The following is a 62,919-nucleotide window of genomic DNA, read 5'->3' on the forward strand; positions in this document are numbered from 1 at the left end:
TTCTTGAGATTTTCTACATTGGCAATCATGTCATCTGCTAATAGGGATAGATTTATTCCTTCTTTTTGATGTCTATACCTTCCATTTACTAATTCTGCCTTATTGCACTTGCTAGAACTTTCACCACTAGTATAATAAGAGTAATGAGAGTGGCCATTCTTGCTTTGCTCCTGATCTTAGGGCAGAAGTGGTTAGTCTTTCACCATTGACTATAATGTTAGCTGTAGGATTTTTGAAGATGCTCTTAGTCAAGTTACAGAAGTTCCCTTCTATTCCTATTTTTCTGAGAGTTTTTTTTTCATTCATGAATGGATGTTGAATTTTGTTAAATGCTTTTTCTGCATCAGTTGAAATGATTATGTAATTTTTCTTCTTTAGCTTGTTCATGTGGTGGATTACACTGATTGATTTTTGAACATCAAGCCAGTTTTGCAATGCCTGGAATAAACTCTGCTTGTCAGGGTGCATATTTTTTTTAGATATTGCTGACTTTTATTTGTTAATAAAAGTGAAAGATTTAATATTTAATATTTTAATATTTTGTGAAAGATTTCTGATCTGTATTCATGAGGGATCTTTTTCTGAAGTTTTATATTTTTGTACTGTTTTTATCTAGTTTTGGTGTTGGGGTAAAACTAAACAAAATTAATTGGAAAATGTTCCCTCCTCTTCTATTTTCTGGGAAAGACTGTGTAGAAATTGTATTCATTCTTATTTAAAATTTAGTAGATGTGATGGTTGATTTTATGTGTCAACTTGACTGGGCTAGGGGATGCCCAGATAGCTGGTAAAATATTGTTTCTGGGAGTATCTGTGAGGGTATTTCTGAAAGAGACTAGCATTTGATTCAGTAGACTGAATAAAGAGATCCCTCACCAGTGTGGGTGGGCATCATACAATCAGCTGGGGTCTAAATAGAACAAAAAGTTGTAGGAAAGGCAAATTCCCTCTCTCTCTTGAGCTGGATATCCATCTTTTCCTGCCCTTGGACATTGGAGCTCCTGGTTCTCAAACCTTTGGACTTGGACTGAATTATACCATTGGCTTTCCTGGTTCTCCAGCTTGCAGATGAGAGATTGTGGGACTTCTCAGCCTCCATAACTGTGTGAATCAATTCCTACAATAGATCCCTTCTTACACATATCAGTATATATCCTATTAGTTCTATTTCTCCAGAGAACCATGACTAATGTGGTAGTAGAATTCTCCAGTGAAAACTGGGATTGGAGAGTCTTCCTGGGAAGTTTTTAATTTACAAATTTAATTTCCTAGTACTTATAGGGCTATTCAACTTACCTATGTCATATTGGATGAGTAGTTGTAGTTTATGATTTTTGAGAAATTGGCCCATTTTGTCTAAGTTGCTTTTATGTGTTTAGAGTTATTCATGATATTCCATTATTGTTCTTAAGATGTCTTCTGTAGGGTCTGTATGATAGCTCCTGTTTCATTCTTATTGGTAAGTTGTGTCTCTTTTATTTTTTTATCAGTCTTGCTAGGGGTTTGTCATTTTTACCATTTTTCCCCCCAAAGAATCAGCCCTTTGTTTCATTGATCTTCTCTTATCAGTTTCAATGATTTCTTCTCTTATCTTTATTATTTCCTTCCTTCTACTTACTTTGGGTTTATTTAGCTCCTCTTTTTCTAAGTTTTTGATATAAGAGCTTAGATTATTGATCTTGGATTTTTCCTCTTTTTCAATGTACGCATTTATTGCTTTATTTCCCTTTCTCACCACTGCTTTATCTGTGTCCTACAATTTTGATATGTTGTGTTTTCATTTTCACTTAGTTCAATGTATTCTTAGATTTCCTTTGACCTTTGGCTTCTTTTTGAGCTGTGTTGTTTAGTTTCCAAGTATTTGAAGATTTTCCTGTTGTCACTCTGTTGCTGATTTCTAGTTTGGTTCCACTGTGGTCTGAGGCTAGACTGTATGATTTCAGTTATTTTAAATTTATTGAAGTTTTTTTTGGCCCAGGATGTGGTCTATCTTGGTGGATGTGCTATGTATGAGCTCATGAAAAGAGTGTGTATTCCGCTATTATTAAATGGAATGTTCTGTAAATGTTGATTAGAACCTGTTAGTTGATGGTGTCATTGAGTTTTATAGCTTTGCTATTTTCTGTCTAGCTGTTCTATCAGTTGTTGAAAGAGGGGTGTTGAAGTCTCCAACCAGAATTGTACTTTTGTCTATTCTTTCAGTTATGTCAGGTTTGCTTTATGTATTTGCAGTCCTGTTTGGTGATGCATACACGTTTAGGGTTGCTATGTCTTCTTAGCAGATTGGTTTTTATCATTATCTAATGTCCCTCTCTGTTTCTGGTAGTTTTCTTTGCTCTGAAGTCTAGTTTATCTTATATTCATATAGCCACCCCCACTTGCCTTTGATTAATGTTTTCATGCTATATCCTTTTCCTTTCAACCTGACTATATTATTACATTTGAAGTGAGTGTCTTGTAGACAGCCTAAGTTGGTTCATGTTTTTCAATCCACTCTGCTAATTTCTTTAATTGGTATATGTAGACTATTTACATTTAATGTAATTATTGGTACATTAAGGCTTATTCTGATACTCGACTTTTTGTTTTGTTTGTTCTGTTTTTTAATTTTTTCCCCCTGCCATTCTGTGTGTTATTTGTACAGTTTTTAGAATTCCATTTTGATTTCTCTGTGGTGTTTTTGAGTGTGTCACCCTGTATGGCATTCTGGATGTTACATTACATACATATAACTTATCACCATCTATTGGTATCATCATTTTACCAGTTAAAGTGAAGTATAGAAACTTGATCTCACTTTATGCCCCTTTATCCTCTCCCATTTGTAATATAATTATCTTAAATATTCCTCTCTTTATATTTAGAAGCACATCAGTGTTATAATTTTTGTTTTGACTGTCAAACATAATTTAGAAAACTCAAGAGGAGAAGGTAGCCTATTGTACTATATATGTACATATATATTATACATATTACATATATTTTTAATTGGTTGAGTTTGGCCATTATTTATTTAAATTTAAAAACAATGCCTACTTATACAGGAAAATCAAAGTAGAAAGGAACATTAGACAAATTATAATCCCATCCACTTAAAGATGCTATCATTGATATCTGGTTATATAAAGTCCCAAGACCCTTCCCTAGACATTTCTGTTTAAAAGTGGGGTCCACTAGAATGCAAACTTGATGACCACAGGGACCTTGTCTGTGTGCTCCATCACTTTATTTTTATTACTAGAAACAGTGCCTAGCCCTGAGCAAGCACTCAGTAAATACTTGTTGAGTGAATAAGTGAGTGAGTTCTATTGTACTATTGTTTTATAACATACTGTAACTAAAAATTTTTAATTAAAATTGACCATCTTAACATTTTTAAGTGTATTGTTCAGTAGTATTAAGTACAGTCATATTGTGCAGCTGTCAGCAGTATCCATCCATCTGTAGCACTCTTTTTATCCTGTAATACTGAAACCCTCCATCTATTAAACAATAACTCTGCATCCTCCCCTTCCCCTAGCCTTTGGAAACCACCATTCTACTTTCTGTCTCCATTCTGACTGCTCCAGGGACCTCATGTAAGTGGAATCATACAGTATTCATCTCTTATAACTGGTTTATTTCAATTAGCATAATTTCCTCAGGGTTCATACATGTTGTAGCATATATCAGAATTTCCTTCAACTTTAAGACTGAATAATATTCCATTGTATGGATACACCACATTTTGTTTATCCACTCATCTGTTGATGGACATTTGGGTTGTTTCCACATTTTAGCTACTGTGCATAATGCATAATGTGAATGTGGGTGTACAAATATCACTTTGAGACTTGCTGTCAATTCTTTGGGTCATATGGGAAATTTTTAAAAATTTTTTGAGGAAATGCCATGCTGTTTTCCACAGTAGTGGTACCATTTTATATTCCCTCCAACTGTGCACAAGGGTTCTAATGTTTTCACATCCTCACCAATATTTGTTATTTTTTTTTGCTTTGTTTGACAGAAGCCATCCTAATAGGTATGAAGTGGTATCTCATTGCGTTTTTGATTTGCATTTCCCTAATCATTATTGATGTTGAGCATCTTTTCATGTTCTTATTGGCCGTTTCTACATCTTATATATCCTCTTTGGAGAAACATTAACTCAAGTCCTCTGCCTATTTTTGAATTGGATTGTGTTTTGTTATTTATGAGTTTTAGGAGTTCTCTATGTATTCTGGATATTAATTCTGTATCAGTTACATGACTTGAAAATATTTTCTCCCAATCTGTGGGTTGCCTTTTCACTCTGTCCATAATGTACTTTGATGAATAGTTGTACATTTTCATCAAGTTCAATTTGTCTACTTTTTTCTTTTGTTGCCTGTGTCCTTGGTGTCATATCCAAGAAATCATTGCCAAATCCAATGTTATAGAGCTTTCCCTATGTTTTCTTCTAAGAGTTTTATAGTTTTAATTCTTATGCTTATTTCTTTGATCCATTTTGAGTTAATTTTTGTTTATGACATTAAGTAAGGGTCCAACTTCTTTGTTTGCTTGTGGATATTCAGTTTTCTTACCATTTGTTGAAAGCACTGCCCTTTCTCCAGTTGAGTATACTTGGTGTCTTTGTTGAAAATCATTTTAACATATATGCAAGAGTTTATTTCTAGGCTCAATTCTGTTCCATTGGTCTATTTGTCTATCTTTACTTCAGTACCACAGTGTTTTGATTACTGTACATTTGTAGTAAGTTTTGAAATTAGGAAATGTGAGTCCACCAACTTGGTTTTTCTTTTTCAAGATCGTGTTGCTTATTCATGTATAACCCATATTTTTACATACCATGGTTTTTTCTTTTCCAATGTTCTGTGGTCCCTCATTTTATAATTTCCTTTCTGTTTAAGAACTTCTTTTAATCATTCTTTTGGAATAGGTCTGCTTGTGACAAATCTTAATTTTCCTTCATCTGGGAATGTCTTGATTTTTCCTTAATTCCTGGAGGATATTTTCACTGAATATAGGATTTTAGGTTCTTTCAGCTCTTGAAAAATACTGTACCACTTCCTTTTGGCTTCCATGGTTTCTGGTGAGAAATTTGCTGTCATTCTAATTGTTTACCCTTACAGATGAAGTGTTTTTCTCTGGCTGCTTTCAAGATTTCTCCCCCCAGTCTTTTGTTTTCTGAAGTTTAGTTATGGTATTTATTGGTGTTCATTTCTTTGGATTTATCCTGTTTGAGATTTGCTTATCTTCTTGAATCTGTAAGTTCATGTCTCTTTTGCCAAATTTTGGGAGTTTTCAGCCATTATTTCTTCAAGTACTTTTCTAGCTCTGCTATCTGTCTCTTATTCTTCTGGGACTCTAGTAATAGATCTTTTGTTATAGTCCTACAGATATATGAAGCTCTGTTCTTTTTCTTTTTTTCAGTCTATTTTCTCTCTTGTTCAGTTTGGATCATTTTTAATGTTCTATCTTGTAGCTCACTGATTCTTTCCTCTGTCCCTTCCCTTCTGCTCTTGAGCCCATCCTCTGAGCTTTTTATTTCAATTACTGTATTTTTCAGTTCTAAACTTTCCATTTGGTTTTTTATATCTTCTATTCCTTTACTGAAGTTTTCTGTTTTTCATTTGTTTCAAGTGCATTTGTAATTGCTCATGTAATCATTTTTATCATGGCTGGCTTGAAATGATTTTTGTTAGAGAATTCTAACATCTGTGTCATCCTGGTGTTGGCATCTATCGTCTTTTTTTCATTCAGCTTAAGATCTTCCTGGTTCTTCGTATGATGAGTGATTTCATCCTGGGAATTTTTGTATTATGTTCTGAGAGTCTGAATCCTATTTAAACCTTCTGTTTGACACTGCAGGAGAAGGGCAAGGGGCTTCCTTATATTACCAGGTAGAAGTCACAGTTCTCCACTTGTCCTTGTTTGACATCTGGGACAGGGAAGGAAGGGAGCTCCTTGTTGCTGCTGGACAGGGATGGGAGTTCTGGCTTCCCAGGTGGTTTCCACTGACCACACAATGGGGGTGGCCTCCTCTGACACACCCCAGTGCACAGCAGACGTGATGTCTTTTTACTACGTGGTGGCTATAGAAGGTTAGACTCCCATGTAATCTCCACTGACACAATGGGGGACAGGGTTGGTTTGTGATACCACCTTGGTGGAAGTGTTGGGGTGCTTCATTAGAGTCTCTCTTGAGGGTAGAAGTCTAGGCTCCCCACCTGGCTTTTGTAGTGTGGGTATGGGTGGGGCAGTTTTGTTCCCTGGTGTTTGGCTGGTGTGGAGTGGCTGTTGTCTAAAATGTTTTCTGTTTTTCTAAGCTGCCCCTTTCCTGGTCCCTTCATAAGAGAAATCAAGCTTTTATGGGGCTTTTTTTTTGTCTGTGTCCATGGGTGTCTCCAAGTTGCCTGCTTTTTCATTTTCATGTCTGGGATACATGAAGGGAAAATAAAACCCAGGGCACTCGCCATGGACATGAGGAGCCTGAAGGTGGCCAGCAGGATGGCAATAATGACGAGGGCATCACGTGTCCTTGGGTCCAGAGGTCCCTGGCTGCTTTGCCTTCTCGCCACCTTTTCATCTTCTATTTTTGTTTTATCTACAAAGTCCAGGGGTTTTAGTTGTGCTTGGCAGAAGGAATACAGAAACATGAGTCTACTCCACCTTCTCAGAAGTGGAAGTCCCCCCCATTATCTCTCACCTGCTTCCACATATACATTTTTTTTTTGTCATCTGTTTGGCCCCTGTAACCACTTGAATTTGAGAGCCCTGGCTTAGCCTCTGTAGTTCAGTGTTTTGGCTCTGGGTTCCTTACCAGCAACCAAAGTGAGAGAAAGGAAAAGCAAAAGCAAGAAACCCAAGGGAAGCTTAGTTGGCGTAGATGGGGTTGCGGGCGCTGTGGTGAGAGGGGAATGTGGAACCTTGATCCCCAGCCCCTGCAGGGTCTTGTGCCCTCACCTCTCTGAGCCTCTCTCCCAGGGAATGGAGGGTCATAGACTTTGTTGACTTCCAGGTTTATTTAAACCGTAGGGACCTACCTTATCATATCTTCATCCAAATAGTACAAAGTTAAATAAAGCAGCTTTTGAGGCCCAAGGAGAGTGAAGTTGATTTAAGATAGGACTTATCAGAGGTTACTCAACCCTTAGGCCTCCTGCCTATCATTGACAGAGGGCACGTTCCCCTGTTAGGGCAGTCCTGCGGCACTGGTGCCCCGCCTCTGAGCTCCAACTCAAAGGAGACACGTGCTGCTGAGAGACTCAAATAGCTTTGTGCCCTGATGAGCAGCCCTGTGGGTGCCACACAGCCTTCTTCTCCAGACAGCCCAGTGCCTGCTCGGTGGGCTTGTGACCACAGTGGCAACTGTGCTGGGGAAGGAGGCCATGCAGGGCTTTCTTTCACCAAGGCTGACCCCATTGCCCACTGGCAGCAAAACAGCATCAGTCCTGAATCCATAATGCCCCCTCTCTCCTTATGGGCCAGCCAGCTTAATGTGACCCCATCACTCCAGACTTCTGTTGTGAGAACATCAGCAGTTTGTCCACATCTCAGAAGGTGCTTATTTAGGATTTGGATTTGTTTCATTTGCATATCGAGCACATCATGCCAGCGCCACCATTCATGAACTTACTAACGCCTCATACACTGTTCTGGTGAATTTTGTACCACTGCTTCTGAGGTAGAAGCTGCCTTACAGTAAAAGAGCTATGCGTGATGTCCTGGGAGTCCTGATCAGATCATGAACACCACCATCTAGGAGCACCTGGTCTTGCAGGATAGTGCAATGCCTTTTGCAGACGGCTGTGGCTCCACTTGGGGGCCAAGACTGTGGGATGTTGGACTGCTGTCTGACAGATGCTCTTACATCTTGTGCAATTTCTCCTGTAGGCTGAACACATGTGCATTCTTGGACTTCCTTTTCCCCTGGTCTGCTAAAGAGGTTTCAATAATTGCACCAGATTTCCCTCCATCTCACTGATCAGAAGGAGAAAGAATGGCTTGCTGGGGAAAGGCAATATGCGTTCACACAATAGAGTGTTAGATGGGTGAAGGAGGAACAGAGCTCTTTAGACTGGGGGTGGAAGAGAGATTTGGGGTACAGCTTTGAGAAGAGCTGCTTAGGACCAGTTGTGTGTGTCTGGGTAAAGTGAGAAGAGAGGAGAGGAGAAGTGGTTCACATCTATGGTGCAGTAGACCACATATTTCAATACCTTTGACATCTTCAAAAGGCAAGTGTGGAATAGAGAGTTCCTGTGTACTTCTAGATCATGCTTTGTGAGTAGGACATCAAACCTGGGCTGAATTAGTTCTCCAGGTCTCAGCTATATTTGTGGATCCAGGAGCTGAGGATGGCATCACCCTGAGGAACATCCAGTAATCCACTCTTAAGAGTTTTGTTTCCTGAACTCAGTCAAAGAAGGGATAATCTCTTGGGGGATTGCATGGTAACAGGCTCACTGCATGGGGAGGGAGGGAGCCTCCACCATTTGGGGCTCCTTGTGTGCCTACAAGAACAGGCAAAAGGGAATCATTACAATACATGAGGTGACTGACTCTGATCATGGAGGATAAATCAAGTCACAGTTAGGTGAGATGAGCATGGGCAGTATTGGTGTAAACTCAGGGACCCTCCTGGGTGTCCGCATGCAGCCATCCCCAACGATAAATGTTCACAGAAGACCACCTCCTCTTCCAGGCAGGACCACTAGGGGCTGGGAGGCCGGGGAATGCAGGTGACATCATCTTTGTGGGAGAAGAGCACTGGCCTAGCCACCAGAGCCGAACTGTGGAGTGAAGGAGAGAAGTCACAGCCTGGGATCAGCTGCCCAAACCAAGATGGCAGAAACCCACTGTCCTGCCACTAGACTAAAATCACCCTCTTCCTCTTTTAAACATACTTTTAAAATTATGAGATATTTCAAACACACTGGAAAGTACAAAGAATACAAGAAACACCCATGAGACCCTACCACTCAGATTTAGCATGTTCACATTCTGTGAAGCTCTTTTGTTCCCTCTCTCTATCACCTTCACTTTCTTTCCTCTTGGTAACCCTATCCTGAAGTTGACTTGTTATCTTCCTATTCGGGTTTTTATATTTTTTCTACTTAGGTATACATCCATTCACAATACATAGAACAATTTTGTGCATTTGAGAATTTTACACAAATGGCCTTATATTGTACATGTTCTGCAATTTGTTTTCTCACGGACCTCACATTTTCAAAACATATCCATGTGTACACAAGAAGCTCTGGTTCATTCATTGTGACTGCTGTGTGGTATTCCACTGTGTGAGTATAGCACCGTTGATACCCATTCTCCTCTTAATGAGCATTTGGGTTGTTTCTGTTTTGTTACAATGAACGAGATGTGACACACATCCTTCTAAATGCCTACAGGAGCATGCACATGACAGTTTCTTTAGAAGTGGAATGGCTAGATCATAGAGCATATGCACCTTCCACCTTGCCAGATATTGCCAAATGATTTTCTAAAATTGTTGCACTGATCAATGCTCCCTCCAGCATGTCATAGAGTTCCTATTGCTACACATCTCTGCAACACTTGGTAGCATCATTTTGTTGTCTGTCTGGTCATTCTATGGGTGTCACAATGGCACCTCATTACTGTTTTTATTTTCATTTCTCAGATTATTAGTGACATTGAGCACCTTTCCGTTTGTTGTTAATTCAATGTTCTCTTCTGTGGGCTATTTATTGATGAGGTTGCCTAGTTTTCTATTGCAATGTTTGCCCTTTACTTACCAACTTACAGAATTTCTTTTCCTATCCTCATTACTAGACATCTGTTGGCCATATGGGTTGCAAATATCTTCTCCCAGATGTGGCTTTTCTTTTGCCATTTTGATGGTGCCTTTTGCTATGCAGTTTCTTTTTTTGAGGTGTAAGATACCTTTAGGGAGATCCTTAAGATGCACAGACCTTAAAGGCACAGCTTGATGAAATCTTTGTATTTGTACATACCGTGTAATGACCACTCACATCAAGCTATAGGCCATTTCCATAACTCCAGAAGGCTCCCGGTGTCCCTTCCCTTTCCTTCTCCCCATAGGTGGCCACTTTCTAACTCCTGTCACCACTGATGACTTTTGCGTATTTTGACCTTTATATGAATGAAATCACAGTGTGAACTCATCTGTAACTGGCGTCTTTAATTCCATATAATGTGTGTGAGGTCAGTTCATGTTGTGGTTGGGTGTCAGTGTTGTATTATTTTTTCATTGCTGTATAGTATTTTATTGTGTGACTATGTCACAGTTCATATCCATTCTTTCCTTGTTGAGCATTTGGATTGTTTCCAAGTGTTTTGCCATGACAGATAAGAGGTGAGACATGTCCTTGTCCTCCAGGTCCATGTGCCAGAGAATTTCTCTAGAAGTGGAAATGCTGAGTCACAGGGTAGACCTGTCATCCTCCTTATTAGATATTGCTAGTTGATTCTTTAAGATTGCTGTGGCCTTGCTATGTCAGTGAGCAGGTCTTGTGCTCGTGGGGTGCTGTGCTTTGCTGGGAGCAATGCAGGGGTCTCCTCGGGGCACAGCCTGTGAGTGCCTGTGGGTGGTAGGCTGGGAGGCCTGGGTTTGGTTTGGTGCGTGGGCTTGTGTCTGTGTGAAAGCATGCGTGTTTACCATCCTGGGTGTCCACAGTGCCGGGTGTGGTCTGTCGCTCCCTGTGGGTGACTGGGGAGGTGTGAGGTGAGAGTGGCCAGGGTCGGATGGGGCTGTTTTCTCTAGACTGGCTTGGTTGCCTGCTTTTAGGTAATTCCCCGGCTCTGGCTCTGCGGTGTCACGGACCCTGGGAGCGAGGAATGAGTCACTCCTCCATCCCCACTGGCCCTGAGAAACTTCTTCCCTGCCCCCAGGGCCTGGTTTTGCTGGGAGCCATAAAGGAGGCCTTGCCCTGCTTTTTCCAGTTTTCAGCTGAAACTGAATCTGGGGCCTGCCTCCAAGCTGTGCTGAGGGCACTGCCCAGCTGGGACGCGGCCCCTGCTGGGACCACCCCTCAGGGTGTTCCCTGATCTAGACTGCTCTGGGTCCTGTGGCCCCTCTGCAGGACCTGCTGGGAGGCCCTCCCTTCCCAGACCTTCCCAGCTCCCCTTCCTCCCTGAGCCCCTTTCCCTCATTGAACCCCTCTTCTAGGCCCCTTTCGCTCTCTGCGGCTTGTCTCCACGCTGAACTCTTTTTCTCCAGGGGGGTGGTGGTGGGCGGGACATGGGGAGGTGTGGGTGGGATCAGAAGCAGGGGTCTGGGAGAGGGCCAGCTTGTCTTTGGCCTAGCTGGCTGTCCATTAAGAGCATGAGAGCCAGGGTTTCATCATCTTCCCAGGCCCAGGCTGTGACTCAGGGGGATGGAGGGGAGGGGAGAAGAGTAGGGGACTGACTGGCATTGTCATGGCCCTAGGGACTCCCGAACAGCACCTGCCTCGCCTGCCCCCCTTCTTTCTCTCTCCTCAGGAGCACACACCCATCTACCCACTCTCTTTCCCGCTGGTCTAGGCGCCCCCACACCTCCCGACAGACCCCCCATGGGCGCGGGGCTGCGACCTCGGGACCTGGCTGAGGGCAGCCGTGACGCTCGCCTTCAGTGGGGGCGCAGCGGCTTCGGGCACCGCCCCGCGGGTGCAGGCTACCCCTTCTCTGGGACCTCAGGGTCCTGCCCTGGGCGGCCACCTCCTTGGCCTCTGCATCGGGGCCCCAGCCACGCCACACGTGCTGTGCCCTCTGCAGACGCCCAAGGGCATCGCCTCAGGACCCTTGCTGGGGCGGATGCACCTCTGCCACCCAAAACGCTGGTCAGGTTTTATTTTTCATGATGATGGAAAGTCTGTAAACCCTACCTATGGGTCACCATTTACACTGTGCCCCTTTTTATTGAACCCCGACTGGGGGTACTTTTGTCAGCCCTATCGTATTTACACCTGTCACAATCCTGCCTTTTTCCTCGGCCACCGCCTGAGCGTGGGAGCGACTTTCAAAATTCGCGTCGACGGGGCGTGCACCGCAGAAGCTGCAGTTCCCACAAGCAAACACACGGGGGCGTATCCCGAGAGCCTCAGCGAGCCGGGGTGGCTCAGCCTTGGCGGGGAGCCGGCCACAGTCAGGGGGCACTTAATGCTGGCGTCCCAGTTCATTCTGGACCAGGGGCTGTGACTGGGGGGAGACGTTGCTGAGGATAGATACCCAGAATTTCCACCGCCCTTCTAGGGTCCCGCACCCTTCACCCCAGCCCTGCACCCTGTCAGGCAGGCCTGGCCCATGGCCCTGGAGATAGGGCCAGTGGGGCTCTGAGTTTCTCCCCTGCCCGACCAAGCATGGCTCTCAGTCATGTCTTGGGGGCAAACCTGAGTGGACCTGATGCTTGTTGCTGTGGCTACACACACTTGACTTTGGTTTGGGACAGTTCTGGATTCAAATCCAGACTTCCACAGGCTCTGTCACCCTGGGGAAGTCACATAAATGTTCCAAGCTTCAGTTCCTTCATTGGTGGGATGGGGTGATATTATTAGTCATTGTGTCCTGAGGGTTGACAGAGGCTGTGTGGGGCCTGCCTGGCACCCACCAGGCATTCAAGAAGTACTATTTTAGAAGCAGTCTTATTGAGACCCAGTTCACATTCCCATTTAAAGTACAGAATTCAGTAGTTTTTAGTGTGTTCACAGAGTTACACATTTATCACCACCATCAGTTTCAGAGCATTTCATCACCTTAAAGAGAAACTGTACCCTTTACCTGCCTACCCATCCCCTCTAACCCTAAGCCACTAATCTGCTTTCTGTTTCTACATACTTAACATAGTCTAGACATTTCATGTAAACAGAATCATACAATACGTAGCCATTTTATCTGGCTTCTTGCACTTAGCACAATGTTTTCAGGGTTCATCCATGTGGTAGCACGTATCAACACTTCATTTCTTTTAATGGCTGAAAGATAACTCTGGGGTATGGATATAGGACTTTGTTGATCACTGATGACCACTTCTGTTGGTTCCCCTTTTTTGACCATTGGGATAGCACTGCTCTGGACATCTGGGTAGTCATTATTATTAATGTTCCTGGTCTTGTCCTCCGAGACAGCGAGGCCTGAGCTCCCCAGCACAGAGGAGGGAAAGATCGGGGAGAATCGTTTTGTATCAGACTCATCCCAGAGGGAGGCCTGGGGCCTCAGAGTTAGATGGGATAGGAGGGCCCCTTCTCCCCCAGCAGGGCAGCCCAGTGTGCACAGCGCTGGGTCAGGCATTGGGGGGAGACTAGGGAATTGCAACATCAGTGGCTGTGGGGCTGGCAAGGAGCTAGTATTGCCCTTGTATTTGTCTTTGTGGGGAAGGAGTGGGCAGAATCTGTGTGGCCCAGGCCTTGGGTGGCTCTGGGGTTTGCAGGGTGGTGGGATGGGCTGGATGGGGGAGCCAGGTGTGAGGACCTCCTTTCCTGCTGATCACCTGCTGGCTGTTGTGTCCCACACAGGCTGAGCTGCACCTCAGCACCTGCTAGGCCAGAGGATTTGGGCCTCACCCTCCTCTTCTCTCTGCCCTCCCATCTTCCAGGCCTCTGGTGCTGTACCACCCACCCCATGCCTCATTGCCACTGCATGTGTGAAACCTGGAAGGCCTGACTGGTCACTTCTTAAGCTTTCTCTCAGTCTCTTATTTTGAAACATTGAAAACCTACAGAAAGGTTGCAATAGTGTAATGAACACTTAAATACCATTCACCCAGGTTCACCAGTTATTAACATTTTGTGCATTTGCACACTCTCTCTCCCTTCCCTACATGCATACACTTTTTTCTGAACCATTTGAGAGTTACATGGATATACCATGACAGATGAGTGCTCAGTACTTCAGCCTGCATCTCCGGAGAACAGGACATTCTCCATCAGGTTCTGGGACATGAGCAGGGCTGAGTACTGAGGCCTGCTTGCTGGCAACCTCAATGCCTTTTCACTGCCCAAGCAGGAATCAGGAAGGCTCCCTAGAGGAGGCAGGGCTTGGGCCCAGCCAGCTGGCTTCCTTCCTTCCTTCCTTTTTTAAAATAAACTTTTTTTTTTAGAACAGCATCAGGTTTACAGAAAAATTGAGACAATAGTACAGGCATACCTCAGAGCCATTGCTGGTTCACTTGCAGAATACCACCACAAAGTGAGTATCACAATGAAATGAATCAAATAAATGCTTTGTTTGGTTTCCCAGTGAATGGAAAAGTCATGTTTACACTATACTGTAGTCTATTAAGTGCGCAACAGCATTACGTCTAAAAGACAATGTGCATACCTTAATTAAAAACTACTTTATTGCTACAAAATCCTAACCACCATCTGAGCTTTCAGAGAGTTGTAATCATGGATCACAGACCTCCATAACAAATACAGTAATAATAAAAAAGTTTGAATATTGTGAGAATTACCCAAATGTGACACAGATATACAAAGTGAGTAAATGTGTTGGAAACATGGCTCTGACAGACTTGCTCAGCACAGGGTGGACACAAAGCTTCAGTTTGTAAAAAAAACACAGTATCTGCAAAGTGCAATAAAGGGAAGCTCAATAAACGAGGTACACCTGTACAGAGGGTTCCCACACAACCCCACACCCAGTTTTCCTACTATTAACACCTTACCTTAGTGTGGTTCATTTGTTTCAATTAATGAGCCAATACTGATGCATTATTATTAACTAAAGTCCATACTCTATATTGATTTCCAGTTTCTAGCTAATAGGCTTTTTCTGCCCCCGGATCTCATCCAGGAAACATTACAGTCACGCTGTTGCCTTAGGCTCCTCTTGGTGGTGACAGTTCCGCATTTTCCTTGTCTTTGATGACCTTGAGGGTTTTAAGGAGTCCTGCCCAGCCACACTGCAGGATGCTCCTCTATTGGGATTTGTCTAATGTTTTTCTTGTGATTAGTCTGGGTTATGAGTTTTTTGGGAGGAAGCTCACAGAGGTGAAGTGACATTTTTCCACATCATATCAAAGGTATGTATACTATCAACATGATTTATGGCTGTTGATGTTGACCTTGATCTCCTGGCTGAGGCAGTGTTTGTCAGGTTTCTCTACTGTAAAGCTACTCTTTTGCCCCCTTTCCATGCTGTCCTCTTTGGGAGGCTGTCTCTCTGTGGGCCCACACTTCGGGAGCGGGCTGGGGGTCATGCTTCCCCTCCGTGAATTCAGTTACAGGATCCACCACTATTTTTGGAACTTCTCTGCACAGGAGGTTTTTCTCTTCTCCATTTATTTATTTATTCAATCATTTATTTGTATGATTATGTGCCTTATTTTTCACTCTTATTCCATTGATGACAATAGTTCAGTAGCATTGATGCATAGTCTGACGCATGCAGGCTCTTCACGGGTGAGTCAGAGAAAAATAAACCATCATTCCTGCCTATTTGTGGGTGGGAGAGGTGGGAGCCATATTCACACAATGTGGCCAGTACTCGAGATGGGGGTGATCATCTGCATTTGGGAGAGCCCAGGGGCAGTCCTTGAATTGTCTCGGACCCAGGAGTTTAAAGGACAGGACAGGGGTTGCCATGTGGCAAAATGCTGAGCGGGTCCTCAGAAAGAGGTCTCAGTGTGTGCAAAGGGTAGGGGGCTTGAGAGGAAAATAGTGTGCTCAAAGCTTAGTGATAAGGGACAAGTGGCTGGCAGGTGCATTGGCCAGGCAGGTGGTCAGGATGTTAGGATATGTGGCAGGAGATGAAGGCTGGGCCAGACTATGACAGACATTTTAGTTGATGGCTGTGTGATTCAGTGATTTCTGGTTCTTCAGTGTAGCTGGGAGGCTCTGAGCCTCCGGTGCTGAACGGGCCATGTAGGCTAGAGCTTGGAGGTTTCCATGGCAGCCAGGGCTGATGGGACAAGGAGGGACTTCCCGGTGATCTGGGACTGTGACTAAGGAAGGTCAGAGAAGGGGCTGTAGGAAGGGCTGAGACTGAGTTTCCTGCCAGCCTGCTGAGATGGCAGAGAAGTAGAATAAGGTGATTGAAAGGGTATAAAGAAACACAGGACCCTTGCTGTACACCCTGGTGTGTGGTGGGAGCTTCATACCACCAGTGGGTGGGGAGGCCTGGCCTGGATGGAAAGCTGTGGAGTGAGGCAAAGGGGTAGTGCCACCAAGCTGATGGCAGCTGGCGAGCCCCCTGGGCATCTGCAGCATCTCCAGCCCCATTGGAGAGAAGCAGGGAGGACGTGATTGAGTGCTGTGGGTGAGTATTCAGGTACATGTCGAAAGTTCAAACCATGCAGGTTAAGCCCTGCTATAAAAAGAACATTGAAAAATTAAAAAGTTCAAACCTAACCACAAGCGTGGCTGTTCCTGGCTGGGCTCCACCTCCTGTTCCCCCAGCTGATGGGGCAGGTCGGGGCAGAGTGTGCCCTTCCTAGGGCTACACTGACTAGAGCTGGGAGCCAGGAAGAGAGGGCTGCCTGCGTCGGCTCAGTGGGAGCCCCTGGCACTATGACAGCAGTCTGGCTGCTGGACTCACAGGGCCCTGAGAAAGTACGGGATCAGGATCTGTGGGTGGCACTTATTCCATCCATGCCGGGAGGCATGCAGGAGGAGAAAGCCCGGAGGATGCCTGGGAGGCCAGGCCTGGGGGCTGCTGCATGGGGAGGGAAGGGAGATATAATCACTGAGTCACCTGGGGCTGGGCAAGATACCACTTAGATCCCTGGCTTTCTGGTTTTGCCCCTGGCCCGTCACTGCTGACTCACCAGCTGCCTGCTTGGGAGTCCCTAGTCAGCCTACTGGTTTCTCTCTCCCTCTCAGTGTGTCACAGGACAGCTTCTCTGTAAGTCGTCATTGTCAGGTGTGTGGCCTGTCCCGGCTGCTTGAAGGGAAAGGGTGCTGGGTTCCAGGATCCTCTGAGGCCCTGACCTATGGGGCAGAAAGGAAGCAGCTTGGGAAGACCCCAGCTCCTGGCTTGGCCCTCTGGAGACAAGGCCTGTCCTGACCCCTGGGGCCAGTGGGCTGCTCTGGGGGTCCGGGCTGATCCTGGGTCAGCTTGCCCCCCCAGTGAAGCCCTGCCTCTCCTGTGGTGAGGCTCTATCATTTACCTTAAAGCAGGGAGGCCTCACCCCCTCCAATTAACCCACCATACTGGCCTAGGAACCCCCCCACAAGTCACAGCTGGCCCACCCTGCCCATGCTCTAAGCCTATCCATGGCTCCCCTGTGCCCCCAAGCTCCTGGGCTGGCATTTTGGGCCCCTCCTGATGTGTCCAACTTGCTTTCCAGCCTGGCTCCCTCACCTGCCTGGCTCCAGACCCCACACACCCCTCCTCAGGGGCCCTGGGTCTCTGCCCCTTGTCACTCCCCTTTTCGGAGAACTCTCCCTTTATAGACTTCTAAGCTTTTACTCACATTTAGGTCTCCTCCCCACCTGCTGCCTCCTCCAGAAAACCTGCCCTGGGCCTCAGGTGGAACTGACCGGTTTCCTTTTCAGAGTTCACACAGAATAGGACTCTGGTGGAGGGCATTGTCTATTTAGAGCCAGGGGGTTTGTGCGCAGGCACTGGCCTGATTCCCCAATGAGCTCCCCTATCCAGTCCCGGGCCTGGCCCAGTGCAGGTGCTCAGTGCATCTTTTGTGAAAGAATAAACGAAGAAACAAATGAAGAGCAGCCAAGGGGAGGGTGGGGGTAGAGGATAAGTCCCAGGAATCAGGTAGGGCTGAGTGCAAATCCCTATCTTGTCATTATTTGGGTGCCCCTGGAATGTCATGTCAGTGTCAGAGCCTTAGCTTTCTCATCTCTGAAATGGGAACGGTGATGGCCCTGCTTGGTTTGCAGTAAGAGAAAACGATTTCTCATATTACTGAGGCACCAACCAGTGCCTGGCCCGTAGCCGTGCTCCAGAACAGTTGGCTGACTGGCTGGCTAGGGGCCGATGGGAGGAGGGGTCTGGTGGAAGGAGGCTTCCCTGGCTGGGGCGGGTGGGGCTGGGCAGGACTGACTTCTCCATCAGATTAGATTAGTCAGGGTTCCCCAGACTTCAGGTCCTCTCCTTTCACTGCCTCTGGAAGACTGAAGTGAAGACACACCAAGCAGAGGAAATCTGCCCTGGAGTGAGGGAGGGGGAGCGGGAGGGAGGGCCGGGATGGGTGGGTGGGAAGGAGGCCTCTGCACCCGACGGGGATGTCCCTCTCAGAGAAGTAGGGGAGTGGCCGGTGAAGGGCTGGACAGCTGGATGGGGTGGTGAGAATGGCCAAGGTCATGTAGACATATGGCGCTTTTTGGAACTGCCAAACAAGCTGGAACTGGATGGTTAATTTAATGGAAAGTAGTTAAAAGCTCACTCAGTGCCATCTTCTTTGCCTCCTCCCCTTTTCCCCCATCTGAGCCCCTCTCTTTAACCCAGCCCATGCAGGGAGCCCCCATCCCCTCACTCAGCCCCTCCCTCCCTCTGACCTGTCCCTGTCCCTCCATCCTGTCCCCAGCGGTGCCCTCTGTGCCAGGGCAGTGGGGCTGCAGCCAGCTGCTGCTTCTCTTCCTTGGCAATGCCACCCCCACTCCCACTTTTTTACTCAGCCCATGTAGGGCCCAGCCTGGGGCCTCACCGGCTCAGCCAGTCTGGCCAGGCTGGGTAGTCAGGCCTCCGGTGCAACCAGGCCTGTCATTACCCCATCCAGAGCCAAGTGGGGAGAATGGCCTCTGGTGCGGGCTGCCTGGCCCACGGCCAGGGACTACTTGCTCAGCCTGGAGTCAGGCCTCCACTTCTGAGCCTGGTGCCTGTGGCTTTTCAGGGCTGTTGCTGGGCTGCCTGGATCTCTGCCAGGGCAGCAGAGGAATCTCAGGGCTGAGAAGGCCCAGCTACCAGGACCCTGACTCCACATCTTTGCCTCCCAGCATCAGGGAAGGAGGTGTTGGCATCCTCCTTACCCAGATGAGGAAATTGGTTGAGAGGGTTTAATTCTATTGCCTAATGTCACAGAACTGGTGGTGGCAGGGCAGGGACTCAACCCAGGGAGGGCTAGGGCTATTTTACATAAAAGCCACAAAGGGGTCCCCATGTGCCCCCTCCAGATTCTGAAAGTCCCAGGTCAGGGCCCAGCCCTCCAGCTGGCACTGGGTCCACCCTGAGGAAACCTCCATAGCTGCCAGAGCTGTCGGGAGGTGGCCAGTCCACACCGGCCTGGGTCTGGAAGTACCTGCCTATTTGCTATAAGCCTCCATGAGATCCTCCTCCTGGAACAATCCAAGGAGATGGCTCTGAAGTGAACTGGTGATACAATCTTTATACTCATCGAGGATTGTGACATCCCATTCTAGGCTATTTACTGAAATTTAAACATTTTATAGCTTAATGGAATTTTCCCTGGTTAATAAGGAACAGGACCTTAACTTGGGCCTGTGAGCTGAGAAGTTAGTGAACTCCTGAAAATTTGTATAGTTTTGGACTAACTTCAGTTAGACGGATATTTTGAACTAAGAGTGAGGGCACTCCCAAAAATCTGCTTAATTTTATAAGGGTCACAACATCATGTTTGGTGGAGAGGACTAATTCTGAGTTGGCACTGGCTTGCCTGGCTTTTTCTTTTTGTTTCCTGAGGATAGGGAGTGGAAGTCCAGGGACAGGGTATGCTTGGCCCCTGGAGACTCTTCTGACCACCCTGACAGGGTCCAGCAGGCCAGGCACAGTCCCTAGAAGGGCACAGGGCCTGGGCTCAGAAGGCAGCAGGTGGCCCAGGTTTGGATGGGAGACTTAATCAGCTGCTTTGCTAGCAGGACGCCCAGGGAGCAGCACACAGGGCATGGTGTGTGCGCCTGTTTTGTGTTTTGTTGTAACTGAGGCCTTGGCTGAGTCCCTGGGGGACTGGGGACCAGGAGTCTGAGAAGCCCTAGCTCCTGCCTAGCTCAGTGGCACCAGAGCTGAGGGGTGGCCTTTTCATGTCTTGGGCTTAGTTCCTTCCTCCTCATGTTACTAAATTTTTCAGCTCATGAAGCATTTCCACATCTTCATCTTGTTACGCCCATCTTAGGGGAGAGGCAGCATGTCCTCATGTGACAGAAAGGGAAGTTGGAAGCTCAAAGATAGCACAGGCTTCCTGAGGTCCCAGGTGGCAAGATGGCAAGTCTCATGGGACTTTGCACCATCCCAGCTTTATCTGTGTGTCTTCACAGAGAAGGCTTATGGACACTAAAATTGCTAGCTTTGGTACTAAAGTTTTCAGCTCACCAGGCATTTTCCACATCTCATCCCACTTTAAGCCTGTCTTCAGTAGGGGAAGAGCAGTCATGTCCTCATTTGACAAAAAAGGTTGTCAGCTGAGGCTCCAGTTTATCAGGCTTCCCTGGGGCCATAGGGCTGGCAAGATGGTTTTGGGTGGGCAGGGATGGGTGAAGGGATCTGGTGGGGAAGTGGGCTACCCTTGATAAAACCAGCACTATGATACAATTCTATTGTCATAAAATTATACAGTGTAGTTGGGAGAAGGGAAAAGAAGTAAATGCCAGCCCTGCCCTCCCTGTCCCAAAGCAAAGGTGATGAATGACAGACACATTATCAGGTGTCACAGTAAAAGGCTGCCTAAGCTATTGGGAGGGCCAGGCTCAGGGAGCCAGCCTGGGTGCAGGGGAAGTGTACTGGTTGGCTGGTGTTTTCCTGCAGCAGGTGGGGGGACCTAGCCAGCGTTTCCTGGCATAAATCAGGTATCAACAAATCTCTCTCCAGCTCTACTCATGTGCAGAGCTGCTCACGGCTCCCCCAGGACATCTGTCCTGCTCCCCCTGCACACCTGGGCCCCCAGCTCCACCTGGGCTCCCTGCAGACATTCCCTGCTCAGGGCCTGCCCTTTACAGGGGCCCCTCCTGCACCTGCCCTCTTCCTAGCCCTCAGGCCCTCCCCTGCCTCTGATGTGCGTGGCTGAGCCAGGCAGGGAAAGACAGCTAGTTAGTCACTTCTTTTGGACCACAGGTGGAAAGTTCTGTGTGTTCCTCCTCCCAGGGCCAGTTGGCTGTGTCCCAAGAGAACACTGGCAGGAAGTTGGCAGGCCTGGGAGTGGGAAGTGGGTCCTGTCCATCTGGCCAATTTACTTCTGTACACAGAAAGCTTGCTGAAGGGCTGGACAATGGGTAAGGGACCCCTGGGTTAAGAGGCTCTGACAATGGAATGCCCGCCTGGTCCTGGGCAAGCCTCCAGCCCTTCTGAGCCTCAGTTTACCCATTTGTGCAAAGGCAACAAGAGTCCCTGGCCTGCCTACTGACAGGGGGTCTGTGATGAGCTCATTGCGGGAAAGTTCCTACCTTTCATCTCCAAGCGACCTTATCTCTATTGCTGAGCCTGAAGGCCTGTGTGTGTTGTTCCTCAGAGCCCTGCAAGGAAAACCCCAGGGAGGCGTGGTCATGGCAGAAACCATCTGTTTGCCTTGGTGTGTGTGGGCCTGTGGGGATGGGGGGCGGGGGAGGGTAGCCGGAACCAGATGCCTCCTTCTGCAGAGCGCCTTGACCATGAATTGAGCAGTGCCACCCCTATGCAGAGCTCTGAGGGTGAATCAGGCATTACTTCTGTCCTCCAGGCCCCCAGATGTGTTTACATTCAACCACAGTACAAGACCTCAACTTCCCCACCACAGTGCATGGTCCCAGCCAGCCCTGTGGTCCACCAGGCAGTCAGCACCCCCAACCCAGTGCCTCCTGTGTGCCCAGGGCTCACAGGTGGCTTCAACCCAAATCCTGCTTGCTGGCTGATTCTCCCTAGGAAGTTCAAGGGCCAGGTCTCTACTGGAATTGGACACACAGCACAAGGTGCCAGGTGGGGTGCTGACAATGCTGCGGGCTCAGGGGGTGTTGGAGCCCTGGCACCTGAGGAACCCCCAGCAGAGTGGGGAAGGGACACAGTGGCCATGTGGAGGGTCAGGGGTTCCCTTGATCCAGACTGGATGGGCCTCAGCCACTCTCTCTCCTCAATGACCCTTCTCTCTAGGCCCTGGAGCTCCCTGCCTCCCAACCAGACTCTTCCCAGTCCTCGGCACCCTGCCCTGCTTTCACCCTCCCATTTCCAGGGACACCTCTGTAAGGTGTGAGGACATGTCTCCGCCTGGCATCCAATGCCCTTGCTCATCCCTGCGTGCCTGGTGATGCTCCAGGCAGACATTTCTGGTCCTTTCACTTGGGCTCTTCCCCTACTACCCCAATCCCCACAGCTGGGAGTCCTCCACTGGGAACCAGCTGCATCTCCCCACCATTCTCCCTTGGCCCTAGCTGCTCCTTCTCCCTGAATGTCCTCCTTCACCCAGTCCTGCTGCCTTGCACAAGCCCAGAGGCCCATCAGTGCCCTTTGCAGTGTAATGCCAGAATACAGCACCCCCTGGAGTTGTGCCATACAGCTCCCCTCTCTGGCACCCACCTCCACCCTGAGTTCTCTGCTCCCTTTGAAGTCTAATGGGACTTTGTACCCATCCTTGCTTTATCTGCATGGCTTGCTCTTGGTGACCCCCCCAATCCAGTTCTGGCCGAGCAGGCTCTGCTCCAGCAGGAACTGGCCAAAACTTCTGTGGCAGGGGTAGTCTTCCTCCCTCTTTGGCTCAAAGGGCATCACCTCTGAGGCCCCATCCTCAGGCAGGGCTGGGAGTTTGGTGGGGGTGGTGAGGGTTGGGAGAGCACGTGATGGACCCAGGAGTCCTGGTCCCCCAGCTCTTCCTTCCCCAAACTGGACCTCGTTAGGACAGTGTCAAGACATCTGCTGAGACGAATGCATGGATGATGAGAATCAAAACGGCAGCAATCAGGCCAGTGAGAAAGGTGATAAGGACGAAACAGCAGTATCAGGGTGGGGCTGCTCTCTGGCATTCACAGGACTTCATCCTCAGACCCTCCCCCTGAGGGTCACCATCCCTGTCCACTCACTTGGCCTGGTTGAGATGTGGGGACCCTCCCAACAGCCTGGCTGCCCCACACCCAGGCATGTCCAGGTACCCCTGGCTGTGACTCAGTGTCTGTCTCCCCGCTGACCTGGCAGGGACCCTGGGGGCAGGGGAGAGGGTAGTTTCCTCTGAGACTGGGTGACTCAGGGGCCCGGGGCTGGGGACTTAAAGTGCCTTTGTTGGCCTGGGCTCAGGAATCTGGAGAAACTGGTCAGTGGGAGGCTCCAGGGACTGAAACCCCTCCCTCTGCCCCCGCCCCCTGCAGAGCCCTATAACTGCTCTGATCTTTAGTCTGAGAACAGGAGCTCGCCTGGTCACACTCGCTTGGCTCCTGCTTCTGACTTTCAGGAGAGACACCCTTTGGCTTCTGACTCGGAGAGGAAGAGGCACTTGGTGGCTGACTTGACTGTCTTTGCCTTGGGACTCGCAGTGAAAGGCCTCCCCAGTGTCCACCAAGGGTCCACCCTCTGCGCTTGGATTTCTGCAGCCTCCAGGGCCAGATCCCCACAGCTCTCCAGTTCGTAGACACCAGGAGACACAGAACGATGGCCTCCATGGGGCTGCAGGTAATGGGCATCGCTCTAGCCGTGCTGGGCTGGCTGGGCGCCATACTTAGCTGCGCGCTGCCCATGTGGCGTGTGACGGCTTTCATCGGCAGCAACATTGTCACATCGCAGACCATCTGGGAGGGCCTGTGGATGAACTGCGTGGTGCAGAGCACGGGCCAGATGCAGTGCAAGGTGTACGACTCGCTGCTGGCGCTGCCGCAGGACCTGCAGGCGGCCCGCGCCCTCATCGTCATCAGCATCATTGTGGCCGTGCTGGGCGTGCTGATGTCCGTGGTGGGTGGCAAGTGCACCAACTGTGTGGAGGATGAGAGTGCCAAGGCCAAGACCATGATCGTGGCGGGAGTCGTATTCCTGCTGGCTGGCCTGTTGATGATGGTGCCCGTGTCCTGGACAGCCCACAACATCATCCGCGACTTCTACAACCCCCTGGTGGCCTCAGGCCAGAAGCGGGAGATGGGTGCCTCACTCTACATCGGCTGGGCGGCCTCTGGCCTGCTGATGCTCGGTGGGGCTCTGCTCTGCTGCAATTGCCCACCCCGTACCAACAAGCCCTACTCGGCCAAGTATTCTGCTGCCCGCTCCGCCCCCACCAGCAACTACGTGTAAGGTACCACCGTTCAGCTCACCGTTGGCTTTGTTTCTCCCTGGACCGAGCTCAGCACAGCCTGTGACCCCCAGGATGGCCCTGCCACAGATGCAGGCTGCTGCGGGAAAGGGGGGCTGGGCAAGCAGGGACTGAGCCAGATTGTTGGCCGGCAGCTCTCAGCTCCTTCTGGCCCTCATGGACACCTTCCCAAGGCCTGCTCTACACCAGCAAGGATGGACAGAAAGCATTTCCCGTCCCACCCTCCTCTGACAGGCCATGGCTGCAGGAGAGGGGGGCAGAAGCAACAGGGTGTGGCGGCTGAGCGGGCAGCTAGCGCCTGCTGGCCGAGACAGCGCAGCCCTGACTTGGCTTGGGCTCTGCCTCTGAGTGGGTGCCCTGCCCATGCCCATGTTGGTCCCTGTTCTCTCTTTGATTGTCCCCACTAACGCTGTCTGCATCCTCTGGGTGGGTCAGCAAGCACCCAGGCTTGGCCTTGCCCATGGAAACCTGTGGCCTATGAATATGGCCAGGACCTCGCTCACCCACCCTCCCATGGAGCACAGTGTTGACAGAGAGTTGATGGACAGGTTTGGGGGGAGGGGTGAAGGTGCTACAAACTGGTTTGGGTAGTGGTGGGGGAGGGGGACAAAGAGGCAGCCCAGGCTGCCCACACCCTTTCCACCCCACCCTGCAGCTTCACAGCTGGGTCTCAGCAGCCTCAGTGGACAGACCCCGGGCCCCCTGATACTGGCCATCTGTGTATCTGCAGCCCCTGCCGAGGTCATTGGCCAGCCTGGGGAGGGCAGGGGGAATGGTCTTTTTCTGGCCCACATCCCAGGAAGTCCTGGGGCTTTTCCCTGCTTCCTCTGTGGTTTGTTTTGTAATTTAGTAAGATCTATTCATCATGGTAATTAGTATTATTTTCTACAATAAATGGAACCTGTGCACAGGAGACTGTATCGTTTCTGACTTAAGCTGTGGAAGTGGGACACGCAGGGCTGGAGGCCTGGCCAGGGGGCCAGTATCCCTGTGTTGTGACCAGGACAGGAACACTTAAGAAACTGGTCCTGGGAACTGTGAAAAATCAGAACTGCCCTGACCTTGAAAGTCACCTTGGTCAAGCCCTTCTTTTGGGAGAGAGTGAAGTCTGGACACAGGAAACATACTGTGTGCCCTGGTTGGGGATGAAATGCAGGGTGCCCCAGGAGGGAGGACAGAGGAGGACACCCAGCCCTCGGGAATGGCCACCTGCCCTCTCCCACTGTGGCAGCTTTGTTCGGGCAGCCAGGCTAGTCTGCTCACCATCCAGGTCCCACCTCCTGGCTTTTGCTCAGGCTGTCCCTGCCCTCGGCCTGAATGTCCTTTTTCCCTTCTCTACCTCTCTGAAGCCTGCCTGCCCGGTTCTGAGCCTCCTCCTGCATGAGGCCTGTTTGGGAGAGTTATCATCAGCCTTGTTTGGTCTCCATGGTGCTGACAGTCATCAGAGCCCTTTCACCTGCCTAGTCTCCAAGGCACACCCTGAGCGTGGAGCCCTGACCCTTTAGGGAGGAAACCAGATCCATGTGAAAGTGCCAAGACTCGTGGTGGGCTTGGCCTAGTCTGGGAGTTAGAGCGAGAGGCCCTGGAAAAGCCACATCTGTGGGTGGGGCCTCCATCCTGTGTCTTCTCACTTCTGTCCTTCTCAGGACAGAAAAGATGTCACTCTCCGCAGGGGTAAGAGAAACACGGAGGCAGAGTGCTGCCTACCCTTGGGACTCATTTAATAGGCAGAGCTCTCATACAGGGTGGCGCAGTGGCCCAATTTTACAGATGAAGTGGAGGAGGCCTGGCTGAGGCCACATGCAGGGTCAGAGGCCAGCCAGGGGCTGGGGACTGGGCCCCACTCCCTCAACCTGGGCCACCTCCTGCTTTCGGTACAGGTAGATGATGCCGGAGATGAAGCTATCACTGTCAGAAGTGCCAGGCACCACCTCGAGCGCTGAGGTGGCCAGTTCCCAGCAGCCCACAGGCCAGGCCACCAGACGTTCCCATGCTCCGGCCTGCTCCAATGTATCCAGGGTGGCCTCCAGTGCCTCCTTGTACTGAAGGTTGGATGCATTGGTCCTGGTGGTCAGACACACCAGCCCACCTGGGGAGCGGTGGGGGAGGAGGAGGTGAGTGGAGAAGGGACAGGCGCTACCTTCCAGGGGCTGGCCCCCCCTGCTCATATATGCTCAAGGGTGTAAGTTCTCCTGGCTTTGTCCCAGGCCAGCCTTTTCCCATCTCCAGGCTTTGGTGCTTACTATTCTCTTTCCAGGAATACTCTCCTGGGCTTGCTGGACTCCTACACACCCTTCAAGGCCCATGGATCCTTAATGCTGGGAATTCTTGACTTAATCCCCTCAATAAAGGGGGCTCCCTCCTCACTGCTGGCCCAGTCCCTCAGCTGGGGGGTAGGCTGGCTGTGTCTGGATGAACAGGAAGGCAGCACATGGGCTTTGGACCATAGGTGAGTCCCTTCACCTATCTGAGTCTCAGTTTGCCAGCTTGCAGAGTGGGGCTGGTCACCCTGTCTCACAGGAAGGCTGGCACAGTCAGTCAGCACTGGCTGAATGACAGAATGCCCTCATCTCTTCAGGTCCTCTCCAGACACCTACAGTTCACCCGCTGCCAGCTCAGATACACTTGGGAGAGAACAGTAGACCTTCCGGAAGGTTTCCTGGAGGAAGGGGTGAGATGCAGGACACTCCTGGCAGAGGGGGATCCTGGCAGAGAGGAAGGGCTCTGAAGCAGGGGAGTCTGGACATGTGGGCATGCAGACTGGGCTCTGGCCGGCTAAGGGGACTTGACAAGCAGAGGCTGGGCTGGGAGGCCTGGTCTTCACTGCCTCTGTTCATGGGACTTTCCTGCCCTCCTGAGCCCAATCACTGCCCTGCTCTCTCACCCCACCAATACCCCTGCATCTGTCCACCTCCATGGTCTCCTGAGGCTGAAGCCTGCCCAGACCTTCCCAGGCTTAGCCACAGCCCCTGCTGGACCCAGTGGGGGGAGGGGAGCAAAGAGAAGACATTCTGCTGCAAGAGGGGCACCTCTGGGACTCCCTGATCCTGTCTTGCATCCAGATCAGTGCCACATGATCTGCCATTGTCCTTTCCATGGCCTCACTTAGCCTGTGCTCCGTGTAGACCACCCTGGCTCCCCTCCCAGCCTTGGAAAGGCCTCTCTTCTCTGAATTCTCAGGGCACTGAGCATGCGTGGCTCTCAAGGGCCCACCTCTGGCCTGGCCTTTTCCCCCAGGCTCCTTTGGTGATGGAGGCCCAGAGGGCAGCACTTGCATTTCCGCCCCGGGGCAAAGGCAAACCCAGGGCAAGGCATCGGGTAGGAGAACAGGAGAGCAGCGAACACAATCCTCACTTGCACATCAGCCACACCTGTGGAGTTTACACAAAGTGCTTACAGCTAGCATCTCATCTGGGCAGGCCCATTTCACAGATGAGGAAACTGAGACCAGGAAAGAGAAAGACACCTGACAGCTATGCATGAGTTAGTGAGGAAGCTGGAAGATGAGAGAACATGGCTGAGCCCCTACGACATGCTAGGATGGAAGCAAAGGCCTTAGGGACATCATTTTATCCAGTTCTAGTGCAATCCTCTGGGGAAGGGACTATGCCACTCTGCTTATAGGTGAGGAAACAGGGGCTCCAGAGGAGAGAGGAGCTGTCCAGCAGGTAAGAGGTGACTGGCCACCGTCTACGTGGCCTCTTTGCCTGCGTTTGTTGACTGTGGCCTCTGAGGCCAACCCCTGGGCTGGCAGTAGGTGGGTGGGATGCCAGGCTGTGTGACTCTGAGCAGGACCCTGCTCCTCGCTTGGCCTGAGTGGTTCTGAAGCTTGTGTCTACAGGTGTGGAGAAGGGAAGGTGTGTGGGTGGGTTGGACAGGCTGCTTCTCACCTGGCTTGGTAACTCGCAGGAGCTCAGGTATCGCACTGCAGGGCACCTGGCCATCACTAAGGGCACCCACCATCAGCACAGCATCAAAGGATCCTGTGGGGGGGGCAGGGGGTGGTGGTGGGGTGGCATGTCTTCCATGTGGCCTCAGACCACCCTGGAGTAAGGTATCCATGGTAGGGCTTGGGGAGGGAGCAGGACGGCCACTTGCAGCTGGGGGATATGGCAGGTGTGGCACGTTCCTGGTGCGGTCAGATCCTGGGATGGAGGGCTCAGAGAGGGGGCTCATGGGAACTCAGCAAAGGTCCCAGCAAGGCAACAGGGGCCTCGGTGTGAGAGGGAGTTCATTGAGGGCTGGGCAAGGAAGATGGAAATTGGACAGGAGAAGGGGGCCCCAAGAAGGTGGGCTTAGTCAGGAGGTGTGTCTTGGGGTATTGGGGTAGGTGGGGAAGTACCTTCAGAGCTGGGCAGAGGCTCCTGGCCCAGGGTGCAGAGACTGAGGCACTGGTAGAGACCACGGGCTCTGGCCTGTTCCAGCATCCCTGGGCTCCCATCCACCCCATGCAGCTGGAGGAAGCCCCGAGCCTGCAGCTGGGGTGGGGACTCAAGTCACAGCTCATGCCTGCCACCTCCCAGCTGGGTCCCTGCACCCCGGAAGGCAGCAGGCCCTGTGGGAACGTAGCTCAAAGTGTTTGGGACTAGTGAGTCTATGGGGTGAGACAGAGTACTGGGGCCAATGGTGGTAGGAAATTTGAGCAAATAGTGGGCTGAAGAGAGGTCAGGGGACTCAGGGAGACCTCACCTCAGCAGCCACCAGGCCGGTGCCACAGGCCACGTCCAGAATCAGGGCATCAAGGGGCAGGCCTGGTAGGGCTTGGGTGAGGCAGTCCACTGCAAGGCGGGGGGCACGGTACTGCAGGGCAGCCACATCCTGGGGACAGAGTGCTGAGCCAGCTGCCACCCTCTGCCCCACTGTTTGGGGGACTTCCATGTGGGGTGAGCCGGAGTCAGCCAGGTCAAGCTGTGTGTTTGTGTGTGTGTGTTGGGGGCTTGGGCCCTGCTGCGACTACAGTGAGAGGAGATTCAGTCAAGAGGGGCTTTCTTTCCCCTGGCCAGGGACCAGGCCTGGAGAGAGAGCCGCCAATGGCATCTCCTCCAGGTAGCCCCTCTGCCTTGGCTGCAGTCCTGATCTCTAGATATGATCTAAGCCACTGGGGAGCGATGGGGTGGGTCAGAGGGCAGGTCTGCTATGGGAGTGGAGGGAAGGGGCAGAAAGGTGGCCAGTGCAGAAAAACAAGTCTGCAGGGCTGCGTCACAGTCTCAATTCATCCTCACGGCCGTCCTCGGATGCAGTGCTATTCCCGATTTACAGATAGGAAGACTGAGGCTGGGCGAGCCAGGAAGGTGGACGCCAGGACTCAGGCCCAGTTTACCTGGTCATAGTCCGGAGCCCATTGGTCATAGAAGTGCAGCTTGTGGGCCAGGTCGGTGATACCGTGCGAGGCCCCCACGCGCGCCCGCACCTCGCGCAAGCTCCAGCCCTCCTCCTGAGCCATCCTCCTGTGGGGACAAGGCCTTTGTCCTGAGGCCCACCTCAATCCCCCTGCCCCGACCCTCCTCCTCTCCTACCCGCCATGCCCAGCAGAGGATGCTGGATGCGGCCTCTCCAGACCATCAGCGCAATCCCATTTCACAGGCAGGGACACTGAGCCCAGAGGGGGCGAGACTGGACACAAGGGGTTCCGGGCTGGGGGAGGAGTGTTCCGCGCGGCGGGAGGGCGGACCTGCCCTCACCTCACCCCCACCCCCGCAGCGGAGAGCCGGCGTCTGGGTTGGAGGGGTCTTTAAAGCGGCAGAGAGTCTACCCTCACCAAGGATCAGACCGCGGGGTCGGTGGGCTCCCGGAACTCGGGGCGGGGCCTGTGCCGCAAGCCGGAGTCTGACCCCGTCGCCCTCGATGATTGGCTCTCCGCTGAAAGAAAATACCCAATCAAAGGAAAGCGCAGGCCGCCGCCCCTCCACCACCAGCCAATGAGCTCCAAGTTCTTGACCCTCCTCCAGCCTGGGAAGATCCAGGCTCGCCTGAGAAGGGTTCCTGGGATTAAGGACATCTCTGTACTCTCGCCGCTCCCGAGGTCCTTTGGGAGCCTCGGAATTCTTATGGGCAAGGCAGGGACATAGACTCAGCCTTCATTTTTAGAACGCTCATTAAAGTCTATGCAACGCTGTGCGGTAGAATTTTCTGTGTTGATGGAAATGTTCTGTAATGCACCTGTTCAATATGGCAGACACTAGCCACAAGTGGCAGTTGAACACTTGAAATGTACAGCTGAGGAACTGAATTTTAAAATTCATTTTGTCTTAATAATTTAAATAGTCACCGCGGCTTGTGGGCTCCGTATTGGACAGAGGAGGGAGCCTTGTATAGTCCAGACCTGCAACATCTGGTTAGTGTCATTAGCTTGGATTGCTCCAGGGCTGGCTTTAAGGAGCTTGTTAGAAATGCAAATCTTTGAGCCCCACCCCAGACTACTGGATGGGAATCAGATTGCTGGGAGGTGGCGGGGAGAGGGGGCACCTGGCACTAATCCAGAGAACCCTCGTAGGGGATGAAAGTTTGATAGAGCTGTGGAGAGGAGTGGATGAATTTTAGATATTTAGGAGGTAGAAGTGGCAGAGTTTTGATGGTTGAGAGTATGTGGTGTGTGGAAGCAAGATGTCAGGAGTTGAGCCTTTGGGTTTGGAGGTGCCATTCATGGCAGGGAGGCCCAGGAGGAGGAGCAGGTTTGGGGCACAAAGGATATTGACAGTTTGGAGATATTGACTCTGAGGTGTCTGGAAGTTTGTTGATGTCAAAGTCTTGAGCTCAGAATGGAGACGGATTCAGGGTCATGAGTACGACAAGTGGTGACTGAGGCAGCTGGTATAGGTGAGATGTACAGAGAGAGAAGAGAAAGGGAAGAGGAGAGGGCTCAGGATCCAGCTTGAGGACCCTCTATATTACAGGATGGGAGAGGACCTTGGCAAGAGCAGTTTTGGGGGAGTAGAGCTGGTAAGGGAAACCCAGATCTCAACTGTCACCAGTCAAGATCCAAACCTAAATCTGTCTTAGTCCAAAGATGTACTGTGAGCACATTATGAATCTATTGGGTACAGTTTGCACAGAACAGAACACCTGCACAGCAGTGGCTTGAACAGAGAGAGGTTTACAGGCCTAATACAGGAAGCCGAGACTGGGCGGTAAGGTCTGGGGCTCTATTATGCCATCAGGAGCCCAGTCTCTTGTCACTTCCCCTTTGTGTTGTAGGCCTTTGTCCTCCTGTCTGTCACCACGTCATGGCTGCCTCACCTCCTGATGGGACAAAGGGGAAAGGGCAAAAAATAGGCCAACTAAGTTTATTCCTTCACAAAACCATTGGTCAGACTGAGTCACATGGCCACTTCTGAGCCATCAGGAGCCCTGGGATGGGGCTAGCTCAGCCCACTGACATCCATGTCATAGGCCACGTCTCTGTAGCCTCATATAACATTTGGGCTAATAAATAAATAAATAAATAAATAAATTTTTATCTTTTATTATTTTTATTTTGGTATCATTAATGTACAATTACACGAGCAACATTATGTTTACTAGACTCCCTCCATCGTCAAGTCCCCCTCACATACCCCATTACAGTCACTGTCCATTAGCATAGTAAGATGCTATAGAATCATTACTTGTCTTTTCTGTGTTGTACATCCTCCCCATAACCCCCCCTAGGTTATGTCTGCTAATAGTAATGCCCCTTTTTTACCCCTTATCCCTTCCTTCCCAGTCCCTTTCCCTTTGGTAACTGTTAGGGCTAATAAATATTTATCATGCACTTTCTGTCTGTTAGGACCTGGAGTCATCCAGATGAGTCAGAAACAAGCCTCACCCCACCCCATTCTAGTGAGGGACATGGGGAGGAGTGTCTTTTCTTCTAAGGCCTCCTGGACTCCCCGTCTAGCGCCTGGGACCACTGCTTTGCCGGGGTGGGTGTGGGTGGGCCCGATGATGTGGAAGAATGTTATTATGGGAGTGATGCTTCCAGTAAGGTGACAGCCCCAGTAAGGTGGACAGCCCCAGTAAGGTGACAGCCCCAGTAAGGTGACAGCCCCAGTAAAGGCCATGCTGTTGGACCATCAGAGGTGGCTGGTGTTGCTCCAGGATGGGATCCCAGGGGGCCTGCTTTTGTAGCCCCTCAGTGTACTCTGCTCACTGACTGGGTACTGCATGGGTTGTGAGCACTAACATGGTTCCTATAGCCACGGTTCCTGGGTCTGGCTGGAGGACGAGACCTGCCATGGGGACACCAGTGGGGGCTAGTGGTCTTGGCATGCTGCTGTATTCCTGGCAGGTGTGGACCCCAGGCCCCACCACTTCCCTCTCTGAGCCCAGTCCATTGCTCCTCTCCAGAACCCAGGACCAGGCCTGTGTCTGACTCTTCAACACCATTTGTTTCCTCTAAGCACCCCTTAAGTCCCAAGATTTGGGGCCCAAAAGGCTCTTCTGTGTCTGTTGCTGAAAATGACCCTCCCCTGGGACGAGGGACACCACCCAGTCCACCTGCTGCCAGAATGGGGAGAGGGCTTGGGTAACAGAAGACACTTTGGGGTGACGAGGGATAGTTAAAGCAGGGGTTTGTATTTCAAACCTGTCTCATCTCACAGAAGTACAGGCCAAGGGCTGCTGGGGACTGAGAAGAGGTGAGTCATCCTGCAGCCAGGGTGAGCAGACAAGGGTCAACTGGAAAAGGGTGAAGCCTTGTCAGGCAAGATGGTGAGTAGGCATGAGTTCTGGAGGGAGGCATGGCTTTCAGGGTCCCGGCGTGGCTGGCTGGGGGTGTGTGCCTGTGTGAGGACATGGGGGTCAGTCAGGATATGTCTGAGGGCAAGTGTCAGTGTCAGCAACCCAGTCCAAGGTGGTTTGCTATTTCCTCTTACAAGAAGGCCAGAGGCTGCCAGTACCAAGGCTGGCCTGGCGGCAACCAGTTTCACAAGGACCCATGCTCCATTCCCCCATTTGCTCTGCTGTGCGTTTGCTCTGTCGGCTCCTCCTGGTCACAAGATGGTGACGGCCGCTCAAGCATTTGTGTGTCCTCACAAAGCCCTGGGAAGGCTAGCTTTGGGCCTTGTCTCCCTGTGTCTCTCTTTTCCTTTGCCGTGTGCAGGACCCAGGTCACAGGGCGCGTGGCCGCCAGGATGGGACTTGGTTTCTAACCGTGTGAGTGACAGGGGCTTACAGTCAATGGCATTGTACAAAGATGGCCCCAGAAGGCGGTGTGGAGAGCGGTCTTGGTGGGAAAGTTCTGAGGCTGGGGGGATTCTTTGGCAGGAGCCGGAGTCCTGAGCAGACTCAGGGCGCCTTGAGGGGCTGCCTTGGGGGGACTGGTTGTGGGGTTTTAGGGACAAGACAGCAATTTCCCTGCCTTCCAGCTTCTTCCTGCCCCAGAAGCTGCTTCTCCTGTCTCCTTTGCTGCCTCCACCCACCCCCACCTCCGTCCTGGGCCCTTTTCTTCTCTGGCTACACCCACTTCCCAGGTGATCTCATCTGGTGCCGTAATGTTAAATGCTATTGATAGTCAGTGATGCCCCAGTGGTGACTCCCAGCCCTGAACTCTGGAATCCTTCTCCTGACACCTCCCTTTGGAACCTGGAGCCTGTGGGCTCCTTGTGACAATGTGCCCAGACCCAGCTTTCCTTCTCCCTGTGCCCAAACCTGCCCCTCCTCGTGCTCCTGTCTCTGCAGACACCCGAACCACTCTGCAGCCAGGGGCACAGCCCCAGCCACTTTCCTCTGGTGCCGCATTGTGTCCACTGGCAAATCCTGTAGCTTCTCTCGTCCACCTCCACAACTCTGGAACCATCCACCTAACCCTCTCACCCAGACCCCTGAGTTGGCCTCCTCCCTGGCCTTCCTGCTTCCCTCTTTGCCCCCACCCATAGTCCATTTTCCCCACAGTAGCCAGAGGTAATCATTATTTTCCTTCGGTTTATGGAAAACTTCAAACACATACAAAAGAAGAGATTAGTGCAATAACCCTCCACAGATCTGTTCATCACTCATTTTCAATAGTTAACAAAATGATGTATTTTGCCCAACCAGAATGATATATTCAACAGTGTAAGTTTGATAAACTTACTTCCCTGCTTAAAACCCAAAATCCACATTGTTTACCAACCTCGCTCCTAACCTCTCCCCACCTCACCCCACGGTCCTGGCTGCTGCTGTTCCTGGAACATGCCATGGTGACCTCAGTGCCTTTGCTTTGGGTTTTGGGCCTGGATCATTCTTCCTTCTGTTCTTTGCTTGACTGGATTGTTCTTAGCCTTCAGGTATCCACCACCTGAATGAATAAATGTTAGCAGTTTGTCATAATTGCTTCAGAATATTTGAATGTAGAAAAGGTGAGAGCATTACAGTTGACACCCATCTGACTTCCTCCTCCATCTCCTGCCCCAGGGAACTAGTTATCACCATGAATTAGTGGGGACTTTCTAGGTGTTTTTTATATATTTTTACTACATGTATGTCCAGAACAGTATTATAATATTGCTTAATGGGTTTGAAAATTTATGTAAATGCTATCATTTTATAGCTATTACTCTAACTTTCATCTTTCACTTAACTCTATGTTTTTGAGCTGGTTTTACATTGACGCATACATATCTTATTCATTTTAACCACTGCTTATTCATCCCTGAGACAGACGCACCCAGTTCATTTATCCACTTCCCTGTTGAGAGAAAAACATCCTGCCAATAGCCCTGTGCATGCTTCTTTGATTACAAGTGAATGCTTCTGGAAGGAGTGCTTTTCAAACTGTTTGCAACCTATTAGAGGGTAGTGAGAACAAATCAGTCGGTTGTGAAATAGAATGAATAGAAAAGAAAAGGGCACATTGCTTGTAGTAAGGGTAATAATTATTTTGTTAACTTGTTTCAGTTTCACCTGTATGTATAATGGGTGTCTTTGTACCACACATTTCTTACCATGGGTGGCTCTCAGGATCCGAAGACCAACCTGGAATTGCAGGGTCAGGGCCTGGGCCCCATCAGTGCTCTCTGGTTGCCCCATGAACTCATCAACACCATGGTGTGTCATCAGACGTTGTGTTTGGGAGTGAGTAATGAGAGTATCGCATTGTCGTTTTAATTTGCATACATATTTTGATAAGTTGAATGGCTCTTTGGGTTTCCTCTTCTGGGAATTGCCTTTGCCTATGTGTTTCTACTGAGTTACTGGATTTTTAGCCTATTTTTCTTTGTGTTTGAAGGAGTTCCTTGAATATTCTGCATATTCTGGAGACTGATCTGCGGGCTCTTCATGAGTTCCAAACATTTGTCCCAGACTGTCACTACCTTTTTTGGCTTCACTCGTGGTGTCTCTACAGCAGAGTCAGGAACAGGCAGTTTATGGGTGACTTTGGCCAGGCGGTGGGGGGCAGTAAGGTGGCTGCCGGACTTCTTTCAACGTCACGGTTTAAGTGGTCAAATGACGTAGTGCTGAGGATCATTTCCGTTAAAAAAAAATTGTGTCTATTTAAGGTAACAACTGGATGTGTTGAATATACCTGTGCACCATGAAGTGATCACCACAATGCAGCTGATTAGCATATCTATCTCCTCTGTATAGTTAATCCGTGTGTGTGTTGAGATGCTCTCAGATCTTCTTAGCAAAGTTCAAGCATATAAACAGTATAGGTAATGATGCCACCATGTTATACATTAGTTCTCTAGAACATACTCATATTGAAAATGGAACTTTGTGCCCTTTGGCCAGGCTCCTTCCCCCCATCCCCAGCCTCTGGCAACAACATTCTTCTCCCTGTTTCTATGAGTTTAGCTTTTTTTGGATACAAGTGAGGCATACAAGTGAGACTGTGCAGTGTCTCTCTTTCCATGTTTTGCTTATTTCACTTAGCATATCTTGTGGCTCCATCCATGTTGCCAGGACTTTTTCTTATAAGAGACTGAATAATAGTCCCTTGTGGCTGTCTATCTATCTCACAAGTGGGAATGTAAATGAGTAAGGCATTATGAAAAACAGCATGGAGACTCCTCAAAAAATTAAAATTAGGACTGCCTTATGATCCAGCAATCCCGCTTCTGGGTATAGATCCAAAGGAATTGAAATTAGGATGGTGAAGAGGTATCTGCACCCCCATGTTCACTGCAGCCTTATTGATAATAGTCAAGATATGGAAACAACTTAAAGGTCCTTTGATGGACAGAGGAATACTTTCTTTAAGACACGGAGACCTGGTAGAGAAAAAAGCAAGTAGCTAGAGAGTGTAGTTGAGGATGGGTGGGGGGTGGGGGGTGGGGGGTGGGTGGGCGGTGGGTGGGAGAGTTTCTCAGAGAGGTCTGGGTGAGATGGAAGGAAACAAGTGCGTTGAACACATTGATTCTGAACAACCTGATTAGTAAGTGAACTGGTGAAAATTTTATTTCCTATTGCTGTTTGTTTCTTATGTTGACGATTTTTGTACCTTACAGGTGTGACTTTGCAACCTAGCATAAATTGCTAGCATTTATGCATTTTTGTTAAAAAAACATCTGGATTAATTGTAAGGTAGCAATGACCCTTCTTTATATTTCACCATGTTTTTGTTTTTTGTTTTTTGATTTTCAAAATCTAGTCTTAGGTTGCAGGTGGATTGCCTGAAAGTGGCTTGGTTGAAATGGATATTTCCACATATTGGTTTATGAGGTAATAAAATTTGTGCACTTGGGGGTGATTCTTTTTACAAGTTGCACGTATTTTGAAGCAATTTTGTCCAACTTGTAGCTTAGCTTGTTTTGAAAAATTCTTGAGTTCCTTTTCATCCAGGATGCTGACTTCACTTACCCACCAGCTCCCAAGCCTTGGTGTGGGGCCAAATACTGCTCAAAGCACTTCACAGACCCTATTTCATTGTCTCCTCCGCACGAGTTCTCCTGGCAGGTTCCACAAAGTATGTCACAGTTTTGTAAAAAAACTTGGGATGGGAACATAGACTTGTAATTAAGCACCGGAGATCACTTCAAACCCAAGTCTGTCCGACTCCAAAAACCCTTTCCCTTAGACACCAAAACCCTTTCCCTTAACCAGCATAGGTCCCTCATTATTTCAACAGTTTTAAATTATTATTTTTGCATTTTAGTGCAAAAATCCATCTTTAGAAAGAAAACAAGACAAGATCCAGTAAGTGTGAAGGCGTATTTATCATTTTTGTGTACTTCTGGGAAAAATGAAGATTTGAAACAAAATAAAGTTTTAACATTGGAACAGGAAAGAAGGAAGGGAGAATATCGGTCCTGGTCATTTCTTGGTAGTTTCGCCTCCAGCAACCCAGGCAGGACGGGACCTGCTCTGAAGGAACTCCTCAGAATGAATGCAAGGTCGTTGTTACAGGGAAACCGGCCTCGCGGGCCGAGAACGGACAAAATAAGCAACCGAAAACTTTCCACCAATTTGCACTGCGCGCTCAGGGGCGCACACCTGAGAGCCTTCGGAAGTCGGAGGCCGGCTTGCTGCATCTCCTCCGCCCTAAGTCTTCCGCTGTGGTGGGGAGTCTACGCAGCGCAGGGCAGGAACGGGGAAATGGCGCCCCTGGCGTCGGGCAAGGCAACCGCCCCTAGTGAGTTGGGTTACTCCACCTGGTCCTCCCTGTTGTTAGGACAGGGCCATGGAGGGGAGGTACTGCCTGAGGCCACACAGCACAGCAGTGCACGGATGTCCTTGAACCTAGGTGTTGAGTAGGAAAGAGAAGGGCGTGGAGGGCTCCCCGCATGAGGATACAAGCTGGGGACTCCTTCGGCAGCAGCTACTGGAGCCCCTGTGTGCAGCCTGGCAGATAGGGAGCACTGAGTCGTTACTCGTTCATTCATTTATTAATTCTACCAGTACTTATGGAGCTCCTGCTGCACAGCTGGCTCTATGGTAAGCATGGGACACAGAAGGGAACAAGATTCATGATCTTGGCCCTCAGAGGTGCCTGGGCATGAAGGCGATGATTGAAGGTGACAGGGTGACTGTGGGGTTCCTGGCTGGTGTTGGCATGGCTGGGGCTAGGTTAAGGAGAGGCCCTGACTTGGTTTCACATTCTAGGGAGGCCTCTTACCTCTGTCACTGATATCCAGCCTGTGGGCCCTTCTGTGTCCCTGCCTTGCTGAAATCTAGGTGGGGGACCGAGCTGAGGGCTCTGGCAGGGGTTGGGGACAGCTGATGAGCTGAGGCTGAGACTGGGCCTGGCATCCTAACAGGACCCGAGAGGTACCCTGAGGGGCCACCCTGGAGAAAGTGGGGTGGAGAGAAGTCTCTGTGATTCCAGCTCCTGCCCAGACCACATAGTCCAGGGAGTTTGGTCAATATGAGGTTGAGAACCATCCACACAGCCTTAACGACAGCAGAATTCTGGGAATGGCAAGGCTGGGTGATGGTCAGGGGTGAGCCAAAGAGGGGAGGAGAAAAGGATGTTTGTATATAGAACAACCTTGGTATAGATAATGTCTCCCTACAAGCTGCAGTGTGGTAAAGATAACGTCTCTCTCAGGAGCAAAGGGCAGGCTTGCCTACTGCCCGTTACAAAAGATTTGGTTCCATAAACTCAGGATTTATTTTCTGTAATATGTCCACTGGGTATACAGGTGTCATCTGGCCCTGTTTACATTACTCTGTGGGATTTGGGACTCAGGGAGCCAAAGAACTAAATAGTTATACTCTAGTTTACTGCTAGTGTCTCCAGTAAAAATGTGTCTTTCATCTCTGACCTAGGAACCCTGTGCTTCTACCAGTATCCAAGGAACTAAGGCTGCCTGGTTAGCTTGCAAGTCAGGTACAATCTGGGACCTTTTGCCATTCTGGATAGCCCCCAACCCTGTCAGTTCCACCTTCCACACATTTCTGGCATCCACCCACTTTTCTCCATTCCTGGAGCCATGGCCCCAGGACCCCATCATCTCATGACTGGAGAGTTTGTTTCTGTGGGTTCCTAGCTGACCTCCTTCCCTGCTCTGGACTCCTCCTCTCCCCTAGCCCAGCTTCATCATGCAGCTGGAGGGGCTGTTCTAGCCCACAGCTATTTTCAGGTGCCGCTGCCTTGGCTCTTCAATGGTGTCTACTGTTTAATAGACTATCGTAGAGTCCACATGGCCCTTGCTGATCTTGTGTTCTTCCCCACGTCCCCCTTTATACTCTAGTAATAATGAATTGTTTGAACCATGCTGTTCCCTCTGCATGGACTACTTCACACTTTCTTCTCTGGAAAACTACCTATCCTTCAAAACTCAGCTCAAAGAAGGTTTCTGAAGCCCCAGTGACACCTCAGTGCCATTGTGTTGGAGACATAGAGGGTGGGTGGGGCAGACCAAGGACAGAGGACAGAATGGAGGGACTTTGCACGCTCCACCCTCCAGATCCCAGGTGTTACCCCAGGGGAGGAAATGAGTGAGTGAACAGGACTGCCCTGGGCAAAAGTCATTGTGGACATTCCAGGGACTCATTATGGTAGGTTGCCATGTCCAGTTGGGCAGGTTGTATCCTGCACAAGGGTGCCTGGCTGAGATCGCAAGGGAGGACTGAGATCATGCTGTGTGTGCGAGCCTGGGGGTGGCACCCACCCTTTCAACGTGCACAGAGGGACCCTCTCCTCACTGAGCCATGTGCTCTTAGGGGCCCATCCACCAGAGGGTGAGTTTTAAAAAATTTCTAAAAGGCAAGAGAGGCTTGTCCTGCAGCTTCCTGGGGCCACCTGCTGGCCCAGACGGGAAAGCAATGTTGAGAAATGCTACGATCATGGTTCAGGATTTTCCCAGAATTCTAAGCTTTTGATCTGAATGCAAGGCTCTGGCAACCTCTCTGAGATGCTCCAGGCAGGCTGTGGCCTCCTGGTGGCCTTCCGTGGCCTCTCAAGGCTAGCTCAGCAAATTGTCCCCTTTCCCTCAGTACCTGCCCCTCTCTAGGACATTCTGAGACTGTTAAGTCAGCACATTTTCTCCCCCTGTCTTCCCTAGCCTAGTCTCAGAACCCACCGAGGTGTCAGTGAGACGTGAGGATAAAGGTCACTACCTCATTTCTCTGCATTGTGACTGGGTGGGGCAGGGGGAGTAGGTAGGGGCCTTCAGGTTTGGACAGCTGAGGCTTCCATCTGCTCCAGATTGTCACCCTGGGGGTAAAGCTTTCTATTTCCCAGGCCTCTGATGGTTTGGAATTTGGAAGGATATGGGAAGGTACAGTACCTGCCTACCTTCAGCCTCAGTTTCCCTACGCCTTGACCACTCTGGCCCCAGGGCCAGCAGCCTGAGCACTTGCTCTGGAGCTTGTGCTGGGCAGGCTGGACATCTGCCAAGTTGCTGTCCCTAGGAGCAGTCTTAGCCAGGTGGGGGAGGGATGTAGAAGACAATGTCCTAGTTTTTGTGCACTGAAGGGGCACAAAAAGAGGAGTAAAAGAGGCAGGTAAAAGAGGGTATCTTGTGGCAACTGGGTCCCCACGGTGACCTGAGCCCCACCCTGAGGTATCTGTGAGATCGCCCTGCCTCCCCCAGCTGGAGGAGAGCTGGAACCAGACATGGAGGCCGTCTCATCTGTCAGATCCGGCTTCTTGGGGGTTCTGCTGGCGGTGGTGAGGCTGTCAGTGCTGGTGAGTGTGGGAGCGGGGGGGCATAGGGGCAGCAGGTGGGAGCCACATACCTGGCCCTTCACAGCCACCTCAGAACTGCTGGACTTTGCCAACCTGTTCCAGCTGGTGGAACGAGGTGAGTGCCTGCCCCCACCCCCCCAGCCATGATCTGACAGCAGAGGCCCCACCTCTAAGCCACAGTGCCAGAATTTTCTCTATGAAGGGTCACTCCTGTGGGTTAAGCACTGCCCTTCCCATCCATCTTTTAAAATTATGCAAATGCTGACAACTGGGGCCATGTCGCCAAATCACACTCCTCTGTGGGCTGAGTTCTCAGGAAAGGCTGCCCTGGGTCTGCTTCTGTGGCATAGGAGGGGGAGATTATACAGTGCAGTAGAAAGAGACAGACACCTGGGTTTGAATCTTGGCTGCTCCACTCTTTAGCTGTGGGACTTCGGGCAAATGACTCGCCCTTTCTGAGCTTCTGTTTCTTCTCTTATAACCCATCTTCTGGGATCATGTGGGGCAGACTAGGTTTCTCTCCTCTCTGGTCCCCACATTTTCAGCTGGGGGCAGTTTCTGTTTCCCTCACTGCTCCCCCTTGGCTCTGCTGCTCCTGCCCAGGTGGGGCCCCCAGCCAACCCCAGACTGCAGCCTCCCACATCATCCGTTCAGGCTCCAGGTGGTCCTGTGGACAGGGGTGCATGGGGTCCAGATAGGTGGCTTGGTGTTACTCAGGGGCTGGGGGCTTTAGAGCTCTGATGAGGGGGCCTTTCAGCTCCAAGGTTTCTTGTTTTCAGACTCCTTCCCCATCCGACCCCACTCTTCCTCCCAGTGGATGGGAGACAGCATATCCACCCTGTCACCCAGGAATATGGAACTCTCAAGTCCCTCCCTTCCCTTCACCCCTCAGGAGGTCAGTCATGAGTTCTGGGGCCGCCCCCCATGCCTCACATCCTCTACCTCTAATGGCACCACCCTTTGCCCCCAGCTACCCTCATGACACCAACAGGCAACTGATGTGCAGGAAAGCCCTGGTGTTTGGGAGAGAAACTGACCTGGATTCAAATCCTGCAGGATTAGAGGGCCAAGGGGGTGGTCACCCTTATATGATAGTAATAGAGATAATTAAATAATAATAATAAATCAATCTCTTTCAGTCTGGAGTATTATAAACAATCATTTACATTCAAAGGAAACAAAACCAAACATAATATAAAATATCTTCTGAAGCTCTCTCCTGAGAATGGAGCCCTTAGAAGTGGACAGATAAAGATAATTTTTTTTGGGTGGAAACAGGCCTTAAGAGGAGGAGGGCCTGCTGTCCTCCAACCCTGGGGGCATCCTCCCCTGCAATAAAACATGAGGCAGGTAGGGATCCGCCCTCCGCCCCAAGTGAGTGTGATGGGTGATGGCTGTCTCTCCCTCCTCCTGCAGCTGGTCCAGAACTGGGCCCACCTCTACAATTTCCTGCTCCTCAAGATCATCCTCTTCAACCACTGGCTGTCGGGGCTGGCCCAGCAGGCCCCCCCCCCCCAGGGCTGGTGGCCTGCCCCCTGGGCCGGGTGCTGCAGGCTGGGTTGGCGCTGTGGGTGCCCAGGCTGCTGTGGGCGGGCACGCTGGGCTGTGCCCAGGCCTTGTACCAGGCCCCACAGTGGCTAGGTGCCTGGGAGTGTCTGGGCCTGTCTCCGGCCACCTGGACGGACCTGCTTCTGTCATGTCTGCACAGCCTGATACTGCTGGTCTTGCCGTTGCTGCTGATGATCTGGAGGCTGTGCTGGAAGGCCCACCACTGTGGCTTGGGCTGGCTGCCCAGCAAGGTGGGCAGGTGGCACGGGCTGGGCCTGAGCTCTGGCTCAGTGGTCAGGGGGCCAGTAGCCAGGCAGTGTGGCCATGTGAGCTCCTGGTGGCCACCTGCCTGGCCACTTGCCCCCTTCGCCCTGCTGGAGAACCGTGTGGTGCTGGAGCCGCTGGCACAGCTGGAGCGTCTGTACTGGAGGGTGGAGAGCATGACAGTGCTCACCTCCTGGCACCTGGCCTATCTCGTCACCTGGCCCACCTGCCTTGCCTGCCACCTGCTGCAGGCTGCCTTTGAGCACACGGCCCAGCTGGTCCAGACCCAGGAGGCTGAGCCCCAGGAGGCCTCAAGGCCCTTGTCCCAGTTCCCAGAGGCTGGGCCAGTCCTGCCAGAGCACGGAACCCCTGGGGAATAAATGTGTTCCTATCTATTGCCTTTTCTGGTCTGGTCTGGCCTGGAGTCTTACTCTTCATCCCTCTTCCCTACTGGGCAGGAGGATGTGTGTGTGGGCGTGTGTGCCCTAGGGCCGCTCCTGGGCAGGAAATCATGTTATGTGAGCACCTGCTACTTGCCAGATAACCATCTCAGACGCTTACACGTGATTTTGTTTAAATCTCATAGCAACACAGGCAACAGGTTTGATTAGAACTGTTTTCCAGCTGAGAAAGAAAATTGAGCATCAGAAGCTTGAATATTCCCAAGGTCACAGGGTAAGCCAGCATTTGAACCCCAGATTTTTTATTTCCTAGAACCCCTAACTTGCACTTCTAGATTCTTGCTCCTGCTTCTCAGGGCTGTTGGTGCCCAGGGATTTGGGAGAGGTGGGTAGTTAGAGACTCTGGCCTCTGGGGGGTGCCAGGGCCTCACATTTCAGACATTTAAAAATTGTGAGATGCTCCTGAGCCAGTTTATTTATCCACTTTGTCACTCACTTTCCCCCTGTCCATCTGCCCACCCACCCATCTACCCATCCGTCCATCCATCAATCCACCCACCCACTTACCCATCCACCCATCCACCCTGCACCCACACATCCATCCACAGATCCACCTGTCCTTCCACCTCCTCCAGGGAGAGGGAAACACCCAGCACCTCAGCACACACCCCAGCTGCCCAGGCCCATGGAGGGAGTGGCTGATAGAGCCATGCAAGCTCAGGCTGCGCTGCACAGATCTCCCAGACCCCACCCTAAGGTGGTGATTCTGTGAGAGGCGGGGAAGGGGTGCTTTCTTGGGAGTTAGGAATCGTGTCTTGCTCAGCCCAGGTCTGAGGGTAGTGTGAGTGTGGGAAGACTTCCCAGAGAGCTTGGCCCTGCTTTCTCCTCCGTCCTGGTTGCCAGGGAAGTTAGGGCCGGATTCCTGCCCTGCATGCCCTGTGTGCCCTGCATGCCCTGCATGCCGTATGGACCTGCAGATGGCCCAGGGTGGGTGTGGGGTGAACTTCCAGGTTCTCTCTCCAAGTCTGAGGAGCAGGCCTGGCTCACCTCTTGTGGAGACATCTGAAGAGTTCCCATCAGGCCAGTAAGGCAAAACCCTGCCTGGAAGGGACTTCCAAGGCCCTGTGAAGGGGAAACAGGACTGGGGTTCCAGAACATATACCCACCTTGTAGGGAAAGCTGAGAGCAGAAGTGTGAAGTTAGTCCACAGCCGAGGGTGGGGAAGGGGGCAGGGGGCAGGGGAAAGGGGGAAGGCAGGGAGGCCCCAGGGCAGGTATATAGGGCCAGATGGTCCTTGAGCTGCAGATCCCAAGCTGGTGCTTGACCAGGCTGAAGCCTGTGAGGCCTGGGGCGCTGGGAGGGAGAGGCAGGTGGAGCAGGGCCACAAATGCCAAGGGGAGGAGAAGAGAGGTGGCAAGTACCTGCACAGGGAGGGAGGGCAGGAGCTGGGGGACAGGCTGGAGCCCGGGACGAGCCGAGAGGCTCACAGCCCTGGACCATGAGACTGGTATTGTTTCCATTACATTTTTTTAAAAATCAGGAAAAACACCGAGCTGTTAAAGTAGAAATGTTTCCTTCTTCTTTGGTTCTAAACTTGAGAGAAACAGGGTCATGATTTTTTGCAGCCATGATTCTTCGCATCTGTGCAAACCCACGTGCACACTCCCGTAATGCACATACAGAGCATGCTGATGGAGATCCTGTCACACTAGATATATAAGTAGACAAATTGCTTTATCCATTTGACAATATGCCACCCACCCATTTCCAAGTCAGTCCATGTGGATGGCTTGTCCTTTCTGATGGCTGTATCGAGGCCTTTCCGGTTAGCTTCTGGTGGCTCTTTCACCTCAGTGCAGCGCTGGAGCATTGGAAGGTGGACCTGGAGGAACTGCCAGGGGAGTGGGTAGAGGGTTGGGAGGTGGCCTCTGCCCGAAGGAGATTCTCTTTGACCCTGGGCATGCTATGCTCTCACCCCTTCTGCCACATCCCTCGGGGCCTGGGACTGAGACCTCATGGCTTGAGTGGAAGAGACCAGGGCTTGGGTGGGAGCTGGGGGCAAAGAGGTTAGTAGCCTAGGCTGCCAGAAGAAGAGGGCTTAGCCTGGACCCTGGACCTGAGGGGTGGAGCAGAGCCATGAGGCCAGCCAGGGCTTAGGATCCTACTGCCCTCAGCATGCCCACCTGCTCAACTCACCCCCTTGAACAGTTGGCTTTCAAATCTTTGGCTGCTGGTGGAGAAGCAATTGCAGCTTGTGAAGTCCTAGCCCCCATTTTCCTTACAGTGGGAGGAGTGTGTCCATACATAGCCTAATTGCCTGCTTTCAAGACACATTGGTGCTAGAAGACCTCAAAGGCTTGAGGGCGGAGCCAGGCTGGGGCCAATTGGGAGCCATTCCTTGGGGCTGGAGTGACTGGGAAGGCAGCCTAGGGTAGGGGGCATTTGAATGGGGCCTGGACATCAGGAATGCTCTACAGCCAGAGGGAAAGATCCTGGGTCCTGGTCCCAGATCTGCCCCTGGCTGTATGAACTTGGTCAGGCTCCTACCCTCTTTGGGCCTGGGTTTCCCCAGCTGCTATTGCTAATCTGTGCCCAGGGCAAGTTGGGTTCTGGGACACAGACTGACATCTGAGTTTGCCCTGGGAAGTGTCCCGGCTGAGCAGGGGAAGCTTGTGAGACGAGATAGCCCTCCCAGTCAGAGCCCAAGGCTCAAGGCCCAAGGGCTGGGCACAGATGCTGGGGTTGTGTGGCTCTGCCCTGCCTTTCCCCAGGACCTTAGATGAGGCTCTGTGCCTTATGGGCCTTAGTTTCCATGTCTATGCAATGTGGGGTGACCAGGTGATCACCGATGAGATAGTGAGGGACCTCAATATCTGGGTGCTCCAGCTGGAGGCAGTCTCCAGCTGGAGAGGAGCTGAGATCAGGCTCCATGAGGCTTGCGCTTCCAGGCCCTGAACATAAATCCTCCGCGGCCTTCTAAGGGCCCTGGATCCTGGGGCTAGGGCTTGGGAGGAAGAGAGGGGAGCCAGTATCTGCGTTTAGCTGTGCCTCACACACGGGGCTGATCAGAGGCCTTGGAGTCAGAAAGCCTGGGGTTTGAATCCTGGATCCACAACCTCCTGGCTGTGTGACCTTGGGCAAGTCCCTTAACCCTGTGAGCCTCAGTTCCCAACCTGTGAACAGGTACAGTCATAGCACCTAGGATCTCCCAGGTCTGTTGCTGGGTCTATGTGTCAGGTGGGAACCCTGCTCCCTCTCTCAGTCCTGCCACCTTCCCTGGGATTACAGGGACCCGGTTCTAAGGCCAAGCCTGAGGGCAGTCAGTCCATTGTCTCAGGCCTGTGAGTGTGGAGGGGCCCTGGCTTGCTGGAGGAAAACAAGTGGGGGATGGTGGGGGGCCTGTGGGTAGGGTGGGGGGAACTGGCTGCAGGGCTGGCCAGCAGTTCCACGCAATCTGTCTGCTATGCAGTCCCGGGCCTGGCCTGTATTTATTTATGCTGAGCGTGTATTTATATCAGCCCCTTTCTCATTAGTAGGGCAGGAAATGGCTGGAATTGTTACATACCTGGCTGCCCAGGGGTCCCACTCAGCCAAGACACACAGGGCCTGGCTGTCCTGCCACGGCTGTGAGGGGCCCCCTCCTCACCGAGGCCTGCGGCTCTGGCCTTCCACTGCTCGCCCTTGTACTGAGAACCCCCTACTTCCTCAAGCTCCTGTTCATGCACTGAGCCCACAGCCCTGGGAGAGGGGTCGTTTTCTGTCCCCTGGCTCCTGACCTCATCCCAAGTCCAGGATCCAATAGCGTTAGGGGCTGTCAAGGCACAGCTTGCAGGATCGGGGAGTACCAAGCAGACCTCAGGCAGGGCCTTGAGAGTCCGGGGTGAGAAATCAGGGTTCCCTGACTCAGGATGGGATCCTGGGGCTCTGTGTTGGGGTCTGGGCAGAGGAGGAAGCAAGGAGACAAGAGGCTCGAGGGTAATCCTTGGGGCTCTGTACCCCACCAGACTGAGCCACATGCAGGTTTCGTCCCTGTAAGACCCCGCAGCCCATGAGGGTATCTCTGTTTATCACCCAACTCAGGCCTGACACAGGGTTGGAGCTCCTCCCTGCCCTGCCTTCCTGGCCATCATGGCTAGATGAAGCTCTCCTACTTTGGGGCCCAGCGGCCCCCCCACTGGCCCTCACACTGCACTCAGAACCTTGCCAGCATCTCTCTCCAGGCCCCAGCTCTTGGGTGTGGGCCCCAGGTGGGGCTGCCAGAGCAGAGAGGCGCGGCCCCCTCCCCAGAGCACTTGCCTGATATAACCTAGTAGTACTTTCCGCCTCAGTTGGCTCCCCCAGCCGGCCTCCCCACCCAGGCTAGGCTATCCCAGTCCTGCTGTCCCTCCTGGGCTGCTTTGTGAGGGTAGGGTTAGGAGGTGCCTGCCGGATGCCCACCAGCTCCAGGGGGTAGCTGTGCTGGCTTCCCCTCCCCTCAGTTGGAGCCCAGGGGCACTATCCATCCAGAAGCCTCTTCTAGACTGGGCCTCCCTAGGTCTGCTGCCCTCTAGGTCAGCTGCCCCAACCTGACCTCCACCCTCTGCTCACTGTGGCCCCATGCTCTCCTGGCTCCGAGTCCGGAACTGGGGCCACTGTGTAGACAGGGGACTGCAGCTTGGAGGATGAGGGCCTTTCCCGAGGGCCTGCCCTTTGCCCTCAGAGAGTGGGCAGGGGGATGGGTTCCTGACACTGAAGAGGGGGTTGCTGGGAAATTTCCATTTCTCTTGGCTGGAGGCCCCTGGGTGGCAGGGGAGGGACTGCTGCAGAGTCTCAGGACCCTGCCTGGGGCTCACTCCAGGGTCTTCGGCTTCTCTCGGCTGTCCGACCATACAGGGCACATGTGCTATAGGGGGAGAGGAGGGCCAGGCCCCAAGGAGGGCACTTCTGCTGGGTTCCCTTATGAAGACTTCCCTCACACATCATATTCAGCCCCCAGCCCCCAGAGTCCCAAGTCCTAGACCAAGCCTGGGCCAGGGGCAGGCTCCCTCCTCCAGCCCTGCTTGGCCCTGCCCTGCCCCTGGTGGGTAGTCTTAGATGGGCTGGCTCCTCTGGGAGCTGCCGTTCTATGAGATGGGGACACCATACCCCTCACAGGACTTACATAGGACTGATATGGCAGGTAAGGGGCTTGCAAGGGCCCAGCATATGGTGGGTGCCCAGTGAATGTGAGTGCCTCTTTTACCATCTCAGCTTGGTGGCCAAGTGCCCAGGGTTGGGGGGTCAGTGGTTGGCCTCGGTCCTCTGCCTAGCTGGCTCCTGGCCCTCTACTTTCTGAGGGGAACGGCACTGTCTGGGGGAGTGGGAGGTGAGGGCCAGGGTCCCCAGGGCAGGGCGACATCCCCCCTGATTCTCCTGGGGCTGGACTGTGTCCTCCACCCCACCAATCCTGCCTTGAAGGTCAGGGCAGCCCCTCCTCCCATGGCTCGACCAAGGATGTCCAGGTGGCCGAATTGTGTGGGGCTGAGAAAGTCTGTGGAGTGGGGAGAGGCAGGCATCCGGTCACAAAGTGCTCCCCTTGAAGCTGCTTGTGGTTTATAGGACCTTGAACTCTCTGCTCCCATTAGGGGTTTGATTGTCCCTGGCTTGTGTGACCCTGGGCAGGTCCCTGAGCTCTATCCCTATTTGTTCAATGAGGCATGAGCCTTTCAGCTTTGCTGCTCCTGAGTCATATTTTTGGTGAACCCTGAACTCTTCTTGGCCCTGGGGCCTGGGTGCTGGGAATAGGGGCTGCTGGAGAGGGTGTGAGGAGGTAGGCCCCTTGGCCCAGCTCGCAAAGCCCTGGTCCCTGGGCCCAGTGTGTGGCTAAGCCCTGCAGACACTCCTGCTCTGACTGCACACATCTGGAGCTATGTCCCACCCACACCCCAGGCCCACATCTGGAGCCCAAAGCTGGCTAGCCAGCTAAACATAGAGCATCTGGGCTCTGAAGAGCCTGCTCCCAGGTTAACGCGGCCCATCTGGGCCCCTGGCTGCTGTTCCGGCCATCTCCACATCGGAATGCTGGCGGCACATCTGGAGGACTGGAGCCTCGCGGCCTCCCCGCCTCTCCCGTGCCTGGCTGGGTCTGGAGTTGGCACTGCCCAGGTTCCCTGCCCTGAGACGGGGGTCCTGTGTACAGAGGGCTCACTCTTCCTTTCTGAATGACACCACTTACAGAGCTTCTCCTGGGGGCTGCCTTGGGAATAGTTTCATTTTGACATAATGCGGACATACGTCCCCTGACAGGAGTGGTGACAGCTGCCACTCTGCACCAATTCATCCAGCAGCCTTTTGGCATTGCTTGAAAGAGCCTCTGAGGTCCCAGCATCCCCCACCTGCCCACCTTCTCCCTGTGGGTGCTGAGAGAGCTGCAGGGTGAGCCATCAACCTTGGGGGGCTGCACTGGGTCCATATCATGGAGCCCACCGCACACAATGCGCCTGGCTGTCTTGTCCCTTCTTCTCCCCCTTCTCTGCCAATACTAGTGCTTGGCAGGATGGATGCTAGATGTCACCCCAGAGGCTCCAGGCTCAGAAGAGAGAGCCTGGACAAACAGCTTGCCCCAGGGGAACAGGGCTAGCAGATGGGAATGACCGCCTTGGGGTGAGGGCTGCAGGGGCCAAGACCCACAATGAGGCAGCCAGGGAGGGAGGCGTCTGAGTTGGAGGGGATTTTTGAGCCACGGGAACTGCCCAGCAGTGGCCTGGGCTGGTTCCTCTTCAGTGGGGTTATAGACCCTGCCCTCTGACCCCACTGGGTACATGGGTCCCTAACAAGTAAAAGCAAGTGGAAGTCTTAAGTCATTTTTGCAGTGAGCATCCCATCACAGGGGCATCCAAGCTGGCAGGGAGATGGCAGAGGCTATTCTCACAAGGAGCCAAAGCTGGGCTACACAGCCTTCTAGCACTAAATTCAAGCCTTTTAATTCCAAGATTCTAGAATTCTGAGATGCTGCCTTTGCAGACTCTGAGCCTCCTATTTCAGGAGGTACAAACAGCTATGGGGTAGAGGCAGGATATTTAGCAGAGGGGGAGGGGTGGGGAGCAGGAGGAGAAGCACTCTGGAATGCAGCAAAGCGTCTCTAGCCTGTGGCCTGGGGCTCCATGCTGCATGGCTTCCACTCTGGTGCTGGCCCAGCCTTCCAGGCCTGGGGTGTGAGCACAGAACCCAGGGATTCTGCATCCTGTGGTCAAGCTTTATCAGAGCATCACTGGCCTGGATTAAAAGGAATCCTTTATTGCTGCAGCCTCCAGTCCGGAGGGCCTGGAGCAACAGGCAATGTAAACCACAGAACTTCATGCCTCCTTCACCACCTCCTTACCCATGGAAAATTTGAGTCAACAAACATGCAAGAGAGAGACACAAATAAAACATAACAAGGGCTAGCATTTATTGAATATTCACTATGGGCCAGATACCATTCTAAGGGCTTTACTTGAGTTAACTCATTCCAGCCTCCCTTCGGAGGGAGGCTCGGTTATTATCACTAACCTGTCTTACAGATAGGGAGCCTGCAGCTTAAGGTCAATTTAGCCATCAGGTGGCAGAGCTGGGATTCAAACCAGGCTCCACAGTCTATGTCCTTAACCTCTGCTCCTCACTGCCTCTCAGCAAGCCAGGTAGGTGGGAGAGACAGTCAGCAGAGATGGGGATGGGCAGAGCAAGGCAAAGAGAGCTGGTGCCTAGGCCCTGGGAAGTGGTGCTGTCCCCAGCCCAGGAGGCGAAGCGGAACTGAATGAGTTGTAGGGGCCACCTGTCCTGTCTCTTTCAGGCCTTTGGATGAAGTGTCCAGACTTCAAAGGACAGTTGCTCACCCTGTCAAAGCTTCCGGAGTCAAACAGAGAGAGGCTTTGCATTATCTGAGTCCTGCTGGCCAGGGAGGGCGGCCATTCCCCTGGCTCTTCTAGCAGTCTGGGGCAGCTGGGAGTGTGAGGGTCAGCTTTGGGCCTGTCCACTGGGCCCAGTCTTCTGGGGGAATGCCTGACCCTGAGGTGGGGGCACCATCTGGAGGGTCGCTTCGAGCTTCCAGGGTTACAGATCTCCATGGGTGTGCACGGTGGGGAGAGCTTCCCTATGTCTGCTTCTGCTGCTGTCTGACCTGCCCTAGGTGCTGAGCAGACAGGAGATGGCATTCAGGCACTGCTGGCATCAGTTTTGGACAACCTCTCCCACCCCCAGGAGCCCCCTGCCTCTCTCTGGCCCCAACATGGGAGTCACTCTCACTTGGAACTTCCCCCGGGCCAAGCACTGTGGGGGGACTTCACCACGGTGTGGCATCTCACTCTCCACCACCATGGCAGGAAGGTGCCATTACTGTCCCCATTTTACAAATGAAGAAACTGAGGCTCAGAGAGGGTAAGCCACTTGTCCACACGGTTGACAAGTGATTCAAATCCAGGCTTGTCTGGCCCCCTCGCTGAGCCCCTAATTCCCACTCCTGCCAAGAGGGCTGGAAGAAATCTTCCTCCATCCCACAAACTGGGGTTGGCCCAGGCTTCCCAGAGCCCAGCCTGACACCCCATTCCCTAGCTGGCTGGTTTCCACTGGACTCACCCTGGCCGTGAGGGTGGCCTGGGGCTTGGGGGAGAACTATGGGACTGAAAGGAAAGGAAGCCCTCCTGGAAGTGAGGTGGGGAGCCTGGGCCAGCAGAGGTTTCTAGTTGGGTGGATTCCTGGGTCCACAGAGCAATGGTGGCAGATGGGAGTGTGCAGGACATGCCTCCTGTGTGCGTTTGAGGTGCTCTGGCCTCCCTCTGCCCCCCAGGGAGACCGAGGCAGGAAGGACAGACACAGATCCTGTGTGGTCCTATGGGTCTTGGCGCTCTCTGGGGTGCCCAGCCTGAGGACAAAGTGGAGGATGCTCCTGGTAAAGACCCAGATTAACTGGCCTCTTCACAGCTGAATTTGGCAAGAGGGGGAAGCCGCTGGTTGAGCCCTGACAGCATCTTCTTGGTCCCTGGGCAGGCTGAGAGTTGGGAGAAGGGCAGTGGGCTCAGTGACCCCTCCTTGGGCTGCACAGAAGACCCTTTTTTGATCCCCAGCTGGCCTAGCTTCCCCCACAGGCTGGCCATGTGGGGACTTCCTGTGGCCCCTCCTGGTGCCTTACCTCTCCCCACCTGGGGTACTTTCCTTTGACATCCATTATGTTTCCAGGTCTCAAAAAATGCCTGATTTACAGATGGGGAAGCTGCAGCCCAGGTGACAGCTTGAAGGAGAGCCTAGAGCTGCTCTGCTGCCACTTCCCAAGGTTCCTTGCTCTGTGTCCATCCTGGTCCCCAGGACTGGCTCTCACTGGGTTTCCATGCTCTGGATGGTAACCTGGGAGGTGGGGTCCTGCCTGAGTGCCTGGGACAGGAGACTAGTTCTCAGTGGCCTCTGAACGCCTGCGGCCCTGCAGCCTGGCTGAGTCAGGCCATCACTCAGACTACAATGGCAGGGCAGCCGCAGCCAGCCCTGGTCTAGGCTGGGCCAAGGTTTCCACGTGATTCTGGACTGTCAGGATAGCATCTCCATGAGCTGGTCTAAGGCACGTGGTAGCTGAGGGCTCTGCCTTTGAGCCCCTCACCTGGGAGTGTCCCTGTCTCACTCCCTATTCCAATACCCCTGGCTTCCCTGTGGGTGCATCTCATTCTCCCTGGGAGCTGCTGTCCCCAGTCCTGCTGCTGGGCCTGCTTGGGCACCAACTCTGCGAGGGGCCCTCAGGAGTGGCTCTCACCTTTCAGATCTGGGGGAAGGAGATGATTATTAATAGGTGCTCAGGTAGTGGGGGCCTGTCTGCCTTCTAGGCCTGTCCAACCCTGTTTCCTTCCTCTGAGCCAAGGATTAGGGTGAAGGGCTCTGACCATTCCTCAATCCACAAACATATTGGATGCCTCCCTGGGCTGAGAGGCAGAAGTCCTTGCATGGGGTGAGCCCTGGCTGTGCTCTTAACAGGTTCTGGTGCCATGGATCCCTCACTGCCTGCCTCTGGCCTCAGTTTTCCCCTCTGAGAAATGGGGTTGGACTTGAGATGTTGACAGGGCCTTCCAGCACTTGCCTGGGTGAAGCCCACCTTGGGTGCTGGCATCCAGTGCCCATCACTCACTCACATTCCCAAGGCCATGAGGCTGGCCACCTGTGCCCTGGCTGTGACTGTGGCCACCTTTGCAGTCTGCAGCCATTGTGAGGCTTGTTACCGACAGTGAGAGGGGGTCTTCCTGCCTCCTATCTCTTGAGGGCCAAGCAGTGGGGAGCTTGTCAGGGAGCACATTCTCCCGGACGAACCAGGCCAGTCAACAAACAGGCAACCAAAACAAGGAAGATTATGAAACCCAGATTCAGGGAAAGAGGCCACTCCAAGACTCTCTCCAGGACAGGGGGTGGCGAAATTGGGCCAGGCCTGTGGGTCAGAGCCTGCCTGGCCCAGACTATTTTTGTACTGTCTGGGGGGTGGGGGCTGATGAAATCCCAGCTGCATTTCACCAAAACACTTTCCCCTTAAGCCTGGGCTCCATGTGGTTCAAATTCATTGTCACTTAACTCATCACTCAAGGCTCTGAGCCGCACCCCTCCCCCCTTCCCCCCCAAGAACACAAAAACATAGTCTCTGGCACTTGGGCGAGGTGGGCGTGAGGGGCTGTGACAAGCTGGCGGCTGCCTTGACCTTAGCTGCCCCCAGCAGTTGGCCCCTCCATCTTCCCTTTCATCTCAGCCTCTGTTTCCTACAAGGTAAGAATAAGGTGCAGGCTGCCGAGCAAGCCCCAGTGGGGTTGAGTTGAGGGCTTGGGGGCACTGACTGTCTTCTCTCTTCTCTGCAGTGCTGGAAATGGGAAGCTGATGTCCCTGGAGGTCTGTGCTCCGGAATGCTCGAGGTCACCCCGTGGGGGGTCAAGTGTGGGTGAAGGGATCTGACCATGTCTGTGCCAACGAGCACGGAGAAGCCACTCGGCTTTGTCTCCTTGCTGCCTCCGCCGTGTTTGTTCGCCCACCCCCTGCGTTCTTCACCGAGCGCTCTGCTGGGATGGGTGAGCACAGAATCAAAGCGGATGGGAAGGGCTGCTGGGAAGGGAGCCACCAGAGGGCATTCCAGCCTTTATCAAACGTGGGGATGGAGACCTTTGCTTGTACAAACTGCACCAACCCTGTGGTTTCCTGAGCTGGTGGCCAGGGCTGCATGTGCATTCGCTGAAGGCCCCCCCACTGCCCATCCTCCCATGTGTGCACCGATCCCGGCAGCCCTTTGCTTTAGCCAACACCAGGCTGGTGTTTCTCCGGAGGAACTTCAGCTGGGGCAGAGCACGCACCCACCTGTTGTCCAGTCCTATTGCATTTGGGTGTCTCTCTCTCCCCGTAGCCCGTGGGCCTCTCCAGGACAGGGTGGGACTGACACACCCCTGGGTCCCCAGGGCCCAGGATGGGGCTTGGTACAGAACCCAAGTGCAATAAGTGCTTGTTGAATGAATTAACACATTTCTCAAATCACATCAAAGTGCTGTCTTCATTATCTTCAGGCCAGATTCATCCAGAGCCATGGTTCTCCAGATAAATAATGACAATCTGGTTTTTACAGGCAGGCAGGCAGGCAGGCAGGCAGGCAGGCAGGCAGGCAGGCAGGCACAGAGTACATTCTACAGGCAGGCACAGAAGCTCCCTTTCTGATATAAGCAGGACGGGAAGCCCCAGTCACCAGAGAGACGTGACCCTGAGCTCCACTCTTGCCCACGTGAAGGGTGCCACCTGTGACCCCGTTTGCTCTGGTGACCCCTCTGCTGGGCCACCCCTCCAGCTTTGGTCCCTGGTCGGCAGACTGAGGGGGCAGCTGGGTGGAGCTGCAGGAGTTCATTTTCCTGGGCAGGGTTAGGCAGTTCCTGGAGCAGTGGAGTCGTTTGGGTGCAAGCATTTCCCCGTATTGTCCGGCATCAGAAGGCAGCCAAGAGTCTAGGCAGGAGGGAGGGAGCTGCAGCAGGATTTTTCTTCCTTCCGCCTCAAAGAGGCCAGGACCCTCAGAACGCACAGGTCACGGTGGTAGGTTGTCCCAAGTCCTGGGGGATGCAGAGGAACTAGGAGAAGACAGAATGGGGAGCCCAGCTGGACAGGGTTGGGGTATTAGGTGGAGACATGAATTGGTCTTTAGTTCAAGTCCAGCCAAAGGATGAGACTGTACCTGCCCTAGGGGATGCTGAGAGATGCCCATCTTACTGGCTGGAGGCTCTTACCTTTCTCTCTTATGAACAGGACAGCCAACTTCCTCTCTCAGCTAATCTTGCCTCTCCCTTGAGGCTTCTGCTCAGTGACAACTTTCCTGGGACAGTGGCTCTGGAGATGGCATCTTCTGGAGGTTAAGATGGCAGGGGCGATGCTGCTTCGCATCTTGGATGTGTTTCCCAAGTGACAATCTGTGGAATGTTGTTTGGAGAGAGAAAAAATGATTCTGGACTCAATAAGCCAGGGAAACACTGGGTTTGACAGTCAGATAAGCTTCTCTCTTGTAGGACTTCTTGGTGCCCTTAGCTGTTAGGAGGGAAATTGTTTTTCTAAGAAGTGGCCCTGGTGTGCAGTGTTTCACAGATTTATTGGATAGTGGTACCATTTCTCTCCATGGAATCTTTTTCAGAACCAGTGGGACATACCCTGGGCCATGCAGGTTTAGAGGACGCCTCAGGGATTCCTGGACTTGAAATGCCCAGTTACCCAGCAGAGCTGGTGGCTGGGGGTGAAGATACTTCACCTCTCTGTCAAGCAGGAAATTACCCTTTCAATATTGGACCAAGTTGGCCATGGGAGCTTCCCTGGTGTCAGGCTAGTGTGGGGACCCAGCCACATGATTTGTCCTCTCCTTCTTGGCACTGAAGGGGGGGGTGAGCTGGCAGGTGGACAGAACAGAACTTGTCTGTCTCTTTCCAACTTATTCTGAAAATATGAGCCAGACCCGGGCAGCTGGGAAAGTTGGGAGGACGTCACTCATCAAGCTGGTGTGCAGTTCTGGAAAGGGCCATCCCGGCTTCAGGAGCGATCTGACTCCAAGAGCAGATTTGGGGATGAGTTAGCATGATGCAGGACTGTTGCTCCTCACCTGAGCTCCCTGTCCTCTCCTCGCAGCTGGAGTCCCTGGGCTCCACAGGCAGGCTTGGCAGCATCGGAGACTCTGGGGCCCAGCCTGGCCTCAGCTAGGGGATTTCTGAAGGAGCTGTGCTCCAAGTTCAGGTGACTGGCATCCAGTCTCACATCCCAGTTGTGATAATGGAAGCTTAGCTTTGCTCCATGGGCCCCTCTTGCCAGTTGTGCCCCAGTGTAAGAGTCCTGAGCCCCAGCAATGAGCTGGGGACCCTCTAGCCTGCCACTGGGCATCCTCAACTCTGCTCTCCTGGTCCCAGACTCCTGTCACTACGTCCCACTGACCTGCTGGACCCTGTCCTCCTGTCAAGGCTGGCTCGTCCCCTTTGAGGTTGCCTGGGCCCCAGGCCCAGCCAGCTGGATGGGCTCCTAGTAGATGACATTGTTTGAGGGGCTGCTTCATCACGGGAGTCCAGCTGCCTAGCCCCTTTCTGATTGTGTGCAGCTTTCAACTCTTCCTGGAACTTGGGTTCCCGACAGGCAAGAAGGAACCATTCTACTCAAGCCTGGGAATAAGAACAGGCCTCTTGAAACTCATTCACTCTCTGTTCATTTTACCAATATTTGTGGAGTTGACCATGGTCACACTTTAAGTTGGTGGCTCTCAACCTTGAGCATGCATCTTAAGCCACTGCAGGGCTTGTTAAAGCACAGATTGCTGACTTAGCAGGTCTTTGGGTGGGGCATGGTAATTTGCATTTCTAACAAGTTTCCAAGTGATGCTAATGTTAGTGGTCTACAGACCACACTTTGAGAAGGCAGGTCTAAGCCATTATCAGCTATTAATGACCACATGTGGACTAGCTTATCAGGCCATTGAAACTATAAGCTTCCTCCCACAAGGGACATCTGGACAGAGTAAGGCTTGTGGAAGGACCTGGACTTTAGTGGGGAGAAGGGAGACAGGCTAGAGACAGACAGAGGCCTGTGGAGCTGGTTGGGGGACGAAGGACAAGTCTGTCTTTTTCCTAGGCTGGTCCAGGCCCAGAGGTCAGGGTGTGGACAGGAAGGTGGCGGGTAGACCTAGGGAAGGCTGAGGCAATGCTGAGTGGAGGCTGGGATTCGGCCAAGAGCCCAGTGCACCTGACCTGTGGGGCTGGGAACAATGGCTGGACTGGGGCTGCCTGGCCTGCTGCCTGGGCACATCTCTGTTTTCCTTCCCAGCTCTGATCTCCCTGAGCTCTCCTCACTCGCTCCCTCTCCTGTGGGCCCATCCTGTCCACTGGCTGCTGGACAGCACATTCCATCATGCTGATTTCTTCCCAGAGGTTGCGAGCGCCCATTCTCACAGTGAGGTGGGAAGCAAGGCAGGAACTGGGCAGATATGGAAGTGGGGCACAGGGGGGCCTCCCTGTGGCCTTGGCTCTGCATTGAGACCCAAGGCACCTGAAGGGGGCAAGGAGGAGTGCCACTTCAGACCGGGGTTTCCCCAGTGCCCAGTCAGCCCTGAGAATTTGGACCGCTTTCTCCCTGACTGTGCCTCACCTACTATTAGGTGAGACATAGAGACTGGGGGCTCCTGCACTGCTAAGTCCCCAGCTCTGTGCCTTAATACACAGCCACATCAGCTGTACCCTCTGCAGAGCAGGGCCCTGAGCCAGCTGGTCCTAGCCATGGTCTGCTCCTCATTGAGGAGGCCTGAATGCCATGGAAGAATGGTTCCTTCTGGAGCAGGATGTCCTTGTAGGTCAGGCCACCATTTCTGAAAGACCTGTATGCAGGGGGATGTGTGGGTCCTGTTTCCCCCCAGACTTTTCATCTCACCAGGGTCACGTTGCTCAGAGGCGGGTAGGTCTGATGAACCTGAAGCCAGGGACGGTGATGCTGGGCAGTGTGACAGTTTGTCAGTGGGCTGTACTGTCTCGCCCTCCATACTTGGGTGGCTCTAACATTCAGAAGGCCCTGCTGCCTTGCCTGTCTGCAGAGGGGCTGGGGCCCAAGTCCTAGTGTCCCTGGAGTCTTTTCTGGGCTGTTTATGGGCCAGGACTCTGCCTGAGGTCAGGGTCAAGGTTCAACCTGGGGTCTAGGTCAGGACCAGAGTTTAATTTGGGGTTGGAATTAGGGTCAGAGCTCAGTCTGGCCTGGGTCAGGCTTGGTCTGTATCTCAGGTTGTAGCTGGTATAGGGGTGGTGTTGGGGTTCACTTTGGTGTCAGGTTCAGCCTGGGGGCATGGTGGGGCTTAGCTTAGGGTGGATATTGGGTTCACTCTGGGTTTGGGGTTAAGGCACTCAGGTTATCCTGGGACAGGATGCTTGTGTGGAGCTGACCAAGGCAGGTATATGTTAAAGGTGTCCCTGTCCCCTCCCTCCATCCCCCACAACCAGCTGGTCCCTGACAGCTGAGGCTGAGTGAGGGCTGGCCAGCTGGCTGAATGGAGATGGCTGAATGGAGAAGGTGCTGCAGGCCAGCGCTCTCTTCTGCAGATGTGTCCTAATCCTGTGCTGGGCCAGGGCACAGGGTGAGCCAGTAGCTCCTCAGCCCTCCTGGGCCTCAGTTTCCCTGTCAGAGAAGCTCAGTGTCAGGGAGTTGGGCTGAAACCTGGACCTGGCAGGGTGGAAGTTGTGTCAGGAGGGTGGGACAGGGAGGACAGTCTGTCCTGGAGGGAGAGCCTGCACTGGGCAGGGGGAGGGAGGGGTGCAGGCAGGACAGACCTTCCTGGAAGCCTGCTGGTTGAGAGTCCAAGGCGGCATCTACTGTCCCTTAATGACTGATGGTGCCACCTCCATAATTAGCCCTGACTTGGACTTTCCCACCAGAGCGCAGGTCAGGAGAACAACCGACTTTGGCCTCCAGTCCTTCTATCCCTTCTAGCTCAGCCCCCTGATCTGGCCTCCACCCATCGAAGCCGCAGACACAAAGGAGAAGCCCCAATTGACGTCACGAAGCGCCCACAGGGCCTCTGTCTCTCCCAGAAATTTGGCTCTGGTGCCTAGTGTCAGATGTCTGTGGTTTTTAAAAGGTGAAAATGGCCCATGGCCCTGCTTCTGTGTCTCCACCAAAACCTGGCAAAATGGGCAGTTTGGGGGAAGGTGGGCTTTCAGGTCCTGGTCCTCATACAGAGCTGGACTGGACTGCTGAGCCCCTGCCCTGTCCCCTGCCTGGCACTCACTTGCAGACCCCTGCATCCTGTGCTCTCTTACTGTCCATAGGTCCCCTCCTTCCTCCCGTCTCCTCTCCATCAGCCAAGGCCCTGGTCTTCTGGGTCCTTCCCTATGCTGCTGCCCGCTGCCCAGTCCCCCTGGTGAGTCATGGCTCATGGATCTCTGGAGGCCCCTACTCCCGAGTCTCAGGCCCCACCCTCCTCATCTGTGTGGCCCCCACACCAGCCCTGAGCCTGGCACATGGCAGGTGCTAGTGAGCCTTTGCTGGGTCAGGATGGATGAATTCTGCCTGCCTCTCTGTCTTTGCTCACCCTGTGCCTAGCTTCCATGTGGACATTTAAACTACTGATTTCTGGGAAGCATTCTACATTGACGCAGTGGCTGCTGGGAGGGGTCTGTGGAGCCAGATGTCAGCTGTGCCCTCGGTCAGCATGACCTGGTCCAGCCCCGGGGTAGCCCTTTCATGCAGAGGGCGGTGATGGCCAGGCTCCCTCAGGGTCAGCACACGGTCATCAGGCCCACCCTGCCTCCCGATGCCTGCCCTGGGAACCAGAGCCCTTCTCTAGGCCTAGAGGGCCCCAAAGTCCAGGATGCATGGGAGAGAAAGCCTCAGTTTCTGACTCTCGCCCAAGCCTTCTTGACTTCTGCCGCAGCCTCGAGGCCACTGCAGGGCTGCATGGATGACTCCTTCCTGGGTCGGGGTCCCCCACACCATAGTCAGTCTGACCATGACCCCGCCTTACTTAATCCCCTTGTTTTCCTGTCATTTAAGGCATGTGGTCCAAGCTGCTGGTGCTAGCCCAGCATGCTTTCTGCCCCCTGTCCATTCACCACTCCTCCAGCTCCTGTCAGTGTCATTCATATCTCTGAGCCTTTACACACCCTTTCTCAGGCTTCACGTCCCAGCTGAGCTGCGGCCAACCTGCCCCCTGCCCTCCCCAGGCATCCCACTAGAACTCGAGGTCTCCTGAGTGATGGGCAGTATCTGGGCAGCCCCAGGTTAGACCTCAGAGTACTGCACCATGAGTGTCTGAGCTGGCGAGTCACTGAATCATTTGACGAGCCAGCATCCTTTGCCCGTTGTATTGATGGAGCCACTGAGGCTTGGAGAGGAGAAGGGATAGCTCATCTCCATGGCCTCTGATCCCTCTTTGCAATTTTCCTTTTGTTGGTCAATTGCTGTTTCGACCTAGGGTTGGTCACCTTAGTGGGCTTCACAGAGGACTGGATGGATACTGGGGAGAACACCTCTTCCAGGAAGTCGTCATGATTGCCTTCTACTCCCCAGTCATGGACACTGACTGTTGTCCAGCTGTCTTGGCTCCAGCTGCCTGGAGTGGTACCTATGAATATCATCATCAGAATCTCTCCTTCAGCTCTGGTGACCTCTGACTTTGGGCAAGCTCTTGTCTTTTTTTTTTTTTTTTGATAACCACAGTTTACCTATTTATAGAACAAAGGCATTGCACTTGCTATTTTTGAGGCTCTGATGTGGAATTAGTTTGGCCAGGGAGGCTGAGCCCAGGGTCTTAGTCGCCTCCTGCTGCCTGCACAAAGTATAGTTGAAAGGACTTGGGAGTGGGAGGCAGCAGTCCTGGGTGAGAATCTGTATCGGCCTCTCCATAACTGTGGCCTCAAGCAAATTCCATTCTGGGCCCCAGTTTCCTACAAACCAGGGAAACCTGCCAGGCCTGGCTTCCTTCAGGGTTATTACATATGATCACAGCTTAGGAGATGTTTGCTAAGCTGAGCCATGCAGGTGGATGTGCTCCACACAGGGCCAGGCTCAGAGGAGGCCAGGCGGATGACCACATGTGGCACCCTGCCAAGGGAACGTGGCAGGTGTCTGGATGCCGCGTCCCCAAGCGACTTGTGTGGGCAGCATTCCCGGCAGTTCATGTTACGTTCCCAGCCGGTCCCACTGCGGGGCAGACCTCCTTGCTGATGGGAGGGGTGGGGGGGCCACCTGGCACTGGCCCAGCCTGGCCAGCCTCCCACCCCATGTTTTGTTCGTAGAGTTTGGAATGTCCTGGGACGCGGAGCTTGGCTCCCTGGGGAGACACTGGTGCCATCTCCTTGATCTCATCGCTGGACAGGTTTCTCCTTCATTCCATCTGGGGACTCGGCAGACTCCCAGCCCCAGCTGCTGCCAGTCCTAGTCTGTCTGTGTCTGTCCCAGTGCTGGCAGCCAGGAGCCGTGCAGCTGGGGGTTAGGGGGCTTCCCTGGTGGAGGGGGGTTTCTCCCAGTCCATCTGCTGTGCGCCCTGGGCATGCCTCTGGACTGGTTCTCTGCAGGCCTTCTTCAGCTGCCTCTCTTCACAAACTCCTTTGCCCATGACCCCTCGATACTGGGGCCCAGAGTTTGGAAGGATGTTCCCAGGACCTAAGGGACTTGAGAGGGAAGATCATGCCAGCTACCCTGAATTCTGTTCCCCTTGGTGCTACAGGCTGTGGACAGAGTGGGTCCTGCTAAGTTGTATGGGAAAGTGGGAATCAGAGATGTAGAAAGATGTGTGCGTGTGTGCATATGTGTGGGTGTGTGCACACACAGGGGGTTTTCTTGAGCTCCCGAAATATCCCTGGGCTAGATTATTTGCAGGAAGGGTTTGGGGTGGGTAGGGCCAGAGGTCTAGTTCAGGAAGGAGCCTATCCTGACCTGGTCGACATGCCACTCTAGGGTGGATGGCTGGATGATCTGTACCCAGACTTGGTCCCACGTGCCCAGGTTGGGCCTGCCTGGTTGGAGTGGGGAGGTACAGCTAGACCTGTTTCAGAAATGTACAAAGGTGTGCATGTGTGCGTGTTCATGTGCACATGCATGAGTCATTCCTGAGACCCCAGGTCAGGGAGGAGATTCATTCTCACTTAGCTAGGGTGCACTCCCAGTGTGCCAAGCTCATACCTGGCTGGACTGTGGGACCAGAGACACCCTGGTAGTACAAAGAGGAATCCTCTCTGGGGGAAACTGAGACCCGAACAGACCCCTGTGATTTGTCCCCAGCTTGGGCGTTCCTTGCCCTGATGGAGGTCAACACCTGCTCTGGGCATGGGTCAACTCTCCTCTTCCCATATCATTGAGACAAAGTAAGTCAGTCCCTCTGGCAGGCCCCACAACCCCCAGGCAGTCTGGCTGGAGCTATTAATATTCCCTGTGTTTATGACTCCTTGGCCCTGCTGACAGGCTCCTCTCTCTAGGCGTTGGAATTAATTTTGTGAATTAGAAAGTTGGTGGGGGGGCAGCCCGGTGGAATCCAGGACGATGACATCTCTACCTCCCCCTGCAGCGGGTCCCACTTGCTAATTCTATAAAACAGTCACTGTGTCCAGCCCAGCCCGGGGCAGCCTGCCTGGCTGGGTCTGCCTCATACCTCTGCTATGCTCTCCCCCTGGGAGGGGGCTGGCGCTGGCCCTGATGATTCAGGCCCCCTGACACCTTGCACTGATGTCAGTGGGAACTGAGGCCTCAGGCTTCAGCACTTGCTGGCCTGTTGCCCGGCCCCGCGCCCTGCACGGGGCTTGGCCTGGCCTGTGCCTCTTGTGACCTTCCCATGGACAAGGCCTGGCTGGGAGTGGAAGCTGGGCTGATGGCCTCTCGCTCATGTTGTCCCTTTCTGAGCGCTGCCTGCACTGGCGCCGGGACGTCCCCCAGCCTCCTTGGGTTTCGAGGACTTGTTCTAAAATTAATATGGGGGAATTCAGGGAATTTGTGACCAAACTCCCAGAGAACTGTGGCCGCTCCAGGGGCAAGGGTCCCTGCTTCTTCCCATCTCCCAGTTTTCCTTTCCCTAATTTCCTCTATGTGTAGATCCCCTTTGGGCAGCCCAGTCCATGAAGGGCAGGGAAGAATGCCTGCACTCTGCACACTGGGGAAGGGTCTTCCCCTTGTATCCCTACCATACA

At 52.5% G+C, this 62,919-nt stretch overlaps 3 protein-coding genes across 3 annotated transcripts; 2 read left to right on the plus strand and 1 right to left on the minus strand.

Annotated features, from left to right (window-relative positions):
• The first annotated feature begins 23,158 nt into the window (after positions 1 to 23,158).
• On the plus strand, positions 23,159 to 24,977 carry CLDN4 (claudin 4). The gene has a single exon (XM_036887362.2). It carries the CDS (start codon positions 23,416 to 23,418, stop codon positions 24,043 to 24,045), a length of 630 nt encoding a protein of 209 aa, XP_036743257.1. The 5' UTR covers positions 23,159 to 23,415; the 3' UTR covers positions 24,046 to 24,977.
• Positions 24,978 to 25,761: 784 nt separating this feature from the next.
• METTL27 (methyltransferase like 27) lies at positions 25,762 to 29,925 on the minus strand. Its single transcript, XM_036887361.2, is given in 7 exon segments — positions 25,762 to 26,031; positions 26,033 to 26,153; positions 27,955 to 28,047; positions 28,407 to 28,542; positions 28,754 to 28,882; positions 29,385 to 29,511; positions 29,823 to 29,925. Coding segments are annotated over 6 exon segments (849 nt in total). The 5' UTR covers positions 29,508 to 29,511; positions 29,823 to 29,925; the 3' UTR covers positions 25,762 to 25,784.
• Positions 29,926 to 40,523: 10,598 nt separating this feature from the next.
• On the plus strand, positions 40,524 to 42,787 carry TMEM270 (transmembrane protein 270). Its single transcript, XM_036887408.2, is given in 4 exon segments — positions 40,524 to 40,595; positions 42,012 to 42,099; positions 42,102 to 42,394; positions 42,512 to 42,787. Coding segments are annotated over 4 exon segments (729 nt in total).
• Positions 42,788 to 62,919: the final 20,132 nt, after the last annotated feature.

The sequence above is a fragment of the Manis pentadactyla genome, chromosome 10 (assembly GCF_030020395.1).
Source record: "Manis pentadactyla isolate mManPen7 chromosome 10, mManPen7.hap1, whole genome shotgun sequence".
Classification (NCBI taxonomy): domain Eukaryota; kingdom Metazoa; phylum Chordata; class Mammalia; order Pholidota; family Manidae; genus Manis; species Manis pentadactyla.

Excerpts from the sequence above, each read along its gene's own strand:
- CLDN4 (XM_036887362.2), top strand. The coding sequence starts at position 23,416 with ATGGCCTCCATGGGGCTGCAGGTAATGGGCATCGCTCTAGCCGTGCTG.